General features: G+C 42.6%; 4 protein-coding genes across 4 annotated transcripts in view; 2 read left to right on the top strand and 2 right to left on the bottom strand.

Annotated features, from left to right (window-relative positions):
- The window catches only part of vps33a (VPS33A core subunit of CORVET and HOPS complexes), a 28,835-nt gene extending 1,923 nt beyond the window's left edge, over positions 1-26,912 (top strand). The window contains exons 3-13 of the mRNA XM_084320714.1: positions 5,345-5,472; positions 5,598-5,784; positions 6,375-6,491; positions 6,695-6,869; positions 7,035-7,228; positions 14,571-14,697; positions 17,776-17,843; positions 19,126-19,263; positions 21,015-21,152; positions 24,898-25,066; positions 26,285-26,912. Of these exons, the coding sequence (XP_084176840.1) occupies positions 5,345-5,472; positions 5,598-5,784; positions 6,375-6,491; positions 6,695-6,869; positions 7,035-7,228; positions 14,571-14,697; positions 17,776-17,843; positions 19,126-19,263; positions 21,015-21,152; positions 24,898-25,066; positions 26,285-26,478 (1,635 nt within the window). The 3' untranslated portion in view covers positions 26,479-26,912. The remainder of the gene's footprint in view (positions 1-5,344; positions 5,473-5,597; positions 5,785-6,374; positions 6,492-6,694; positions 6,870-7,034; positions 7,229-14,570; positions 14,698-17,775; positions 17,844-19,125; positions 19,264-21,014; positions 21,153-24,897; positions 25,067-26,284) is intronic.
- Positions 26,913-39,978: 13,066 nt separating this feature from the next.
- gtf2h3 (general transcription factor IIH, polypeptide 3) lies at positions 39,979-57,214 on the top strand. Its single transcript, XM_084316404.1, has 13 exons — positions 39,979-40,215; positions 51,203-51,282; positions 51,725-51,831; positions 52,520-52,665; positions 52,764-52,826; positions 55,644-55,673; positions 55,781-55,809; positions 55,909-55,983; positions 56,079-56,132; positions 56,223-56,291; positions 56,639-56,774; positions 56,872-56,908; positions 57,076-57,214. Exons 1-13 carry the CDS (start codon positions 40,206-40,208, stop codon positions 57,143-57,145), a joined length of 906 nt encoding a protein of 301 aa, XP_084172530.1. The 5' UTR covers positions 39,979-40,205; the 3' UTR covers positions 57,146-57,214.
- Positions 57,215-57,323: 109 nt separating this feature from the next.
- On the bottom strand, positions 57,324-59,133 carry LOC311230205 (26S proteasome non-ATPase regulatory subunit 9-like). The gene is made up of 6 exons (XM_084316415.1): positions 58,987-59,133; positions 58,749-58,848; positions 58,310-58,500; positions 58,090-58,191; positions 57,912-58,000; positions 57,324-57,534 (listed from the first exon to the last, which is right to left on the bottom strand). The coding sequence occupies exons 1-6, from the start codon at positions 59,110-59,112 to the stop codon at positions 57,507-57,509; spliced, it is 636 nt and encodes a 211-aa protein (XP_084172541.1). The 5' UTR covers positions 59,113-59,133; the 3' UTR covers positions 57,324-57,506.
- Positions 59,134-65,288: 6,155 nt separating this feature from the next.
- Positions 65,289-71,690, bottom strand: LOC311227131 (rab5 GDP/GTP exchange factor-like). Its single transcript, XM_084312673.1, has 9 exons — positions 71,445-71,690; positions 69,948-70,130; positions 69,666-69,793; positions 68,675-68,826; positions 67,981-68,050; positions 67,535-67,670; positions 67,272-67,366; positions 66,896-67,152; positions 65,289-66,773 (listed from the first exon to the last, which is right to left on the bottom strand). Exons 2-9 carry the CDS (start codon positions 70,103-70,105, stop codon positions 66,345-66,347), a joined length of 1,425 nt encoding a protein of 474 aa, XP_084168799.1. The 5' UTR covers positions 70,106-70,130; positions 71,445-71,690; the 3' UTR covers positions 65,289-66,344.
- Between the last annotated feature and the right edge of the window lie 399 nt (positions 71,691-72,089).

Genomic DNA, 72,089 nt, shown 5'->3' with positions numbered 1-72,089 from the left:
ATAATTATCGAATTGTTATAAGTATAAATTTTTTTTTTTTTTTTTTTTTAACAACAGATGTATGTTTATTTTGCAGCAATTCTTTGTCATTGCCGCCATCTTTAGTGTTACATCCCCTCACACTCCAGTTCTCAGGCTGCAGCTGGTTTAAAAGCTAAAGTAAACCGGCTTCTCTGCTGGCTGTGGCTCCAGAGGAGTTGAACAGTTCTGGCTCTGCTAGTTTATTTTCGATCTTTTGGCGCTTTTTTGGTGGACAAACCACCGCACATGTGCACTGTGACTCGTGACTGGAGTCTAGTTCTGCTAGCACACATAGCCTACTGTGTACAGACGGTTTCAAACTGTATTTTAAATTAGAAAGCAAACAAAATAAATGGACAAGAGAAAAAGAAATCTGAATTTGGTCAGTATTGTCATTTGGACAAGCAAAGCCATTACTTTAAGTTGCAGGCAAGAAAGACAAGTCTGTCCACTGTCTCTGGTTTTAAAACTGCCCTGTTGCAGTTGTATCGATTTTTCGATATTCGATATCGATTATTAAAATATATCGCGATATTTATCGTTATCGTTATATCGCCCAGCCCTAACACAACGCATTGTAACGTTAACGCAGCTGTCAACTGTACTTTACTATGGAATACATCATGTATATTATCGCGATGCGTCGTCACAGACTAAACAGTGTTCTGGATTTTCCTACAATGGATTATTGATTGTAAATTGAACCCTTGCACTCAAGCCCTGCATTGCTTTAGAGAGAGCGGAGAATTTCGACTCGTAATGGATATGAAAATGGTTCAAATTCATTGAATTCAGCTCAATAAATGAATGTTCCATGTTCTGTCATCTAATAATATATTCCATTACCTTTCCTATCTGTATCAAAGTCAAAATGTTGATATTGTGACAACACTACAACATACAAAAGCAGCTTGACAACCGATATCCTTTGCGTCTAGTAGGCATGGGCCAATGTGTGATTTTGGTGGTATGTGCTATTTGCACAGATGTTTGGCCCCATGCACACAGTCACACACACAGTATAATATGCATGTAATAAATAGTTTGTTAATAAACTCTGTTACTTGAACAATTTTCACTGTGCTCCTACATTTATTTGTGTGCTCCTACAATTTTATTTTATTTATTAAAATTTTATTTATGAGCACATGTGCTCCTTGGGAAAAAGGTTAGCGTAGAGCTCTATATTATGGAGAGACATTAACATTACGTTATCAAACATAGGGATGAAGACTGTAAAAAAAAATACAGCGCTTTGCGACACCAAGACAGCCACAAAATGGCATGTGGTAAATGTTTTATAATTTTAATGTTAATTTTCATCATAAAAATTCAGTGCCCCCGAAATACAAAAAAAGCCCCCGAAAATACATTAAGGGGGGCAAAAATAGCAAAAAAATAAATAGATAAAAATTAATTTCTAACCCTGGGCTGCGCAGTCCCTCACCAATTGTCTCTATATCCCGGTCAATGCCCGGCCACCACACCAGATCCCTGCAGCGCTGCTTCACCTTCATGATGCCCAGGTGGCCCTTGTGCACCATGGTCAGTATGCGCCCCCGGGCCACACAGACACTGCTCCAGCAGGACAGCTCATCCTTGACCCGGTGAAAAGGTGCCAGCACTTCCGGGACCTTCGCGGGCCACCCCCACCTGATGTAGGTGCGGAGCTGGGCGAGCGTGGAGTCCTCCTCCGATGCGAGCTGGAGGTCCTCCAGGGAGACTGTGGCCTGGAGCGGGCTGTGAAGCATAAGGACGAGCTCCATCGGATCCGGGCATGTGTTTGGTGCAGGGGTGGCACGGGAGAGCAGGCCAGCCACCACATTCTCCCTGCCGGGAGTAAACACTGTGGTGAAGTTATATGGCTGGAGCCTCTCTGACCAGCGGTGAATCCTGAGCGGCTTGTGTCCCGACCCCGATGTAGCCAGCAGGGCGGTGAGAGCCTGGTGGTCCGTCCGCAGCGTAAAATGTCGTCCATACACTTACATGTGCCACCACTCACATGCCCAGACGCAGGCCAGAGCCTCCCGCTCCCCCACCGAGTACTTCTGTTCAGCTGGGGAGAGAGACCGGGAGGCAAACGCCACTGGACGCTCCGTGCCCCGCTGGACCTGAGACAGCGCAGCCCCGATCGCCGTATTGGACGCATCACAGGTGACAAACGTCAGGCTCGCCAGGTCGAAGAACGTGAGCACCGGTGGTGAGGTGAGCTGCGTTTTAAGTCGGCGAACGGCGGTGGAGCACTCCCAGACCGCATCCTGTTTCAGGAGCCCACGAAGTGGGCTGGTGGTCGCGGAGCATTGGGGAAGGAAGCGCAGGTAGTAGGCTGTCATCCCCAGAAACGACGAGAGCTGCGCTGGGCAGGATGAGTGTATATTTTCCCTAACAGACTTTCACTTCCCCGTTTGGGTTCCGCGATCGGATTGGCCACTGACGTTTCTCTCAAAGCCAATCGCGTTATGCCTAGATCTCACTGGTTAAGCTTGGCGACTCTTTCGAAGTTGGTTAGTTGGTTAGGGTTAGTTGGTTAAGGTTAGGGTTAAGCCGTTAGGGTTAGGGTAACAGCCTGCTGGCGCGATTGTTAGGAGTAACGCGATTGGCTTTGAGAGAAACGTCAGTGGCCAATCAGATCGCGGAACCCGCACGCGGAAGTGAAAATCTGTTAGGGAAAATATACACGCGGGCAGGACGGCTCAGGCAGGCGCCTCGATGACTGGGACAGCGAAGGTGCACTTGTCCCCATTCAGCGTGAGGTTGTGACTGGCGAGGACGTCCAGCACCCTCGCCAGGCGCTTGTCGTGGATGGCTGATGTTGCACCATGGACCATTATGTCATCCAAAAAAACGACCACGCCCGGGATGCCGGCGAAGATGGTGGCCATTGTTTTTTTTTTTAAACAGCTGGGGGCTGAGCTGAGGCCAAAAGGCATGCGGGTATACCGAAAAACTCCGGCATGCGTCACGAAAGCCGCAAATGGCAAAGCGTTGACATGCTCTGATGCCCGCATCCAAAAGCTTCTGCAGCTCGGCGAGGGGCAGGCGGCGCGGCGGCGCAGCGGCTGGATCACCGAACGCACCTCCGGGGTGAGGAGAGGCTGGTGGTGAAAAGCAGTGAGGCAGCCCAACCCACTAAACAGAGCAGGCCAGCGCTGGTGCCAAGGTGAACCAACAGACAGAATGTCAGCCCCTGTATTGTCCACGAGGGAGAACCCCAGCCCACAAAACAAATCGTAGCCCATGAGGTTGGCTCCCTGACGAGACACTTGGAAAGTGAATGAGGGGAGGGCCTTGGTCCCGTAGCACACAGTGAAGGTGATTGTGCCTGCCATTCCTATCTTAGAGTGTCCATACCCATATAGGTCCTCTGCGTTGGCGGTGAGCGTCCGGAGCGGGAAGAGTCATCGAACCGTGGAAATGTTCAAAAGCAACTTGGAGGCCCCCGTATCCAGCAGGAGTGGGAGAACCACCCCGTCCAGTTCCACCATGCACCATTTAAATGCTCGAGAGGTGGCGTCCACTGAATGGATGTTTTTTATTTTATTTTATTTTATTTATTTATTTTTAATCTTTCTTCCCCTCCTTTTTCCCGATTTCTCTCCCATCCCACCCTTCCTGGTTGTTGCGTACTTTCCCCTACTGTTGGTCCGGGAGACCGGAGACTGTCACATGCTTTCCTCCGACGCATGTGCAGCCTGGGGCAGGCCAACCTGGCCGCGCAGGCTCTCACCGGGGAGAGTGTAGCGTGTGGGAGGCCACACTATCTCTCCTCAGTTCCAGCCCTCACTGAGCAGGCGCCCCGACCGAACTGTAGGGGTCGCTGTCCACAACGCCCAGGACCCACCCTTCAGCTTTCCCACCCCCTGATACAGCCAATTGTATCAGTGTGAGGGGCCAGCCAAGCTGATAGCAACGCCGGGAGCTGGATTCAAACAGGCGAATCCTAGTGTCTCCCGGTGTTGGTGACGAACGTAATCTCCGTGCGCCACCTGCCCCCCCTGAATGGATGGTTGTCGGCGCAGGTGGACGTGGCGGCGTGCTATCAGCGCCGGGAGCAGAGCGGCAGACCCGGGCAAAATGGTTCTGCCTGCCACAGCGGTGACACCTCTGTCCCCTAGCAGGGCAAGCTGGAGCTCGGCTGGGGTGTGATGAGGAGCCACAATTTCCACACACGGCCCGGCGTGCTGTCGTAGTCGTACCCCGGCGTGCAGCGAAATTTACCTCCAGGCTGTCCTCTGGGAAAACGGGGTCGGGGAACTCCCCGGACGGTGCCACCGTTTGAGTCAATAGCAGAGGTTTGGGGGAAAAAATTCCCGGAGGGTGCTAGCTATGATGCCAAGCCCGCTGCTGACTCGAGATGGAAAGCAATATTAACAGCCTTTGCCAATGTCAACTCATCTGGCATCATTAATAGCTTATCTCTGAGCTTCAGGTTATTAGTGTGGTCAGCTAGCTGATCCCGTATCAGTTCATCTTCCAGCACTCCAAACTTACAGAGGCTAGCCAGCCCCCGTAGGTCAGCTACGTAGTGGTGGACCGACTCACCCGCCTGCTGACGTCGCTGACGGAAAACGATTCGCCGAAGCATAACGTTTTGTGGAGCAAAGAAATGTCCAGACAGCAGCGTGACACAGTCCCCATAACTCGTTGCGGCTCTGAGAGTCCTAAAGATCCGTTGTCCCTCGGTTCCCAGGTTGTGTATGAGCAGGGCTCTCTTCCTAGCGGCATTAGCGTCTGCGAGCCCGACGGCTATTATGAACGTATTTAGCGCTTCCAGCCAGTGAATCCACGGAATCGGTGGCTCGCCAGGCAGGGTGAGAAACGGAGAGAGAGGTGAAAGTAGGGAATCCATGATCCCATCCTCGTCGCCAATATTATGTTTCCAAAAACGCACCGGACTACGACGTACCGTTAGACGTTTTTATTGCATGCTCAACCACACACCCAACTGACGTTACCACAACACTTGACGGTATTTCACAGCCCTGTCGTAAGACCACCGTGCCATCTTAAAGGCACAGTGAACACCGTTGTGATGCCTACCCAGATGCATACACAACATGGCTATTCTTTTCATCAGGGTTGTGGGGTGTCCCAGATGTGTCGCTGTTCTTTGATTACGTCACACTACACACGCCTGTTCGTCGTTCCGATCACAATCATAATCGGAGCACAATGTTGGAAATGTGTCAGCCAATGACTAAATGAATTAAATGAAAATCTAGTTATTGTGGTCTGATCCCATCATTATGATGTCACCACAGGACCAAACATAGTGAATAGAAATAATACAATAAAAAAGAATAATAAAATAATAACCTTGCAGGAACATGAGGTGGAGAAGATGTTCACCCTCAAGGGGGGCCGTCTCCCAGCTGCTGATGTCAAAAACATCATCTTTTTCGTCCGTCCCAGGCTAGAGCTTATGGACATCATTGCTGAAAATGTCTTTAGGTGTGTTCATCCGTCTCATTTTCAAAGATATCCATTAAAAAATAAAGGCAAATTATATAAGTGTATTCTCTTTCCAAGTCACCTTCAGTATTAAACACTCTTGTTGAACTGTTGTGCTCCCTAAGCGAGGACAAGATGCATTCGGCACGTGACTTCCACATCCTGTTTGTTCCACGGCGGAGCATGCTGTGTGAACAGCGGCTGAAGGAGCTGGGCGTTCTGGCCTCCTTCACCAATATCGACGAGTACATCTTGGATCTGATCCCCTACGACGGTGACCTGCTCTCCATGGAATCTGAAGGCGCCTTCAGGGTATGTTCAGATCTACATTTAGATCTACCATGATACCATCGACATCCCACTAGGGGCTATTGGCGCTGATTACCTGATTCGATATAGATTGATGGTGCTGGTTTCAGGGGGTCAGCACCTGCCACTGTCAAAAGATGTAATTTGAGTCAACTGAGTTTCTGTAGCAGTTCAACAGAAACTCGGCACAAGGCAAACTAGAGACATGTGCAGAATGTGAGGCGGGATTTTAAGATTCAATTAGATTCAAGTGAAACAATTCAATATAAAAAAATTTATTTCTTCCCAGCCCTACATCTTATCATGGTTGGATGGGATAGATTATCTGATTTCCCAGATCTGTACAAGGAAATATTTAAAATTCCATTTTTGATGGCAGAGGAACAGTGAGCTAAATACTATGTAATTACAACGTTGTGGATTTAATTTAGCTTTGTTGCATTCCATCCCTACTCTCTCTCCATGTTTCCTGTCATTCACCATCTCCATGCTGTCTAATAAGCCAGAAATGCCTTATTGAAATAATATTGATATTTAATAAAGGATCTTGTGTGTACAGATGATATACTTCATCCTCCTATGTCCTCCTATAGGAATGCTATCTAGAAAATGACCAGACAAGCCTTTACCACACCGCCAAAGGCCTCATGACTTTGCAGGCACTATATGGGACCATACCACAGATCTATGGGAAAGGAGACTGTGCACGGGTGAGTGTGGTGTAACGGGAATGATTTTGGTTTGAAAATGTCAACCGTTTTACTGCTTTCTACACTGTAGTACATCCTAGTGCACAAGAGCAAATTCTAATTACGTAGAATATTCATTGACATCAACTAATTATCTCCGAACAGGTGGCTAGCAGCAGTGCTTTACTTGCTTTGTGCTGACGATGAGTCTTTATGGTTTGCAGCATGTGGCTAATATGATGCTGAGAATGAAGAGGGAGTTTGCTGGCAGTCAGACACAGATCCTGCCTGTGTTTGATACACTGCTGCTCCTGGACCGTAACATCGACCTGCTCACACCACTGGCCACACAGCTCACCTACGAGGGACTCATTGATGAGATCTATGGAATCACCAACGGTCAGGATGAACCTTTTAATTTCATTTGATTGCATTTCAAGTGTTATGCATTCATATTTGTTAGCTTTAAAAAAGAAAATCATCTTATTGTCTGTCCTATTTTGTTCTTTGTTCTCTGGCCTCTTTTTTTGTTTGTGTTTCTGTACTTTCTTTTATCAAATGTAGGTTATGTTAAGTTGCCTCCGGAGAAGTTTGCTCAGAAGAAGCAAGGTGAAGGGGGTAAAGACCTGCCCACAGAGCCCAAGAAGCTGCAGCTCAACTCGGCAGAGGAATTGTATGCCGAGATCCGGGACAAGAATTTCAATGCTGTTGGGGCAGCACTTAGCAAGAAGGCTAAAATAATCTCTGCTGCCTTTGAGGTTGGTCTTCTTCTTCCCGCTGTATATTGTGTGAAAACATTTACCATGTACCGCCTTTCACAGCACAAGTGTTAAAACTCTGGCTGCTATTCCCAGCCAGACGAGCTGGACCACTTCACTCCGCTATCGATACAACCAAGCTAATCTAATCTGATCCTTGTGGCAATTTGTCACAAAGGTCTGGCCAGAAAACCAATAGATGTTGGCAGGTGATGACAAGCACCTAAAGATAGAAGTCTTAATGTTTCAGAGCGCGGCCAGACCACAATTTTACAATCCTTGTTGCTTTGTTTGGTCTACTTGTTTTGTGTATCTTTTACAGGCACACAATCATATCTCAAATGTGTTGATGTAATAAAACCCAAACATAAACACATACACAAACCCCAAAGGCATTAATAAATCTGTTGCTAAATCTCAGTTAGGGATATTTAAGTCTTTCACTGTGGATGTGACGAGAGAATCCAATTAATTAAATGTATTTTATAAAGCCCTTTTAACGATGCGGATTGATCAGTGTTTTATAGAGAAAAGGTTAACAAAATGTAAGTCATATATTCAGTTCAAATACAAGTTGGTCGATCAACTCACGTCATGAGCAAGCAAAGCAGTTCATAACCATCACCCTCCTCCCACCATGCTTAATGTTATTAATGCGTAATTCATCAGTTCTAATATGTAGGGCTGCGTATTGACACTGCTTGCGATATAGACGAGGTCCTGATTCAATTTGATTTTCATTCAATGTCGATTAAGTCAGACTTGATGGCGCTGGTTTCAAGGGCGCAGCACCTGCTATTGTCAAAATATGTAATTTGGTCAACTGAGTTTCCAGAAGCCCCTTTTAAACCGAGATCCTTTTTTACAGAGATGCGTTAAAAGAAATTAAATATATATTTTAGGGCATTTCTGCTTTTTATTGGGTATAGGACAGTCGGAGAGGAAATTGGGTGAAGAGATGGGGGAGGACATGCAACACATGTCCTGGGCCGGATTTGAACCCAGGACGTTGCGATCCCGCAGTATGCATCTTAACGCGATGCGCCACCGGGATGCTCCAGAGATGCTTTTTTTTTTACACTGAACCAAACAAAGCTGGCAAAATGCCGCCCCCCATGTGTGATTTTAGTTAGCGCTCCAGAATTTGAAGCGTGACGTGTAACGGCACCATCATCTTCAGGAAATGCTCACGTGAAAATCGCATTAGATGTTGATAAATCGAGTGATCTATGCACAAACACACATTTCCTTTCAGCAAATCTCTGTTAGCACAACATTGTGTAAGCAAGGTTGTACTTATAGGTGAAGTATTTCCAATGTTTGCTATTTGGTGAAACAAGACTGCTCTGGCCACTATTCTACATGATGGTGGCCTAGTGGGCAATAACGAACATTAAATACTTAACCTGCAAACATAAGACTGTTCTGACAGCACAGTGATGATGTAACTAAGAGCTTTATTGGGGGGAAATGTTTTAACAACAATATGAGGTTCACTATGGCATTAAACGGGTGCCAAAGACCAGAAGAAGCAGTTGGGGTGACCAATGAAATTAGTTCAGGGTGTGTTCAAGGCAAAACATTCCGGCATACATAGACATCAATTTGGCAATGTGACTACCTCCGCTGTCTTCTCAGCTTGCAAAGTACCAGTGTTCTGCGAAGTAAAATCTGGTCTACATATGATCGCTTATTTTATCTGCAGGGACATTTCATTTTTAATGATGGATTTGTTCATTTGGTTGCGACATTCAGGTGTATCCTTTCTCATCTGCTATATCATATCAACGTTTATCTAAATTCCAGATTTAAGTGATGACTTTTTATTATCTAAAATATATTTAGATTGAATGAGATTTCAAATGCTAGAACTAGACTCATGCTGTTGGTTGCTGACATGGGGTATATCCCCGAAGTGCCCCATTTCAAATGATTGGTTGAGGAGTAGTACCATTTTTAGTTTTGTGAGAATGGGGTCACTGTGAGACTCAAAACTTCACAGGCCTCCTTGTTATTGTAGGACAGAAATATTTCACATGTTTGGTGCAAATCGGACAAAGAGTTCACAAGTACTCACTTCCTGTTTACCATATGTTTTTTATAAAATGTTACTGGGTCTGGCGGTCAAATTTCTTTTAGAAGGAAAAAAGAAAAAACTCAGAATGCTGGAAACATCTCTGGGTATCCATATTTGTGACTGTATGACTAACAGTTTTGGATATACGCCAGGGCTGTACGTTAACTTTTTTTGCACATAGCACTGGTGCTACAGAGGTTGATAGTTTTGTAGCACAGGCCAAAATCTTGTAGCACGAGTATAAAACGTCTCTAAAATCTCTAAAAACAACCACAAGTAGTGCAGTTCATTACTTAAATAGGTATGTGACTGGCAAGGGACATGAATCTTGCATACAGGGCACACAAAATCCAAGAAATGCTTTCAGACAAATTCTTTCTTTATTTGCCCATAATGTAAAACAAAAAAAACAAGGACATAACCATATAACCGATATGAAGCAGTCCGAGACCAGGCAAACCAACCTAGAAACACCTAGAAACCAACATAACAAATAGATATAATGCATACAAACACCTGTACATATTTGTGGAACCAAATAAATTAATTTATTATTATTATTATTATTATTATAATTATTCATGTGTGTGTGTGTGTGTGTGTGTGTGTGTGTGTGTGTGTGCACTGCACACGTGTCACAGTTCCAGCATCATGTCTGCTGGCCACTTTTTCAGATCCACACACACACACACTATTGCATTAATCAGAAGTACAAGGAACTCTGCATGAATAAAGTGCTTTATAAATAAAATGAATTATTATTATTATTACCTTATTTGCATATTGTCTCGTTATTAGATAGATTGATTGATTGATTGATAGATAGATAATTAATACTTTATTGATCCCGGATGGGAATTTAAGTAGCCATACGATGGAGTTCTTTTTACAGAGTAAAATTAGCGGCTTAAATTTAGTGAACAGCATTTCTTCCTTGGCGATGCAATATGCCACATTCATCTTAAGCTTTACCTCACAGAGATCAGCATCATCCGCTCTGGTCGCCTGTTTACTCAGCGAGTGCAAGAGGGTGCCGGCCCGCTCAGGGGTTTGTTTAGCGTTGAAGGCATCCCGGGCAAGAATGTGTCGATGGGACGTATTGTGTTTATTAATGTTATCCCTTTTTAGGATATTGTTACCCGCGACATAGGGATTCTCTGATCGGATCTTTTCCGGAGTCTCCCGGCACCAGTGACCGAAGAATAATAGCTGCGCTTCCTCATTAAAAAATATCCACGGAAAATCATTTTTCCACTCTGCGTTATATCTGTACATCTTGTTAATCTTCTCCTTTTGTCTCGTTTCTATTAACGGTGGTCCCTCTCGGGCTTGTTTGGGGTTTTGATCTTGTACTTCTTTTGTTGGATTTAATACCTTAAAAAAGCGCTTCATCTTGTCGAAGTCACCCAGTCACTGTACATTGAGCTCGCAACTCGCGGGATATTGTTCGCTAGGGATTATGGGATTTGGTGTTTGATTATGGACTCTACGCGAGACGGGACATTGTTTTTAATCGCACCAGACTACAAGTACCAAGTGGATAGCGTGGCGCCGTGGTCCATTCAATTTACCGTCACACTTTTTTTTTTTTTTTTGCTTGCGCCACGGGCCATCGCACCAGTGCTACTGAAGTCAATTCATTCATCGCACAGACTGACGTCAGTGTCGCACGTGCGACATATATGTCGCACTGTACAGCCCTGATATACGCTCATTTGAATATTGAATGTTTTGCCTGATGGAGGTGCTAGAGGAAAGGTCATGGGGTCACCAAAATCAATAGGGTTCTCTAGGGTTATGAATGTGCACAGTAAATTTGAAAGATTAGGATAAAACTATTTGAGTTATTGCATTCACACCCAGGATAAAACTCTTAGTTTTATTGCATTCACACCCAGGATAAAACTCTTAGTTATCGCATTCACATCCAGGATAAAACTCGTAGTTATCGCATTCACACCCAGGATAAAACTCGTAGTTATCGCATTCACACCCAGGATAAAACTAGTTATCGCATTTGCACCCAGGATAAAACTCTTTGTTATCGCATTCACACCCAGGATAAAACTATTTTAGTTATCGCATTCACACCCAGGATAAAACTATTTTAGTTATCGCATTCACACCCAGGATAAAACTCTTAGTTATCGCATTCACACCCAGGATCTGTGGTGGTCGGGGTGAATGCATAGCAGGGGCGTTTTTAGTAATTAGAGATGAATACTGAATAACTAGAATCATTCGAGGTTCTCAAAGTGAGGTCCAGGTCCATGAGGGGGATCTGGGCAGTCCCCATAGAAAATTCAAAGTTAACAGGACCAAATCATCAGTTTCTTATTTATTTATTTAACCTTTATTTAGCCAGATAAAACATTGGTCTGGTCCAAGAAGCCCCAACAGGAGTACAAATATACATATATACACATATATATACATATATATATAATATATATACTGTACATACATACACACATATACACCAATAACAAAATAAAAACACAGTTAAGAATCATACACATAAGCAAATAAACAAACAAACAAACATATGCACAGCCTATGTACAAAAGAAATAAACAGTTCATCTCTAGTCTTTACAGTTTTCTTCAATTGCATAAACACTCAAATCAAAAGTATTACACAATTATCAAAACCTTACACTCAAGGAGCAAAATATAGGCCCAGATTTTCACCCCTACAATGTCAGCCTCACACTTTTTGCAAAACAATACACACAGTGATTTGCAAAACACTAAACACACTTGCATTACATTAGACACAGAATGTCAAATTACCACACATATGAGCCAATTGGTTAAACGCAGCCATCAGATGCACAAACACACCATTGCTTAATTGTAGATACACCAATCAGGTTTAAGCACTATAAAAATGCAGCAGGTGAGTTCACCTGTCTTCAACCAAAATGGAAGGAGAGTGAAGTACTGTACACAGAGAACGTGAAAATATACAATACATTCACCAAACACTACACAAGACAACCAATGATGCAGACTGAGGAAAATATAAATGTTCTCCCATTTTCCCAAATCAGTCAAAATGGAGAATCACAACAAAAAATTATCTTGCCAGATCCAGCTAGGCAAAGAGATAATGTCTAGTATTTTCTGTTTAAGTTTTTTCAAAAAAAAAAAATAGTTTTACTGTAATTTTAACCTGTACTGGATACAGTATTTTATGTTTGTCTGATATTTGTTGAGCTTACAGTGTTATGCACATAGTAGCATGAAAACTGGGACATGTATTGTTGTGATTCTCCATGTTGAAATGTTGACTGATTTGGTTATATGGAGAGAACATTTATATTTTCATCAGTCTGCATCATTGATTTGGGTATATGGAGAGAAAATGTTATTTTTTTCATCGGTCTGCATCATTGATTTGGGTATATGTAGATAAATAAATTATATTTTCATCAGTCTACAGCATTGGTCTTGTGTAGTGTTTGGTGAATTTATTGTATATTTGCACATTCTCTGCGTACTTCACTTACAGTACTCTAATCACTGAGAAGTAGAATTGCTAAATGTGTTTTAGGTTAAGCACAGCAGTGTGTGTAACTGGTTCAAACAGAATTAAGTCATATGAAACGTGTGTTTCATATGGTAACAAAATGTAGTTTTTATAAATTAGTGTATGGTTTTGACAAGTGTTTAATTTAGCAAAGGATCTGAGGTGATAATTGTGTGTGTGGTTGTGCTAATTGTGTGTTTTGAAACACCGGGCCCCGTTTTCAAAATCATGCTTAGGCAATCGAAAAAAAACTGTATTGTGTGTTTCATTATATACATATGTTTCAGTCTTCTCATAAAAAAAAAATTAGATTTTTGGGTCTTTTCCTGCCTTTGGTCCGCTTTGCATTCACATCTCAAATGAACCGCAGCAGGGTTCACTTGCAAGAGTGAATGAGCTTTCACACCACCCCAAACCAACCGGACTATCCGAGGAAATGAACCAGGGTTCGATTAAAGCTTATTATAGGACACTGGACATGGGTATGGATGGCTCCAGGTGCTGCTGCATTAAAGTGCACATCTTCAATATCTGTACTATTTAAAAGCACAGTGCCTCAGAGATGGCAGTGGACATGTATGACAGGACAAAGGCCATATGTAATGGCCTTTGGATTGAGGAACATACTACCAGCCAAAGGAGGAAGCAGAAAAGGATGGACGAGTATGTAGTTGAGTCATCTTGTGGCACAAGCTCAGACCTCAGCTCAGGAGATCAGCTGAGACAGAGACTGTTCTATCCAGTCGTTGACAGAATGCTGCAAGAGCTTGAGAGCAGGTTCTCATGAGTTGGATAACAACTTATGAGAGGCATACAGGCATGTTATCCAGCCTAAGACCAGTTTCTCTCAGTGGAATTGCTGCAACCCCTCGCCACACATTACAATATCCAACTATTGCCAGAGGAGATCACAGTTGCAAAGTGTTTCCTGGTCAGGACAGGCAGAGATGCAGTCCCTACTATCCAAAGTGTCTTTTCCCTCCTGGATGATGATAATAATAATAATAATAATAATAATAATAATAATAATAATAATAATAATAATAATAATAATAATAATAATAATAATAATAATAATAATAATAATAATAATAATAATAATAATAATAATAATAATTATTATTATTATTATTATTATTATTAATAATAATAATAATGCATTTGATTTACAAGGCGCCTTTCAGGACACTAAAAAAAAGTCCACAAATCGGTGAATGAAAAAATTATAGGATCAAATGAAAACTACTTACTAAAAATTGATGTTTAAAAGTACTAAAAACCAACAAAAAATACCAAACACTAACAAACATTCAGCACAGACAATGGGGATGCTGACTTTTTTTTTTTCTTTTTTTAGATCCGGGGCTAGGAGAAAAACATCCGGGGCTAAAGCCCCGGAAGCCCAGGGCTAACGACGCCACTGATGCATAGTATCCCTGACACTGTCTTTTCAGGGATATAATTATAAAATTATGCTGTGCCCTGGGTGTTATAAATGTATGTGTTTTTACATGTCTGAATTGCCCAGACATGTTCCATATCAAATTTGATTTCCTGCTGTCTGATGGATATTTCTTTTTGGGGGGGGGGGGGGGGGGCTCATTACAGCAAAGCGGCAATAATTCTCTAAAATAACCAAATGGCCATGGTCAAATATCTAATTTAACAAATAGTCGGAATAAACTTTTACTAACGGCTTGATAATTGATTAGACTTTTCTCCCCTGTCTTACAGGAGCGCCACAACGCTAAAACAGTGGGAGAAATCAAACAGTTTGTGTCGCAGCTGCCCCACATGCAGGCAGCACGGAGCTCGCTGGCTAACCACACCTCTATAGCTGAGCTGATCAAGGACATCACCAGTATGGACAGAACCTTCTCCTCTATCCCTGACTTCTCCTCTATCCCTGAAGAAATAACTATTATCCAACACATACAAAGACACATCTTTGGTGTCAGAAAAATTGGTCTAGCAAAGCATGTAGGCAATTGAAGGAAATGGATATCCACACACTGGATTACAGCTCCAACACAAATGAATACAAAAGCAACGTTTCAACCCAACAGGGTCTTCCTGACCTGACTACATGACACGTAGAAGGGTATATATAGTGCTAAGCCAATAATGTCTCAATCACATCACTGTCAAGTCAATAGGCTATATCACATAGGCCAATCAATTATAGTAAAGATTTTATAAATGCATACAAACATTCAATAACCCATAATGGAATGTATAATGAAGATGCATGATATAAATAATATAGCTAAAAGGCATAACAAGTGACGAGAAAGATTTGTATATATTATTATATTATATAAGAGTTAAAAACCTCATAATATAAAAAGAAAAAAACAATTACAATATATTTCTTAACACTGAGCACCAGCCGTGTTTTCCTTTTTACCCCCTTGAATGCCACCATCCACGGCCAATGTTAACATTAATATCGCCTAATCTATGTTTTAAATTATGGCTATGTGTCTAATCTGCCCGTCGCTTATCAAAGAATCATTTTCCAGTCAACATTGTCAAGGCAGATTGTATTTTTATCGCTTCATTTCCGTTTGATAGCATTTTGAAAATCACCCGTTTTTGGGGAAAAAACAACCCATGCCTATGATAATCGCCTTTTACTGGAATATTCCAGAACGTTGTCATTTGTCGGCCTATTTATGAATCGTTTTCAAATAAACGCTAGATGATCGATAAGATGTGTGCGCTGATAATCGCTGCTCTTATTTCCTCATGGCTTTTACAGTCAAAACAGCCATATCACATATCACATAAACGCTTATATATCCATGAAAACGGGTCTGATTATCCTAACACTGATAACATAGATTCCTTACCTGAGGTCAGATGGTATCCAAATGGTTTATTCCAATTTCCGATCGCCATTCGAAAAAATCGATAATTGTATTGATCCATCGTGTGTACAGTATAACCCATATTCGCCGTGGCTCAGAGGCTCCAGAATGAACTCTGGTAGACCCTGGCTGCATCAGTGAGAAGTAAAATGTGGAGTCAGAAATCCGTTCTCCCATTCACTTTCATTGAGTCCATTCCAAAAGGGTGATTTACCATCTGGGAGACGATAGGGGGCGCTTTTTTCACATCTGAGCACCGGCGGTCCCTGGATCTCCAACGGTAGGCTTGCGTGATGCAATATGATTTCAGATCGCTAATAAAAATTTAAAAAATGAGAATACTCGTGACATGGCATTCAACGGTCGGGGCGTAAACCAGAGAAAAGCCGTGAGTGGCATACACAGTGTTAAACCACTAGCATACTAGGGTACTGAAAGAGAGAAAATCATAAGAAAGGGGTTTTATATCAAATTCTTCATTTATTTTAGACCTTTATGGACATGGTATTGAGGAAATATATCCATTAGTCTTTTTTTTTTTTTTTTTTTTTTTTTTCCCCAAGATCACCTCCCCTATGAGGCTTCTCCACTTTTCCCACACCAACATATCTCGGTGCGCTGACGTATTGACTGGCTTGTTTAAAATGAACAGCCACAGAGTTGTGATGTTAACTTCGCTAATCCTGGTGTGTAACGCTATATACAGTTTTACCCACATAAGCCAGGCCACAAGGACAATGAAGTGGATATACAACATGCATGGGGCTACATGTAATGGCACCACATATGGATTATGTACCGACCCTCGGAATGATGATTTTGATATAAAACCCTTTTTGTGACTTTCTCTTTGGTTCTGCCTTCCAGTACCCTAATATGCTAGTGGTTTAAAAAAACATATATATATATATATATATATATATATATATATATACATATATATATATATATATATATATATATATATTCATGATATATACAAATCTTTCTTGTCAATTGTTGGTATGCCTTTTTGCTATATTTCTTCTATCATGTATCTTAATTATATATTCTATGGGTTATTGAATGTTTATATGTATTTGTACTATTTTTACTATAATTGACTGGCCTATGTGCTACATTACATTTACATTTAGTCATTTAGCTGACGCTTTTATCCAAAGCGACTTACAAGTTCTGTACGACAAGCCATCAGGAAGGGCACAACTCTATCAGCTGAGCAACAATGTTCATCAAAGTGTTGAGTGCTACAGTGTAGGTTAGTTTATTAGGACAAGTGCATGACAGTACGGTTAGTTAGCTATAGCCTACTTAAGTCACTGGCAGTGATTCAGTCATTGGCTTAGTGCCTATATATACCCTTCTACGTGTCATTTGCCTGATGAAGACCCTGTTGGGTTTAAACATTGCTTTAGTATTCATTAAAGTGTTGGGAGCTGTGCTCCAGTGTGCAGATATGCCTTTCCTTACTTCTATCCTGTACCTGTTTTAAAGCAGGTTGGATGTGCACACAGCTACTAGAAAGCATGTAGTTAACCCATCTAGGTTTTTAATCTTTTGTGTCTCAGTGTCTGTTGGATAATGGTCCATTTTATTTTGTTACTTTCACTGGTTTAAATGGTAAATGGCCTGCATTTATATAGTGCTTTTATCCATAGCACTTTACAACTTGTGCCTCACATTCACCCATTCATTCACACACTGACGGTGGAGGCAACCATGCAAGGAACCTGCTCATCGGGAGCAGTTAGGGGTTAAGTGTCTTGCTCAAGGACACTTTGACATGCTGCTGGGAGGAGCCGGAATCGAACCGGGAACTTTCTGATTACCAGACGACCGCTCTACCTCCTGAGCCACTGTCTCACTGGTTTAGTAATTCGTTACAACCATGACAACATTTTCTTCTTGACCGATCTGTTTCCCAAAGAGTATATTTTTATACTGCAGACCATTCTGTTTTAAGCACTGCAACACTCCTTTGTTCATGTAATAGTATTGTTTTTTTTAACATGGTATCTAGCTATGATGCACTGTGATGAATATAAATGATTGGTCCCGTTTTGTTTCAGCCTCTGAGGCCTTCTTTGATAACCTGACAGTGGAGCAGGAGTTTATGACTGGAGTCGACACAGACAAGGTACCCTGGATTGTGTTGTATTTTATTATTATTATTTAGCTGTAACCCAAGTGGAGCAGTATAATGCAGCAGGGACAAAACAATTATCCTTAGGTTTTTTCTTTATTGTTGTTGTTATATTGGTCCATTTTCAATAATATATATTAGTGCTGTCAGGCGATTAAAAAAATTAATTTAATTAATTACAGGATTTGTAATTAATTTTAATCGCATAACCATTTTATGCCTGATATTCTATATTCTATAATCATATTTCAAATTGCATGTGTCCGGATGGCAGCATTCAGTACTGTATCTACAAAACCTTCTGTTTAATCATCTTCCATCCATTAATTTGCTTAGATTTTTCAGGTCTGGTCAATTTGAGCATAGTGTTATTCACAGTCAAAGATAAAAAAAAATATTTATTGATATTCTCATTTGGTTCATTACAATTTACTCAAGCCTAGTAACAGACACAGTATTTCTGACACTGGGAATACATTCCCTGAGATCCATAGATGTCCCTAGAATCAGATACCAAGAACATGCAAATGGACCATATTAAAAAAATCTGTAAATGTGTATTCTACGGTCTTATGGAATGAATGAGATTAAAAAAAAGTTATTAAAAAAAAAGTTTAATTAATTGAGTTAATTTTCATAACGCGATAATTTGCTGTGTAATTAATTAATGCGATAAATTGACAGCCCTAATATATATATATCGTATAGTAAGTCTTAAATTAGATCAAGTGGACAGAGGAGACATGTGGTTGTCGACACCCTCCCTAGAGTGACAGAGGAGACATAGAATAGCACTATTGGCATAATGGGGAGAAAAAAAGTCCAATTTAGACCATATTTTACTTCCCAGTACATTAATCAATGATTATATGCAGGGCCACGTTTTGACCTCAATCAAAAGATTTGCCTGTAGCAATGATGGACAGTGAGTCGACGGTGGAGTCAGCCGTTGCCAATTTCATTATAAAGTATCCTGTATTTTGTTCTGACAAAACAAACTTGAACTTGTACTCCATACTGTATTAGAGTTTTTACTTATTGATTTACTTATTTTAATGCCAGTGGCTGGCCAACAATCGCTTTGCATCCGTTTTCTTTTTTCATTGCCTCAGCAGAAACTGAACTGAACTCATTCCTGACTTCTGCAAAGTGAAATAAACTGAATTAAATAAAACTAGGAACAAAGCAACAACAACAATAACGACAACAGAGGGGCATTCATAGGTCTTCTTTCCACTGTACTAACGGTCCTAAATAAACATGGCTCTGTCTCCAGGTGAACACGTACATAGAGGACTGCATCGCCCAGAAAGATCCTCTGATAAAGATTCTGCGTCTGGTCTGTATGCAGTCTGTCTGCAACAATGGCCTGAAGCAGAAGGTGTTGGATTACTACAAGAGGGAGATCTTACAGGTACAATTCAAGTGATTTCCCTACATTGATCTTTAATCGATCTTCTATTTTCAAATCGATCTATATCTGCATGTATAAGAAGCACACAATTGGCAAAAACTAGATCTCACACAACTCTGAGGAGAAATGTTTAACTTTTTAATGACCAAGCATTTATGGAAGATATTACAAATAAGAACATCCATTGTACGTCAAATATCCCTGATGTTTTCATGTGGCTCTGGAGTCATTTAATTGATTCATTGATAAACAACATGCACCCTTCAAGAGACTTGGATCAAAATGAGATCAGCCTTGCATTCCACAAAAATAATTCTGTTGCTGGCCATCTGTTTGAAAAAGATAACCCAGGGTCCCCTGTAAATGATCATGAAGAATGTGTGTATACTACTTTATAGAAACAAAGCCAGTTTCCCCTTTGATCTGTAGAAAAAGGATTGTTGAATCAACTTTCCTGGCAATTTGGACTATGGGGATGTAATACAGACACCTGCTGCCTCCACACTCGGGCCCTAGACTCTGTTTGCCACTCAGCCATGAGGTTTATTAACGGTGATAGCTACAGCACTCACCACTGTGTTCTTTATGATGAGGTCGGTTGGTCTTCTCTGTCTGACAGGCGCAGTTATCATTGGTATCTGTATATTTATAAAGCCCTAGTAAATTACCACCTTATATCATCAATGCTGCTCTGGAACACCGGTACAACGCGCTCCAGTGATTGTCTAATTCTTCAGGAACACTGGTCCATACTTAACGCACTCCAGTGATTGTCTTGTTCTGCAGGAACACTGGTCCACACTTATAGTATATATAAATAAATAAACACTGATTACAGTTAGTGCTTTAGAATGTGTCTTTGTTTAGGATCTCTTTTATAAAGGTACATTCCTAATGGGTACGTACTGTAAGTCCTGATCCTGATATTGAAAAGCCTTGACATTCTCCTGGATTTGAACCATTCCGAGTAGCTACAGTATGTCAAAATAACTGCAGAATGATTAACTAGAACCATGGTCCTGAACTGGTGCGTCATGATGGAGCCATTTTGAGTGGGTCACAGGTGTGTGTCTGTCTGTCTGTTTGTTGGGTGGGGGTTGAGGGAAAATGTCTACAGATTTTCTGATGCTGCGCTTTTATTCGGAAGGATATACATTTCCCATGATGCACCGCGTGTGCAGTAAAGTTTGCTGCAAACATTGTCATGACAATAGCTACCACGAATAGTATTCAATTTGCGCATCATAATGGTTCTTCAAATCCAGCAGAATGTTGATTAATGTTAATAATTGACTCCCCTTTTAACTGTTATGCTATTGTCTGCTATAATAGAATACCCGCCATCAAGCGTTCACCTAATTCTCACAACTTGCTGAGTGGCATCTAGGGACTAGCATCTTTTAAGGCATTACTCATTAAGTCAAACCATATGACCATTAAAAGGAAGTGTTACTCATGAATGATTTCCCAATTTAGACAGGAAGGAGGCTGATAAAGTTGAGTAAATTGGCCTCAAGGTGGTGCTATTCTTAAAAACTTCTCCAAATATACCCCTCCCCTTATCTTCTTCTTTTTGTCTAAATCTTTTCTCTGCCTATTTTATCATGTGTGGTCAACCATCAAATTAGCATATTGTGCTTGGCCCTTTAATTGCTTATATTTTATTCTATTATAATTTTTTTTTTTTTTATGAATAAAGGAAACTCATGGCTTTAATGGCTACTTAATACTGCCATTTCTGTTTTGTTAAGACTTACGGTTATGAGCACATGCTGACCCTGAACAACCTAGAGAAGACGGGGCTTCTGAAGCCCCAGGCCAGCTCCAGGAACAACTACCCCACTATTAGGAAGACCCTCAAGCTCTGGATGGAGGATGCTAATGAACAGGTGTGTCCCATTTAGGAGATTATTCAGTTGCTGTAGAGGGGAGCAGAGGTTTGAATCTGTTTTGTTTATTTTTTTTTTATCTAAATATGAATTTGAATTTTCTAAATACAGTGAATGTACAAGAAGTTGTCTTGGTGATGTGGTGCAGAGACATATCAACTACGTACAGTCAGTTACTGTAGTTGGTTTCACATGATGACAGATACACATGGCACAGTGACACAGTATGACAGATACACATGGCACAGTGACACAGTATGACAGATACACATGGCACAGTGACACAGTATGACATAACAACAACAACAACAACGACCACCACCAGCAGACTAAACATATCACCGAAGAGGTTAACACTTTGAGTGCCACGCGTATTGCTTATCCTTACCCCTAGAATGCCAGCCTTATAGTCGTTTCCGCGGTCGTTTCAAGTCAAGTCAATTCAAGTAATTTATTTATATAGCACGTTTAAAAGCACAAGAGCCAACCAAAGTGCTGTACAATCGAAGCTTAAAATCAATGTCCTAATATAAAATACACAAATACAAAAAGGCACAGCAGGACAAGACAGTACATTCAGAGAATAGGACAGTAGGACAACACACGGATAGGGGAACACAAAGTACAGTAGCACACAGAGGACAGAGGAGCATAAGAGATACAAGAGGGAGGGGGCAGGATAAAATTGCATGGGAGTGTGTGAGTTAGGGTGTGGGAGAATCAGGGTTTATTGAAGGCCAGGGAATAGAAGTGGGTTTTTAGAACCCTCTAAAAATTAAATGTCTCCAGCGAGGGGGCAGATCGGATCTCCAGGGGAAGCTGGTTCCATAGCTTGGGGGCCACGGCCTTGAAGGAGCGATCGCCTCTCTTTTTGAGTCTGGTGCGGGGGGGGACCAGCCGAGCCTGGTTGGAGGATCTTAGTGACCTGGGTGCTGCGTAGGGGGTGATGAGCTCGGTGATGTATAGGGGTGCTGCACCCGATAGTGCCTTAAAGGTGAGGAGGAGGATTTTGAAGTCTATTCTACTGTAAGTGGGACTGGGAGCCAGTGTAGGGAGGGGGGGGGGGGGGCGTTTTACCTCAAAACTCTGATCGTGTTTGCAGACCATGTTTTTTCATCCGGTGAAACACAGAACTGTGATCGTTAGAAAAACACGTTTCAGATTCGGTAAAATAGACATAGAATGTACCTTACCTTAGCCAGAAGGTATTCCAAGAAAAATAATTCCAAGTGATCACATTGCCATCGCGATTACCAGTGTATATGTCTATATACGTTTCGATGGTCAAATACGCTTATGCAGCGGAATTCCGAGGCGAGCAATGTGAATTTCTGTTCCAGCAGGAGGAGGGGCCACTAACCAAGGAGAAATGAAAGTGAGACTGACTATCAACCCCAAGCCATTGCAGTTCAGACACGGACGATACTGCCACCTGGTGATAGTCGATCAGCATTGCCGTTCTAATGTGTGGGGACGTGCCAAAATGATGCAGATCGCTCCCGGCAAGTCTGTAGAGCGGGGATCAAAGTAAAAAGATCAAACGATCCAAAAACGTAATATGTCGTTTTTGGCACTGAATGTGTTAAAAAGCAGGGGTGTCAAACTCATTTTTACAGAGGGCCACATCAGCATTATGGTTGCCCTCAAAGGGCCAAAGACCGTATAAATGTTAATGTAATGTAAAATAAATGTAGCTACTCATTTACATATTGTTAAACATGTTGTTTCTGTATTTATTACTTATTCAAGTTATACATATTGCATATGCATTTGCATAGATGTAAAAATATATGTTGGCTTATGTTATTTTAACAAATAATTTTAGTTTATCAGAACCCCATATTACTCCATCAATCAATGATCAAACCATTCAAGTAAATAACAAAGAAGAATATCATCAAATACAAGCTATGACATTAAGTCTGTTCAAAACCTTTTTGTCACAGTCAAGAGGGGCAGAACTAACAACTGTGAGCTGCAGAGAACACGTGGGACAGATGTAGCAGATGTTACAAAAACAAATGGCTGCACACAACCTTGCAGAGGCCATACATCCAACTAATGGAAGATATTTTAATTAACTTTAATTAACAGATTGCAGAATGGGTACAGTACAGTACAGCTCAATACACACAATTGTTAAGGGGATGCAGACCAGAGAAAGACTTTCGACTTGTTTACATCAGGGTCCCCCATTTTCAATTCGTAATGAAATTGCTATTATGTGTCTGCATGAACACACAACTGTAACTGTACTCAAAAATAACAAAAAGGGTTGTCTCAGTTCACAACTATATTGGTCAAGTTTTGGGTGGGACTTGTTTGCGTCCCTACAGCTTCTTATTCAATTGAGCGAGATGCTCGGTTATGTCACAGCCAGTTTGCATCTGACAGTTCAGACAATATTTCTTCAACCCTTTGTTACCTATTCTGCCTGGATCTTTTTTGTATTTTGGGCTGTAAAATTGTCAAAGAATGTCTGAGGAGTAAGTGCTTTTGGCTTTTTTCCTTTGTTACTTCATCAATACCTCAGATGTTCAACATACATGTATGTGTAAGAATGTGTAATAACTAAGGCTGTCAAAGTTAAAGCTTTATTAACGCATTACCCCACAATTATTTTAACACTGCTATTTTTTAACCCAATATTAATGTTAAAAAAAATAAAAATTCCTGAGCTCTTGGGGGGCCACATCAAATGACGTGGCGGGCCACATTTGGCACGCGGGCCGTGAGTTTGACACCTATGAACACCCCAACATTATGGGAAGCTTGCCGTCTTCTCCAGAGTCAGACGAGAAGATGGATACCAATTTCAACTCTGTGTTCAGTAGAAAGCTATCTGGCTGCAAGCTAGCCTAGCTTTGCACAAATTAATGGAAGCGAATATGGACCACTAGCCTAGCTTAAAACGTGTGTTTTTGGCCAACAGTTAGGCTAGCTGCCTGGTCCATATCCGCTTCCATTCATTTGTGCTAAGTTAGGCTACCTTGCAGCTGGATAGCTTTCTACTGAACACACAGAGGGAATTGGTATCTTGTCTGACTCTGGAGAAAGACAGTAAGTGCATTTCCCATAATGTTTGCGTGTTTCTTTTTAATATATAGGAAGAGGGATATCAGCCGCGAAAATGAATAGGAGGCGATGTCTTCACTGAAAACTCAACACACAACATCATGAGCGAAACTGACATGCGCAATAGCAATCAACTGCTTAAATATCAGGACTGTCAATTTCAATATTGTAAACAAAATATTTTCTCAATCTGATGTGAAAACTAGCTAAATTGTTAGCCTAGCATGGTGTAAAACATGAAATGCATCATCATCATGCACCCAAAACATAACATTAAAAATCCCTTAAAAAATAAATAAAAGATCTGCTGATTGACATTCTAAGTTTAAAATGTAAAATTATGTTTCCAAGACCCTAAACATTACAAATCTGTTGCTCCATCAAATAAGCCTCAACTACCCTAACAGGTAGAAGCAGTTTTAGGTCTCATTACATTAATTTTGTAGAGGCCCAGGTCTGCTTAATTTCCCCAGAGCCAGCGAAGGAAGTGGCTCGAGAGTTCCACGTCTCGGCTCCTCCTCGTCTCATGTCACTGCGTACATGGGTTTGCATCACAGTAGGCTGTGGCTGTGAAGGACTGTCCAGTAGGCCTGAGTACCAGAAGGTGGTTATTCTGAATGAAAGAACGTTGAGGATGTATTGACTGAAGTGGTTTCATTCTGTCCCACAGAACCCCAATGACATCTCCTATGTGTACAGTGGCTATGCTCCCCTGAGCATCCGACTGACCCAGGTCCTGGCCAGGCCCGGCTGGCGGAGCATCGAAGAGGTTCTGAAGATGCTCCCGGGTCCACATTTTGAGGAAAGACAACAGCTGCCTGCTGGACTTCATAAGAAACGTAAATGTCAAAATAAATAAAAAATTACACATAGCTTAATAAAATAAACCATATTGATTGTTTAACTGCAATACTCAATATGGCCCAAGCACCAACTGTTGGACATTTGGAGATCATTGTTGTTAGGTATACAAACATTTGTACACAGTATTATTTGTGTTGTATTGAATTACCCTTTTCCTCCTATGTGTAGCTCTGATAGCTTGTGACCCATTGAACTTGATAGCATAGCAGTCCTATGCAGCTTAGTATCTTGTCTATTGCCCCCATGTTTTGTTTGGTCTCATTGTTATGTCTTGTATATTTTGTGTTGTCTTTTTGAGTTTAATGGTAATAATATAAAAAGAAAGGGAAACATTAGAACCAGTGGAAAGTGAGGCTGCAGCCAGTGTGCCCTGCTGCCAAACGGGGGGGGGGGGGGGGGGTTGGTGGTTGGCAGTGCAGCGCAGCGCAGCACCTGTGTGCTGCTGATAGATAAGACATGGCTTTGTTTCCGATATGTCAAAGGCCCAAAAGAAGTGAGTGATTTAGAACACAAAGTTGACAATAGGACATGTTAATGTCATTGTGTCCGTGTGTGATGTCATTGTATGTGTGCTTGTGTTAAAGAGAAGAATGGATGAAGCCACTGTGAGCTGTTCATTTGTCAGTGACCACCACTCACTGTTCGATTTCCCTCTGTCCTTTCCATACGGGCTATTGCGGCTGTAGGTGTTGAACTGATGTGAATAATGCATTTTGAATTAGTCACACTCTTCATGCGCATGGTGGAAATGTGATAATTAGAACTGTGAGTATTAGACGGCTGACTTGTTGGTGCGTGTCTTTGGTACATTGACTTTAAGAAGTGATAATAAGGCCCCTAGCTGGGGGAGGCGGAGGAATGGATAAGATGCTTTAACAGATGGGACTTTACTTCTCTATCTTAGGTTCAGTCAGGTTTCACTGAATGATGGTACACATTTGAGAGAGCTACAAAACAACAACTAAATGACTGAGGTATAGCCCTGATTTTGAATGAAACGTTATCAGTTACTTATGCATACATATGCTTGTCCATTTATTTGTTCACTTGGGGAGAGTGAATGAGGAAAAAAGCTTCTTTTGGTGTGCGTTTATGAATTCCCTTTCAACCTGACCTACCAGTGTGTTCAACCTGACCTACCAGTGTGTTCAGAAGACTTGTCCACCTGTTCTCGTCTCATCCGTCCCCAACAGGTCAACAGGGGGAGAACCGGACCACACTGGTGTTCTTCCTCGGGGGAGTGACGTACGCAGAAATAGCCGCCCTGCGCTTCCTCTCTCAGATGGAGGACAGCGGGATGGAATACATCATCGCCACCACCAAACTCATCAACGGCACCAGCTGGATCAAGTCCCTCATGGACCGCCCTGAATCCCAGGCCCTCTGAACCGCCTCCCGTTAGGAGACGCAAGCACACCTGGCCACATCAAACACACTGACTTTAATGTCCATATCAGTGTTCCGCAGGTGTCTGATTGATGTCTGTGGTGGCGAAACAGGAGCATGTTCTTCAGTCTAGTTGCACAATATATTGTACCGTTGTCCCAACTTAACAAATGTCCTGGATAACTATTGTATATAGCGGCGTATTCCATCGGCGTCGGATCATATATGGTCATCTGCTATATATGATCAATGCTCCATTATGAACTACATGCAGGACGTAAAATTATTGTGAAAATGTAATTTATTGGAAAGGGGAGAAAGTATGTTAGTTACTGTTTATTTGCATTTTGGTTCATATATTTTTTATGTCTGGTCTTTTTTCTTTTTTTCAATTTGCTGTAAAAAAAGGTTGTAAATAAAATTGTCTCAACTAAACAAAAAAAAATAAGAGTTAAGATATCTGTTTGCACATGACCTACATTATAAATTGTTGTATAATAATTGTGTTGTGGTGTTGGGTGGGTAGATGAGATGAGGGAGAGAAGAAAGGAGAGTTATGGAGTGTATCCATCAGCGGTGGTCCAGCTCTCTGAAGGAGCAATTAGCCCAGTAACAGGCCTCCCGATCAGCCAATAATGGCCCTCTCTGCTGTCTGGAGATCTTGCCTCATCACAGCCCATGATTTGACAGCGCAGGACGCTGATTGAATTAGGAAGCTATTTGCTCCCATGTTCCGGTAGAGGATAAGTGTGTTGGGAGAGGGAGTTTGATCTCTGTTCCAATCAATAGCTTGTCCGTGCCTTACACTATGAACAGAGGGCCCCTGTGCCAGCTGGAGATAGTCATCGGATATTTTAGTTAACGGGCACAAACAACTATTGCCCCCCTTATTGTACTTATTCCAGAGGATAGCCTCTACTCAGGATAGTGAGGTTAAATATAATTTAAATACACTTTTTTTTTTTTTTTTACAAAGGCTTTATAGCTTATTGTAGGATGTCTTTGTCTGGGTAGCAGGTGCACTTGTACGGCTTAACTTTCTATTAGGAAAAACCCAAGGGTCTCAGAGACCCTTGTAATCAGTTGAATTGCTTGTGGCTCCTCCTCTTCCATAAGGACTGGAACAAGTATTTCTGGGCTGGCAGAAGAGGACCATTTACTGATCCCCTCCTGGCCTGCACCAACAATCGAAAGGTAAGACTATTTCGAAGAGTGGGTTACTATTCAAATTAAAGCAGAGCTTTATTTATTATACATATATTCTACACTTTTCTGAAAGGGTTAACCCACAGATCTGTTCAGGTTATGATTGTGAAATATGCTAAACAAATTGATAACATTTTGAAAGATATTTTTATAAAGGATAATTCAATCGTTTTGAATAGCCAACAATCATTTATTTTGTTATGATCAGCAAGGTTTTTCCAAAATATTTGTTGGAATGTGTCTTGCTCACAAATCAAAAGGATTACTTCTGGAGTATGTGGGCTTTTTATGTGTTTCTTCATTTACTAAAGCAGGAGTCATTGGTTGTAGCACAAGCCAGTGCTCCTGGGCTTATTTTAGTTATTCAATTCAATTCAATGTTCTAACTGGCCAATTTAAGTTATAGCCTACAATGTGTCAATATGCCGTAAATTATTATTTACGTATTACTTCAAGTCTTCCGCCTTTCAAACAAAGGTGATGGCTGCAGATGTTTTCCCTTTGCATGTGAAAACAAAGAACAATAATAAGGTTTTAATTTGATAATGGACATCATTTCTCGGTGTAAGCTCACATTAAACTTAAAGAGTGCAGATCAATACCAACCCCACTTTGTGCAATTTGTGCAACAAATTAATTATTAATAGTATTCCTCTCATCGGCAGCCTTGGTTCAAGTCTATAAACCTGGCCCATATTATGGGAGCCTATAGACATGATATTTTAACCTTTACAAAAAAGTTCTAATTTAAATTAACTAAAAGAACATAGGGTTTTCACTAACCTAGTACTTGAAAATGTAGGTTATTTATAAAAAAAAACATTAAATAAAAACTGCATTTAAGCCTTTTCGGTTTATCTAGAATGTGAGAGGGGAAATTACTTAATAAAGAAATGTATATTTCATTGCAGAACTATGGGACGAGGAGAAAATGTGGGACAACTGACTGAACACAACGGTCGCAGGCAGAAGATACAGGTGCCTTTGGACATGGATCCCTTGTCAATACGCTTCCTTCGGACATTGAAAGAGGTCCTGAAGTTTGTTCTCTTTAGCTACACAGTATTGTTTGGCGCTTTGCTCTTAGCTCGATGGACGACATATTTCATCGTTGCAAAATGAAGAAATTAAGAAGAAAAAAGACAACATTGCAGACTGTCAATAAATAAGCCTGCATTGCAGCACTTACAGAACGGGCAATTGTGAAGTGATTAACCAAGACTTTGGGGTCTTTTGCATTGTTTAGTATATATATGAATCTTCGCAGAATTCGAGAATAGTTGATAATAGTATCTGATAAATTATACACTGCATCATCTGGTAGAGAAGAAAACTAGGCCTATGATCACTTGTTTTTGTGGCTGTTGTGACTGAGATGGCTTTGGATGTGCTGTTTTACAGGGTCAGTGGACACTAAGACACACTGTACATATGATTATGGTGTAAAATAAATAAATAATAAAAGTTAACTTTATTTTATGCCAAACATTCTAATAAAAGAAAAGGAACTAAATGGCTTTGGGTTTTGTGAAAAGCTGGTCAGTGGGCAGAGAGCAGAAAGTGATGAGTCAACCAAAATACAATAGACATCTTTAAGGATCATGCTATAATTCTTTTGACATTTGGGTCCACATCCACCTTTTCACTGGTGAAAGAATCACATATAGTCAAAAAGATTCCACACACACAGCATATAGGGGTGTGCAGCATAGCAAACATTTGTGTCAGATTTCATATTTAGGTTGTAGAGTTATGGGGTTTGAACAATATTTGAATTTTTTACCCCAAAATGTTGATCAGTTCCCTTCAATACATTTCAACAGGATTTGAGCATGTACTGTAGAATGGAATCATTTGAAAAAACATGAGTGCAATGTGTGGTCAACGAATGGCATTTTAGTCCAGTTAGTGTTACCAAGATAGATACATTTTTATTAAATTTTTTATAAATTGGCACCCCACAACCAGCACATATAATGTATGGTGTTTATCCTCTCTAATCTCCCCATTGAAAAGAAAAAGAAAGAAACTCCTCTGAACTACTCCAATACTGAGCACATAAACTTTGCCAAGAATTTAAGAAAAGTTGTGTTAACTGAACCAAAGCCATTAGCAGTTGAATGTTTGGGCTATGAGCCATCTTGACAATAGATTGTTTACCATACAAGTCTATTGGAAACTGCTTTTTCAAATAATGCAGATGAAGGTCATAGTTTAGTGGGCTGTATGTGTAAATTGAATACATGCATGCTTATACTCTTTATACCAAAGAGTTATATAAACTGCTTGCAGAACGAGAGGAAAAAACAGTTTCTTAACGGAACACACCAACTTTATGGGAAATGCACTTACCCACCTCTCCAGAGACACAAGAAGATTATACCAATTTCCTCTCTGTGTGCTCAGTAGAAAACTATCTGACTGCAAGCTAGCCTAGCTTAGCACAAATGAATGAAGCAGATATGGGTCAGCTAGCTATAGCATATAGCTTACAACTCCGGGAGAGGTGTTTTTGCAGCTTACTACTGAACGCACAGAGAGGAAATTAGTATCTATCTTCTTGTCTGACTCTGGAGAGGATGGTGCATTTTCCATAATGTTGGGAAATGTTGCTGTATTCCTTTAAATATCAGACTGCAAGAGGAAAACATTAATTATAATATTAATTCATACAAGAAAAAGATTGTGTATTTTTTTGTATTCGGTATTCTATTCTGTCAATCTTGTAAGGAGTTTCTTGGTGTAGGGGAGCCGCAGTGTTTCCTATTTATTATGATTTCATGTCATTGCTGGGGTCAACATCATGGAGTGAGAAAAAAAGATACAAGTTTTTTTCACGGATCTAGCCTCTTTTCCTCTTAAAGTGCACCAGATTGATGCATTTAAATGTTAAATGCATGCCCACCTTAAAGGGTTTGGAATCCCCCCACCATAGTTTAACAAAAGAGGGGCCCCCAAACAACATTTTGCATAGGGCCCCCAAAAAGCTAGAAACGGCCCTGGATGATGATCCCCTTAGACTGAATCCACTCACGTAAAGAGTGGGCCATTTTACAATTGAAAAACAAATTATCTGTTCTTTCTTTAATTCTTGCAATTATTCAAGTCTAAATAAAATTTTAATCTTTCAAAATCGTTTGAGGGATAAATATTAAGAATTCTAAAGTATTCCCTGCTTTTACAAAAAATGGAACGGTATGGAATAAGAGGTGTCACTCATCATTGGTTAAGAAGTTATTTAAATAATAGGTTTCAATATTTAAACATTAATAATACAGAATCACATCTTAGAAGAGTAACTTGTGAGGGCGGCTACGTGGTGCAGTGGGCAAGGCGCTCACCACGAATGCTGGAGACGCTGGGTTCGCCTGTTCGAGCCCAGCGCTCCACATTGCTTTCAGTTTAGCTGGTCGTCCGTACTAATACACATTGGCAGTATTAGGGGGTGGGAAACTGATGGGTGGGGATTGGGCGTTGTGGACAGCGACTCCTACAGGTCGGTTGGTGCGCCTGCGCAGTAGAATCAGGAAGCGATGGGGGCGGCGCCCCTCCAAAGCGCAGACCCCTGACGCTGAAAGATCGCGCCGCGCAGGTGAAAAGATGTGACTGCTGTTACCTCGAGTATCGGAGGGGACTCGTGCTATGTATGACTTAGTCCACATTGCATCCGGCTTGTGGGAGGCAAGAAACAGCGTTCGAGACAGGGGAGGGTTGAATTGGACGATACGAAATTGGGATGGGAGAAAAATAGAAAATGGGAGAAAAAGTGGATAAAAAAAAAAGAAGAGTAACTTGTGGTGTTCCACAGGGTTCCGTATTGGGACCCACCCAAGTTATTTATAATTTATTTAAATTACATTTTTACAGTATTGAATATTTTGAAAATTGTTACATTTGCTGATGATACTAATTTACTTTGTTCAGGGGAGGACATAAAATAATTATTGAAAATAGTAGAAAGGGAATTGATAAAGTTAAAGAAATGGTTTGATAGGAATAAGTTGTCTCTTAATGAAAACAAAACTACGTTTTTGGTATTTGGTGGTGTTCCTATACCGACTGTGAAATTAAACTGGATTTAAATGGAACTGAAATTGAAAGAGTATATGAAACAAAATTCTTATGTGTGATTATAGATCACAAACTCTGTTGGAAGCCACATATACAATATATCAAAGTTAAATTAGCCAAATCTGTTCTGTACAAAATAAGGGAGCTGTTGAATCAGAAATGTTTGCATATATTGTATTTTTCACTTGTTGTGCCATATTGTGTTGAGGTCTGGGGGAATGTTTATAAACCAAATATAGATCATATTATTAAACTACAGAAAAGAGCTATTAGAATAATAAACCTTGAATCGACAAATCCATTATTCATAAAGTCCTGCATTAAAATGTGTAGATATGGTGTAAAAACCTTGGAAATAATTTTTCGTGCTAAGATTAAAAGCCTACCAGTTTGTATTCAATGTCTCTTTCAAGAAGGAAAGTATAATTGTATAATTTAAGAGGGTTGTGTATTCTTAAAACATGTAAAAAGGTAAGAACTAATGTAAAAGCTAGATGTTTCAATTTTGGGAGTTAAATTATGGAATACTGGAAGATGGAAACCTTTTGCCAAGTAATCTTCTAAAAAGATAGATTTACTTCTAAATAAGATACATCTGTTATGATTATGTCCGAGAGCCCTATACGTTATTGTTCTTCTTCTAATATATTTCCGGCAGACTAGACGCATCGTGGCGCATTGCTGCCTCCCACAGTTTGTTTGGAAATTACTAAATTCTGAGAATACAAAAATAAAATGAAAAAATAAACAACTAAAGCTAAATCTAATCCCTTACATATATAATCAATTTACCTATCAAACCCCCATCCAATTAACTATCCTTAATTGCCCTTTGATCCAGCATTCACACCCATGGTCTGGACACCTTCTCTCAATGTAAGATTTACCCCTGGCACATCAATACCTAAAGATCTTTGCACTACTTCAATCACCATTTTTATTCTCTCTGATTTGTTATCAATCCCCATAGCACAGTTGACAACCATTGCTATAAAAGCAAGGAATTAATCTCTTACCAAGTAACAAAGGCAGTCTCATCGATCCCTGACAGTGTGTTTGGTTCTTTGACTGGTGTCACATCAGATTCTCCTTCAACCTTTTTTACTGCTTCTACATGGGGCACTTTCCTTTATATATATGTAACGGATGGTACCGCGAAGCGCAGTCACGAAGGACTTCAGATGTTGTGAAGTGACTGGGGTGAGTAGCGGTGCTGTGGGTTAAACTCACTCTCATCCTCAAAAGACACATAGACATGTTACAAAGCAGTGAATTCACCTCTTGGTATAGCGGTCTGTGCTATTTCGAACCTGTGGGAGACCACAGGTTCGAAACTCCCTCAGGGCATCGAAGTTTAAGGTAACAATGTCACTCACAACCATTACATATATGACAATTTCCTTTCTGCATAGGACACTTTCCTTTCTGCATAGGACACTTTCCTTTCTGCATAGGACACTTTCCTTTCTGCATAGGACACTTTCCTTTCTATATAGGACACTTTCCTTTCTGCACAGGACACTTTCATTTCTACATAGGACACTTTCCTTTCTATATAGGACACTTTCCTTTCTGCACAGGACACTTTCATTTCTACATAGGACACTTTCATTTCTGCATAGGACACTTTCATTTCTGCATAGGACACTTTCCTTTCTATATAGGACACTTTCCTTTCTGCACAGGACACTTTCATTTCTGCATAGGACACTTTCCTTTCTATATAGGACACTTTCCTTTCTGCACAGGACACTTTCATTTCTACATAGGACACTTTCCTTTCTGTATAGGACACTTTCATTTCTGTATAGGACACTTTCATTTCTGCATAGGACACTTTCATTTCTACATAGGACACTTTCCTTTCTGTATAGGACACTTTCATTTCTGCATAGGACACTTTCTTCTATATAGGACACTTTTCTTTCTACAGTACATAGGACACTTTCCTTTCTACATAGGACACTTTCTTCTATATAGGACACTTTTCTTTCTACAGTACATAGGACACTTTCCTTTCTACATAGGACACTTTCTTCTATATGGGACACTTTTCTTTCTACAGTACATAGGACACTTTCTTTTCTACATAGGACACTTTCCTTTCTACATAGGACACTTTCTTCTATATGGGACACTTTTCTTTCTACAGTACATAGGACACTTTCCTTTCTACATAGGACACTTTTCTTTCTGCATTGGACACTTTCTTTTCTACATAGGACACTTTCTTTTCTACATAGGACACTTTTCTTTCTGCATGGGACCCTTTCATTTCTGCATAGGACACTTTCCTTTCTGCATAGGACACTTTACATCAGGGTCCCCCATTTTCAATTCATAATGAATTGTAAGTAAGGGTGCAATTAGCACCGTGCAATCCATTCTTTGTGGATCCCGCCCTCAGAGTATCCCCTGTTTCATGATTGCCTTCACGATGCAGACACTTTGCCTCCTCTATCTCAAGATTGCTCTGACTAACAGTCAGAGCACCCTTCCTGTCCACACCTGCTGCACCTACTTGAAGTCCTTCGTATACAATAGCCGCATGTCCATATTCCTGACATAGGAAGCATCAGAGGAGAGCGTACACAAACTCTCTGGTAACTGCCCATCAAAACACAACAACTTGAACACAGCCCTAGATGATGTTAGTGGGGGACCCTGATGTAAACAAGATGAAAGTCTTTCTCTGGTCTGCATCCCCTTAACAATTGTGTGTATTGAGCTGTACTGTATTGTACCCATTCTGCAATCTGTTAATAAAATGTTCAATCAATCAATCAAGGTACGATGAATTGAAAATGGGGGACCCTGATGTAAACAAGACGAAAGTCTTTCTCTGTTCTGCATCCCCTTAACAATTGTGTGTATTGAGCTGTACTGTATTGTACCCATTCTGCAATCTGTTAATACAATTTTCAATCAATCAATCAATCAATCAATCAAAACCTCTCTATGTATCCCAGATGTCGCCGCTTGTGTATAGTTCTGATAATTTAACGCAAGAAGAACGGGAAGGGAGAGAGTTAACAGTGGATAGGTTTGGAAGAAATGTAGAATTTGGTGAAGATGGAGAGGATAGGGTATTAAATACAGCATTTACAGTGCATGAAATGAATAGAGCTCTAAGGAAAGTAGGGAAAACAACGCCAGGTAGAGACAGTATTTGTTACTCTATGTTGGAGAAATTGAGTGATATATCCAAAGAAGTGGTACTGAGGTTGTTTAATAAAGTATGGTCTGAAGGGGAGATTCCAGAAGTGTGGAAACAGTCAGTCATCATTCCAATTAGAAAGCCTGGTAAGGACGCAAAATACCCTAGTAATTATAGGCCCATAGCATTAACATCTCCCATGGACCCAGCTGTTGCTCTTGAAGACGCTATTAGGAAAGCACAGGTAAATAAGGAGTCAGTTATTGCTGTGTTTTTTTTTATATTGAAAAGGCCTATGATATGGTTTGGAGACAGGGCCTTATTATTAAGCTTCATCAAATGGGAATCAAAGGTAGAACAAAGAGAAGGCGCAGCTAGAAAGTTTTGGGTGGATTATAAAATCAAAAGCTAGAGAGATGGGCATTCTGGAAATGAGTGTGTGTCCAACAGTCTGTTTCCCAGCAGTTCCTCTGTGGTTGATGGGTACCCCTGTTGTTGATATAGACCTATTGGAGTTAAAGGAGAGAGAGGAAATGAGCAGTCATATGGTGGAGAGTCATATCAGGATAAAACATGGAGAAAGACTGGTGGCTTATACAGATGCGTCTAAGATGGAGTCAAGCAGAGTGGGTGCGGCATTTACGATCCCAAGTCTTAGAATTTCAAAAAAATAGAGATTGAGTGACAGTATAGCAGTATATACGGCAGAACTAGTAGCTATAATGATAGCGTTATCATGGATAGAGGAGAATAGGCCTAAGAGTGAGGTTTTAATTGCGTCAGACTCAATGTCTTCATTGATAAGTATTCAAGATGTTGTGTCCCAGTCAAGGCTGGACATTGTACTGGAAATAGTGCAGATGGTAGACAGACTTCGGCGCTCAGGTATCATGGTTGCCTTTTTGTGGGTTCAAGTTTCTTTAATAGTTGTCATACAGAAGTACAGAATACTTTCATACAAAATGCTTCTTACTGTTACGCTCCAGAGACTGTGCTAGACAAGATAGTATCAAATAACATAGTATAGCATGTAATTTAGAAGAAGAAAATGAGGTCACAGTGTTCGGTATAGACATATGTACAATGTTCTGAGTTACCATATAATATACAATACTATGCAGTGTACTAATGTACAGTACTATATAGTGCAAAGCAGAAATGGGATGAGGTACAATTTAGGTACAATTTACAGTAAGGTGTACGAGTTGTAGTGCAATCCTTCATCAATAAATATAAAGTGTGGGGAGTGGGTGCTACAGTGTGTTTGTTTAAAGTGGGTGTGTGCTATAAAGTGTGTGGAGTGGGTGCTACAGTGTGTTTGTTTAAAGTGAGTGTGTGCGTGTGGATGTGTGTGCTATGTGCGTTTGGTGGTTGTTGTTGTGTAGTGTTCATTGTTCGTTTAGCAGCCTGATGGCCTGGGGATAGAAGCTTCTTCTGAGTCTTTCTGTGCTCGCCTTGAGACTCCGGTATCGCTTGCCTGACCGCAGCAGTTCAAAGAGGCAGTTGTTCGGGTGACTGGAGTCTTTAATGATTCTCTTAGCCTTGCCCTTGCAACGCTTGTTGTAAATGTTCTGGAGGGTGGGGAGCCCCCCTCCAATTGTGCGTTCGGCTGAACGTGTCACTCTTTGTAGTCTGCTTCGGTCTTGTGCAGTGCTATTCCCAAACCAGGAGGTGATGTTGCCGGTCAAGATGCTCTCTATTGTACATGAGTAGAAGTTCTTAAGGATCTTCTGACTGACTTGGAACTTCCTTAGGCGCCTGAGGAAGTAGAGGCGTTGTCGTGCCTTCTTCACAACACTGTCAATGTGTGTGGTCCAGGTCAAGTCCTCGGATATGTAGGCTCCGAGGTACTTAAAGCTGTTGACTCTCTCAACCGGTGCCCCGTCGATGCTGAGGGGGCTGTAGTCCTTGACCCCCGACCTCCTGAAGTCCACAATCATCTCCTTTGTTTTGCTGACGTTCAGGGAGAGGCTGTTTTCCTGGCACCATCCCGCCAGGACCTTGACCTCTTCCAGGTAGGCCCTCTCGTCGTTGGCAGAGATCAGGCCCACCACCACTGTGTCGTCAGCAAATTTGATGATTGTATTGCTACTCCGCTGAGCCACACAGTCGTGTGTGTACAGGGAGTAGAGGAGGGGACTCAGAACACAGCCCTGGGGGGCCCCTATGTTGAGGGTGATGGATGAGGAGGTGCAGTTGCCTGCTCTCACCACCTGGGGTCTGCCAGTCAGGAAGTCCAAGACCCACTGGCAGAGGTCATAGTTCAAGCCCAGGTCCCTGAGCTTGGCTATGAGTATGGAGGGGACTATGGTATTGAATGCCGAGCTGTAGTCGATGAATAGCATTCTCACATAGTTCCCCTGCCTCTTGTCCAGGTGTGATGCTGCTGTGTGCAGCACATGGGCTATGGCGTCCTCCGTGGACCTGTTGGGGCGGTATGCAAATTGCAGGGGGTCCATGTTGATGGGGAGGGAGGAGCAGATGTAGCCCTTTACTAGCTTCTCAAAGCACTTCATGGCTATGGAGGTGAGAGCTACAGGGCGGTAGTCGTTGAGGCAAGCAGGCTTGGATTTTTTGGGTACAGGGATAATAGTGGACTTCTTCAGGCAGGTGGGGTGGCAGCCTGTTCTAAGGACAGGTTAAATATGTCAGTGAATACTGGGGCCAGTTGGTCGGCACAGACTTTTAGGACGCGGCCGGGGATGCCGTCCGGACCTGCTGCCTTCCTGATATTCACTTTTTTAAAGGTCCGCCTCACCTCATGCTCTGTTACCCTGAACACTGCGCCTCCATCAGCAGCCGACCCCCCCCCCCCCCCCCATTGCCATGGCTTGTGAGCTGGTGTTGTTATTACCAGCATCAAACCTCGCATAGAAGGTATTGAGGTCATTTGCTAAGGAGATGTCACTGTTCAGTTTGAGGGAGGCGCCTTTGTAGTCTGTCATCGTTTTGAGCCCCTGCCACATAGCTCTAGAGTCAGCTTGTTCAAACTGGAGTTCAATTTTATCCCTGTAGCGCCGTTTGGCCTCTGACACTGTCCTCCTTACGTTGTATCGCGCCACCTTGTGGTCATTCATGTTGCCTGCCACTAGGCCGTCGTTGTATGCTTTGGTGCGCTCTCTCAGAGCTTCACGGACGGATTTGTCTACCCAGGGTTTTTGATTTGGGTAAACTCTCATTTTGGTAGTGGGGATTGTTTCTTCCACCATAGTACAAACATAGTCCAGCACTGTCTCCGTGTAGACATTAATGTTATCTGTGTCGCGGAACACATTCCAGTCTGTGCAGTCAAACGCAGACTGGAGCGTCTCCTCTGACGTCAAATCCCATTTCTGCACCTCTCGCGAGACTACAGGAGTACTTTTGATTCTCTGTTTGTACATTGGTGAAAGAAAGATGGACGCGTGATCTGATTTACCAAAGCCACTATCAGAATGAGCCTTGTAGCCACCTTTAAATTGCGTGTAACAGTGATCTAGGATGTTACCGCCTCTGGTGTTGCAAGTCACATGCTGATAGAAGTCCGGTAATACCTTTCTCAGATTGGCGCTATTGAAATCACCCAGCACTAAAATGGCGGCGTTAACGTTCGCCGCTTGTATTCTATTTACCTCGTCGTGGAGTCTGGAGAGCGCGACGTTGTTACTGGCTTGCGGTGGAATATACACTCCTACAAGGATGATCGCCGTTAACTCCCTCTGGAGGAAGAAAGGACGACACTTGATGGTTATATATTCCAGGTCTGGGCAGCAGTGGTTGGATAATTCCTTCACGTTAGTTGGATCGCTCCAATTGTTGTTAAACATGAAGGCAATACCTCCTCCACGTTGTTTACCGGACTCTGCTGTACGATCCTTGCGGTGGATAAAGAAGTGTTCGGCTGGTTGGATAGCGTGGTCTGGAACGTCCGGCGTGAGCCACGTTTCGGTGAAGCAGAGAACGTTGCAGTCTCTGACGTCTCTTTGGTATTGAATCCTTGCTCGGATGTCATCCAGTTTATTGTCAATTGATTGTACATTGGCTAGCAATATACTGGGCAATGGCGTTCGGTGGCGTCTGGATCTCAGCCTGTTACGGATCCCAGCTCTCTTCCCACGCCGTCTGGTTCCTTTGTTCCTGGGATCAAGGAACAAAGGGTCTGGTCCCATTCTCCGGAGAATCTCCTCAGGCCATTGTTGCGGTTCGGAAAGCTGGTCCAGTGAGTAATCCAATCGGTAAGTTTCCCGTAATCCGATGTCTATAAGTGACTGACGGTCATACACATTAAATGCACCTACTGTTGGTACAGACAAAACTCTTAAAACTATAAATATTAACAAAAGTAAGCACAGTCTCGACGGAGCAAACAGAAAGGCAGCCGTTCGTTGCAGCGTCATTCTCATTCCGGCCCATATAGGAGTTCGAGGGAATGAGTTGGCGGACAAGTTGGCCAAAAAAGCTTGTGAACTTCCTAGAGTTACAATGAATATACAGAGTAAGTAGTAAGGCTGAAATCCAAAGTATAGTCAAACTAAAGGTTAAGGAAAAATGGAAAGTCATGTGGGATAATGAGAGGTTAGGGAGATGGTTTTATGGGGTGCAAAAAAGGGTGGGTTGGAGTAGGGCTACTAGTAGAAACAAGCAAGAAGAGGACGTGTTTACAAGATTGAGGTTGGGACATACAGGGTTGAACAGTACGTTAGTAAAGTTAAAAAAGCATATTAATGGACAATGTGAGTGCAGTGTTAGACAAGAAACGGTAGACCATGTTGTAGAACAGTGTACATTATATCAAAGGCAAAGAACAGTTCTTATTAGGAATTTGCAGAGGGAAAAGATATCACTTAAAATAGTTGACATATTGCAAAGAAATTCTGGAGAAGTTTGTATGGAGAGTTTATTTTATTTTTTGAGAACAACAGGTTTATTTTATAGGATTTAGAACATCCAGATCCACACTCCTTATCAGTAGATGGCGGTAATGCGGAAAGTGATTGCCAACCGCCAACAAAATAGAAGCAGAAGAAGAAGAAGATGTCGCCGCTTGATGACGTATGCTTGCTTGTGGTTGTTCTTTTGTCACGCTAAGTTTTGCCAGGCAGAAAGAGCAACGTGTATATGGTTTTGCTATTATATTCTTGTTTTTATATACATTACAGATAACAAGTTAGCCCGTTCCAAGTATCCAGATCCAAGCGTGCATGTGCGCTTGAACGCGTATCTGTGTGTAGTTTTATCCTAGCCAGTAACGTTAGATGGAATTTCAACATCCTTTTATCACTGAATCCCATAACGTTACTTGAGATCCTGTCATCATGGCATCAGGTATGCAATACTAGTGAGCGACTTCGTCTGGCTTTTAGTTTAGTCCTTATTCACACATTTAGATGCACCTCCAATACTAGCCCCTTTCGTGACTTTCGGTTTGCAAGCCTCCGGTCACAAAAGCCCCAGGCTTGCAAACCGAAAGTCACGAAAGGGGCTACTCCAATACATGGTTAGCTGGTCACTCTGGTACTTAGTTAGCGGGTGTGAATGAATGAATGAAAACTTTATTTAACAGATTGCAGAATGGGTACAATACAGTACGGCTCAATACATACAATTGTTAAGGGGATGCAGACCTGAGAAAGACGTTTGTCTTGTTTCCATCAGGGTCCCCCATTTTCAATTCATATAGACATATATGACATACATGACATACAGATAGTCAGTACTGCTACATCTATACATTTATGACATACCAGATTTGCAAATACAGTACTTTTTGTGATACAGAAGGAGTCAAGAAAAGGGAGTATATACATTTGACGTAGAAACTGTACATTGGAGGAGGTTGGGTGGGGGGGGGTTGGGTACATTGGGATATTGACAACCATACTGGGTAATTTACATTGGAGGTGGTTGGGGGGGGGGGGGGGCACACTGTATAAACAAGTAACACTGTACATTGAGGGGGGGGGGGGGAGGAGACACTGTACAAACAAACACAATTGTACATTGAACTATTGACAACCATACTAGGTAAATGACTGTACATTGGAGGGGGTTGGGTTAGGATATTTACAGGGGCCAGTGTTGAATTGCAGTCTCCCGTAGGTGTCCCTTGAGAGAGGTTTTGAAAGTGGGTAGTGATCCACATTCCTTTACAGCTTTGGGTAGGGCGTTCCACATTGATGTGGCATAATTGCGAAACGTGTTTAGTCCCTTATTTGAGCCGAATCTGGGTTTAACATGATTTGTGGAGCTCCCTCTGGTGTTGTGATCGTGGTATTCACTGACCTTTGGGAAGTATTTTGACATGTACATGGGTACCTTGGTCGTGTAGTGTATCTTGTAGACCAGGCCCATTGCAAGTTGTTGTACTCTGTCGTCTACTCTAAGCCATCCTAGTACTGTCTATCTGTATGTATATGTCCTGATGAATTGAAAATGGGGGACCCTGATGTAAACAATGAATGAATGAATGAAAACTTTATTTAACAGATTGCAGAATGGGTACAATACAGTACGGCTCAATACATACAATTGTTAAGGGGATGCAGACCTGAGAAAGACGTTTGTCTTGTTTCCATCAGGGTCCCCCATTTTCAATTCATATAGACATTTATGACATACACAACATACATGACATTTATGGCATATGGACATATAGGTATTTAGTACTGATACATTTGTGACATAAACGGTATTCCAATATACAGTACTGTTACCCCTAGATCCTGACAGAGTATATACATATGATGGGGAGGGGACTGTACATTAGGGGGGGGTGGGTGGGTGGGAGAGAAATATACATACGGCGGGGAGGAGACTGTCTGTTAGGAGGTGGTGGGGGTTTTGGGCATTTACGGTGGCCAGTTTCGAATTGCAGCCTCCCGTAGGTGCTCTTTAAGAGCGGTTTTGAATGTGGGCAGGGATTCACATTCCTTTACAGCTTTGGGTAGGGCGTTCCACATTGTTGTGGCATAATTGCGAAACGTGTTTAGTCCCTTGTTTGAGCCGAATCTGGGTTTAACATGATTTGTTGAGCTTCCTCTGGTGTAGTGGTTGTGGTATTCACTGACCTTTGGGAAGTATTTTGACATGTACATGGGCACCCCGGTCATATAGTGTATCTTGTAGACCAGGCCCATTGCAAGTTGCTGTACTCTGTCGTCTACTCTAAGCCATCCTAGGTTGTCAAAGTGGGCAGGGGTGAGGTGGGTTCTGGGGTTCAGGTCAAGTAGTAGTCTGACCAGTTTGTTTTGTGATGTTTGTAATTTTGTTTTAAGCGCCTTTGAGGTGCTTTGGTACCATGAGGTGCACGCATAGTCATAGTACCCTTGAATGAGTGCTCCTGCCAGAGTCTTCAGGGTATTCTTGTTTACCAGAGAGGAGATCCGGTACAGGAATCTAGTTCGTTGGTTGACTTTTTTTATTACATTGGATGCCATTTTGTCACAGGAAAGATTTGCCTCTAGGATGGAACCCAGGTAGGTAATTTCGTCTTTCCTTGTGACAATATTGTCACCCACTGTAACAAGACGAAAGTATTTCTCTGGTCTGCATCCCCTTAACAATTGTGTGTATTGAGCTGTACTGTATTGTACCCATTCTGCAATCTGTTAATAAAGTTTTCAATCAATCACTCATTAACGTAAATAACTACGGCGACTCCTTTAGTCTGTCGCTCTCTCACACACGTGATGTTTTTATTTTTTAAATGTGTGAACTCTTCAGATTATGCAAAACATTGTTATGCATAATAATCATCTGTTCTGTGCGCAACCGAGGGAACATGTATGCACCGCGCGCGTGGCGTTTGGCCTTGGCCCATATTACGACTGCACCACTGATTATGCTATAAACGTCTTAATTACTCTAAAGGGGCCGACTCAGTTTGCTACATTTCCATGTATTTATATACAGTGTATGAATCATGTATATCAGGCTATATATATATACACTGCTCTGAATTAAATATTCCAGTTGAAAATCTTTATTCATTAGTGGAATGCGTTGAGAACTAGGGCTGCAACTAATGACTAATTTGGTAGTCGACTAATCTGCCGATTATTTTTTCGCTTAGTCGACTAATCGAAAACCAATGTAAACAACAACAACAACAACAACAACAAAAAAATGATTTTTTTTTAATTACCTATCTTTGTGAAAGTGGCTTCTCAGCTCTGGTCCAGCTGAAGACAGAGCAGAGGAACAGATTGGACATTGAGCATGACCTCAGAGTTGCTTGTCTACCATCACCCCAGACTTTGAGACTCTTGTCAGGACCAAACAACAACATCATAACATGATGATCCCATAGCAAATTAAAATAATGACTCATGAAACATTTGAATTTGGATCTTTAAGCCACTTTAAATGAAAATGTATTTGAAGAACAATACAGCAATCACTCATAACAAGATAAATAAATTAAATAATACAAATTAAAGTGGAAGTGTACTTTAAATAACTTTTGTTTGCTGTGTGTGAGAGGAGTCCGTGTGTGTGTGTATGTGTGTGTGTCTTACTCTGATCGCTGTGTGAGTGAGAGGAGTGTGTGTACTGTGTAATTTGTGTGTGTGTCTTACTCTGATCGCTGTGTGAGTGAGAGGTGTGTACTGTGTAATTTGTGTATGTGTGTGTGTCTTACTCTGATCGCTGTGTGTGAGTGAGAGGAGTGTGAATGTGTGTGTGTCTTACTCTGATCGCTGTGTGTGAGAGAGAGGAGTGTGAATGTGTGTGTGTCTTACTCTGATCGCTGTGTGTGAGTGAGAGGAGTGTGTATGTGTGTGTCTTACTCTGATCGCTGTGTGTGAGTGAGAGAGGAGTGCGTGTGTAATGTATTGTGTGTCTAGTCTGATCATCATCTCCTGCAGGGGAACAATGTTTTCAATGTCCAAAATTTGCTATGGGATCAGCATGTTATGATGTTGTCTGGAACCCTGAGAAGCCACTCTCACAAAGATAGGTAGTGTACAAAAAAAAAATAAAAAATTAAATAATTTTTTTTTTTTTTAATGACTAATCGACGCAACAATTTCTCGTCAACGATTTTTTATAATCGACGTCGTCGATTATGTCGACTAATCGTTGCAGCCCTATTGAGAACAAAATAAAGCATTAATTCCATGGAGGTCTGGATTCAGAATCATACTCAAAATAAAAGTGGCAAAATCAGATCACAGGCTGATCCAACTTCTCTGGAAATTCTCCTGAGGGATCTCCTGAGGGATCTCCTCCCAGACCTGGATCAGGGCATCAGTCAACTCCTGGACAGTCTGTGGTGCGACGTGGCGTCAGTGGATGGAATGAGACATGATGTCCCAGAGGTGCTCGATTGGATTCAGGTCTGGGGAACGGGCAGGCCAGTCCATAGCATCAATGCCTTCGTCATGCAGGAACTGCTGATGCACTCCAGCCACATGAGGCCGAGCATCGTCATGCATGAGAAGGAATCCAGGGCCCACTGCACCAGCATAATGGTCTGAGGATCTCATCCCTGTACCTAATGGCAGTCATGGTACCTCTGGCTAGCACATGGAGGTCTGTGCGGCCCTCCAAGGATATGCCCCCCAGACCATCACTTACCCACCGCCAAACCGGTCATGCTGGAGGATGTTGCAGGCAGCAGAACGTTCTCCACGGTGTCTCCAGACTCTGTCACGTCTGTCACATGTGCTCAGTGTAAACCTGCTCTCATCCGCGAAGAGCACAGGGAGCCAATGGCAAATCTGCCAATCCTGGTGTTCTCTGGCAAATGCCAATTGGGCTGCACGGTGTTGGGCTGTGAGCACAGGCCCCACTTGTGGACATTGGGCCTTCATGGAGTCTGTTTCAGCAGAAACATGCACATTAGTGGCCTGCTGTTTTGTAGGGCTCTGGTGGTGCTCCTCCTGTTCCTCCTGGCACAAAGGACAAGATAGCGGTCCTGCTGCTGGGTTGTTGTCCTCCTACAGCCCCCTCCACATCTCCTAGTGTACTGGCCTGTCTCCTGGTATCTCCTCTATGCTCTTGACACTGTGCTGGGAGACACAGCAAACCTTCTTGCCACAGCGTGCAATGATGTACCATGCCATCCTGGATGAGCTGCACTACCTGAGCAACTTCTGTGGGTTGCAGACACCGCCTCATGCTACCTCTAGTGGTGAGGGGCGGGCACTGGCAAAATGCAAAAGTAACCAAAATCAGCCAGAAAGTACGAGGACAGGGAAACGGTCTGTGGCCACCAGCCCACCACCTGCAGAACCGGTGGTTATCTGATAACCCTAGTTATATGATATTGGCGTAGCTTTCTGCTTTCGCCTATGGGAAGTCCTCTGCGCCTATTGTGCGTCAACTGAAACTTCTCACATGCACCTTTCATCTGCCCGACCACGCCCACCTCTGGCCAGTACTTAGCCCAGGTCTGGTGATCAACTCCCCCTTCCGAGTCGGAATTTCAACGAAACACAGCCAAGGGTCTTAGGGTTTATCTTTTGCTTGTAAAAGCAGAAAGCTACGCCAATATCATATAACTAGGGTTATCGGATAACCACCATTATATTTCTATTGGCTATCGCTTTCTGCTTTCGCCTATGGGACAACGGCGAAGCAGGACACGTAGCCCTGACAGATGCACCCCCTGAGGTCCCCTTCCCGACCTATCAGAAAAACATTGGGTGGGGTCTCGGCCCCCTCGCCCCTCCTAACGAGGTGCGGGGGGTAGGACTCCGACCAATGCGCAGTGGGGCGCAGTTACCCCAAAAACGCACAAGGCGAGTAGATCATGCGGAAAACCGCTGTCTACCTCACCATGCACCCCGCCAGTTGCCCGGCAGAAGGGGTTCCAGCTCCGAGGGCCGCACCTCTTCTGCCCGAAGCAGCTCCGCCGTGGCCCACCTGCTGGGTGAGCCCCCCCTGTGACGGTAGGTCGGCCCCACCCATTCTTATACCGGAAGCTCCGGGCCAGGCCTGCCGAGGCAGCCGCCAGCGAGCTTCCCAGGAATGCCAGGGCCTTCACGCGACCAGTAAAGCAGAGCATGACTGACACCTGGTGGACACTAGGTTAAGACTGACCCCGCCCGGCGCGGCCAGGATGAGTCCTGCGTCCCCTAACGTAGCTGCCCCTCTGTAAAACCAGACAGGGGGTGTACGTTTGGCCATAAGTCACAGAGGCGCTAGAGGGACTGACTCTGGCTGCGTCTAACCAGACGAGCCCTCTCACCGAGCCCCCCAGGGGTTACAGGGACCTACAGGCTGACCAATACCTTAGTAAGAGCAGAGCTCGAGCCTGGATTGGATGAGGGAAACCTATGTAAAAAAAAAAAAAAAAACTCCTTCCCATCTGTACCCATCTGTTCCGACAGATCCGGGGGTGTGCTCGGTTCCTAACGGCAGTGTTGCAAAACACCCGGAACCCGGAAGCACTGACCTCTAACTACCAATACGTTAGGCCGTAGGGAGGCAGAATAGGCCCACTACCTCCCCACCGTATTGGCCCGGCACCCCACGTTAGGGGGAGTCGGCGAAGTCCGCCACGTGAGATGTGACATAACCCAGTGGCCGAGGTCCCACATCAATGATTGATTAACTAATTGAAAATTACTATATATTTTCCTTTTTTAATTCAACACTTTGGAGAACGGGTACCACACCGTACGCTCAATACACGCAATCGCTAAGGGGGGTGCAGACCAGAGAAAGACTTTTCGTCCTGTTCACCTCCGTGCCCCCCCTTTCCAACTCTTAACACTTTCAGTGCCAATGACGGGAAATCTCGTTAGTTCATGCCAACCGCTGAGTGCCAACGACGAGATATCTCGTCGTTTAATCGTTATTTTTTTTTATTATCGATTTCCATTCATTTTTCATCAATATAGCCTCACGTTACCAGTGGGGATCTGTCTGAGCTCGAACAGGGAAAATACCGCCCCCTATCATCTCTCCGGATGGTACTGCACCCCATTGGATTGGATTGAATGAAACGCATGGGGAAAAAATAGTCCGGATTCCACATTTTACTTGTCAGGCAAGTAACCGGAGACGATCCCAGTCATTGCCCACCATCAGAACAGCGTGGAATATGTGTTACCACTTACCAGTACCCGACAATGTTGACCGCAAACAAGTCATTGATAAGCGACGTTCGTATTTGACACATCCTTATCCACATCTTATTTTTTCCATCCTTTCCTTGTACAGTGTCCTTGAGTCTGAGAAAGGCGCTTCTCTCTTAAAATCCAATCTATTATTATTATTATTATTATTATTAAAATGTCACCACCTACTGTCACAGCAGGAATGGCGATGCAGCGTACATGCTTGGCTCATCACATCAGGCGTACTCCCGAAGGAGACGGCCGCCCGTCATATTACAACATATGAGTAGATTCTCAGGGATCCCCTAGGTGTAAAGCTGGGTCCAAGTTTTATTAAAACATGGAACCAAGCCCTGCTCGCAGGCCTCTCTGGGCTAAACATCACAAGAAACAGCGGTTCCAAATTTCATTATAATAATAATGAGGGCGGGGTCACTGAATGAATCCAACACATCAGTTATTTTTGAAAAAAGACATACAAATGTCTACCATCTACATCTACCTCCCCAAACCAGGAGAGGTAGCATGGTGTACCCGTTGTCAGACATCATATCAGGCACATTCATGGGGGAGATGACTAAACATCATATCCCAACATATATATGAGTAGATTCAAGGACCCCCCCCCCAGGTGTAACGCTATTCCAAGTTTTCAATTTGAAAACATGGGACCAAGCACCGTCCGCAGGTCTCTGGGCTAAACGGCACACAAGAAACAGTGGCTCCAAATCGTATTATACAATAATAAAGATGATGGGGGTCCTGGACAAATCTACTCCCCACTACCGACAGTCGCACCTAACAAACAGGTACATAATCACCTGGGGCGAACGGGGGGAACACTCGACGCTCCTGCCTGGTCCCCCTACCCTTCACCACCCTCTTTGCGCTGCGCCTCGCCCTCGAGTCCCTCGAGGGGGGGCGAGCCTATAATCTCGAGTCGGGAGGTGTCCCGATGACGCTGCCGGGTGCGCTGGCGGCGCAGAGTAGTCCCAGGCGGCGTCCGAAGGATAGGGCGCGTAGCGTGGGTGGGGTCCAGCCTTGTATGCGGCCCCACTCTGGGCTGCGCCGCGACCGCTCCGTAACAGGGCCCTCCGGCGCTTGCCGTTGGGGCATGTCTCCTTCAGCGCGTCACCAGCTGCTTTCCCCGCAGAAAAGTGGCGCCCCAAGAACAGTCGCTGTTCTTCCATCTCCCGGCAAGCCACTGCTACCTCCTCGATTGACGAGCCAAAGAGCCCGGCATCAGAGAGGGGGGCGAGGAGAAGCGGTAGTTTCCTGCGGTCCTGCAGGGATGACTGCTCCAGCCACAGGGTCCTCTGGGTCAGCGTTGCCAGCGCTGCCAGTTTGCCGGCGGCTACACTCTGCAGCTGTGTCAGATGCAGAATGGCCCCCATGGACTGAGCCAGGACGTCATTGTCATCCAGGCTCAGCAAATCACCCCTCGCCACCAGCTTGGACTTGAATGCCGCAATCTGGGCAATGTTGTTCGTGGCGGCCAGGCTCTGCATGGAAGCCATGTAGACCTTGTTTGCCCACTCCGCCAGCTGTTGAGCCATCTTGCCTTTCGGCATGGGCTTGAGGCTGGGGTGCCATATCATCTCGGGGCATATGACGGATGCCAGCCGAGGCATACCTGTCGTCATCCCCTGTACCAACCCTTCTACCTGGGTAAAATGGAGGTAGGCCTTAGTCAGACCCTTGATATGTGGTAATTCCCGGCCCGTGGCAACATATGAAAGAACTGAGGGGAGGGCCGGGCATAGCATGGGGCAGGGCTGTACGTTAACTTTTTTTGCACATAGCACTGGTGCTACAGAGGTTGATAGTTTTGTAGCACAGGCCAAAATCTTGTAGCACAAGTATAAAACGTGTTATATTTGTAACAGTCACAAATGTGCCTATTGTATTTGTGTTATTTAGTTGCAGTGCCATGTTTGGCTGTCATTTAGTATATCGCCATGTGTTATTATTACTATGATACTCTCATATGCTATTTTCAATTAATATCATAAACAACATAAGGAATATTAGCATAATTTTGAGTGGACTGAAGGAATGAGTCAGCGTTAATAGTTTTAAATGCAAATAATTTATTGAAACATAGAAGTGGGGTCGGTTGGGACACACACACACACAATGGGGGACCCTGATGTAAACAAGACAAACGTCTTTCTCTGGTCTGCATCCCCTTAACAATTGTGTGTATTGAGCCGTACTGTACTGTACCCATTCTGCAATCTGTTAAATAAAGTTTTCATTCATTCATTCACACACACTGTTTCAACTCACCACCCCCGCATCATATTGTAGTCTAGTCTGTCTTCAAACTTCCACTCCTCTCGAAACTTGTTTATATTTGAATATCAACATTATCTGTCCATCCTCAGTTTACTATAATATACTCCTGTCCTGAGTCCTGACTAGTGACTTCATCGTCTTTCCAAACGCACGCACGCACACACACAGGGAAGGGGAGAGAGTGCCCCCCCATTTCCCTTTCCCCAGTCCACACTGTCTGCTGGCTCTGCACCTCTGATCAGGATTAGCTTGTTAGCTTGCTAACGTTGTAGTGATTGTAATGGTACATAAACGTTAATTTCGGGCGATGTGCGCATAAAGGAATGGCGACGGTGCAAAGCATGTAGATGCATTTGACCCGTTGCGAGAAAAAAAAAACACCACAGACTTATTTCGGGACGTGTAGGCGCACTGCTGTGTTAACGCAGCAGTGCGCACCAACCGACCAACGCGCTGCTCCTTGCAGAAGCACGGATAGGGCGGATATGACTCGTTGAGTTGTCACAAGAGTTTTTTCAAAATAAGAGTATCATATGCACCTGAACGTTGCTAGCTTTCGGAGCCTAGCTGGAGCTGCACGTGGGCAGAAATGAGACCCGCTACAGGATTTTCTAAATAAGAGTATCTATATGAACCGAATCCCTATCGCACCAGTGCTATTGAAGTAAATCCATCCATCGCACAGACCGCTGTTGCTGTAGCATGTGCGATATATATGTTGCACTGTACTGCCCTGGCATGGGGGGCTCGCCACGTGAGCCTCCCCTAAAATAGTGGCCTACCAGGTCGTCCTCGGGGGGTCCCGGTGGTGGCACTGGAAGCGGGGTGCCGTTTGCAGCCGCCGCCGCTGCCATCACCCTCAGGAAGATGACAGCCATGTCCCGACGCAGTCTGTCCTCCTCCTGGGCGACGTCCTGTGGGGTCGGGTGCGGCATCAGCCCCGACATCTCCATTGACGACACCGACAGGGGGGCGTCCACATCGTAGGCGAGTCCGTCGAAGGCCCCTCGAGGTTCAGCCCCCAGGGCCTCTAGGCGAAGGTCCACGCGGGGTTCGAAGGCCTCCGGCCCCGCATAGTCGAGCTCCGTAGACGGGCCACTCTGGAGGCTCTCCTCCTGGAAATGTCGGTTCCTGGACGAGAGCCCTCGTCGCAGGTCCCCCTCGGTGAACGCCGTTGCGTCCATGCTGGCCTGCGGCCTGGTCGAACCCACCGAGCTGGAAGGGGCAGCGCCCCCATCGCCATGTGTGGCTCGCCGCCATTGCCCCTGCTCTCCTCGACGTCGGGGCACCGGCTAAAGTCGATGGGCTGTCGGGGCTCCCAAGCGAGAGCCCAGGGCGCGATGTGGCGACCTGCCGGACGAAACGGCCCGGGAGACCCGAGCCCCTTGACAAATCCATATATATATATATATATATATATATTTTTTTTTTCTTTCTTTTTTTTTTTTTTTTAACTCTCCTAACTAGCTAAACTACTGTCCCAAAACTGCAGAAGGCCTGTGAGCTCTACGTTTCATTGAAACAATGAGGAAGGGGGAGTTGATCACCACACCTGGGCTAAGTACTGGCCAGAGGTGGGTGTGGTCGGGCAGATGAAAGGTGCATGTGAGAAGTTTCAGTTGACGCGCAATAGGCGCAGAGGACGTCCCATAGGCGAAAGCAGAAATCGATAGCCAATAGAAATATAACATTCCTTTATAGGGGTTGTCTTGCTAATTGCCTCTCATTTCCACCTGTTGTCTGTTCCAGTTGCACAACAGCAGGTGAAATTGATTCACAATCAGTGTTGCTTCCTAACTGGACAGGTTGATATCTCAGTCAGAAGTGTGATTGACTTGAGTTACATTGTAATGATTTTGTGTTCCCTTTATTTTTCTAGCAGTGTATATATATATATATATATAAGCTTAGCAGGCTGCTGATGTCATCCACTTTGCTTTGTTGTTCAGAGGATGAACTCAACCTCCTGGTCATTGTTGTGGATGTAAATCCCATATGGTGGGGCCAGCAAGCACAGAGGGACCCAGAGGTAAGCGTTTCTGTTGCTATAAATCATACATTTTCTGGAGATTTGTATATTTCTTATAGCGGTCGAGTTAGGGTTGGGCATGTATTCAATATGATCGTAATTGTATCATAATGGGATTGTAGGGTGATTATTCAATTATGATATTGTGACATAATTGCACACTTATGTAATCTAAATGAATGATGACAACATATTGACTCAAACTTCTCTCAATTTAATTTTAGTTACAAGTTTTGTTTTGACACGCATTCAATTATGTAGTTCAATGTGATGAACAGCAATTGGATAATTTAACCATCGGATTTTGCTATATATGAACAGATATAGTTAACGGGACGTAGATTATATGGAAAAATAATTCCAGATTTTGATATGAATTTCTTTCATATTGCCCTGCCGTTGGTTGAGTCTAAAAGGCTTTATTCCCCTCCTCTCCATCTAGTTCACCCTTTCCAAGTGTATGGATGCTGTTATGGTCATGGGCAACTCACACATGGTCATGACCAGAACCAACAAACTGGCCATTATAGCCAGCCACTGTCAAGACAGGTAACCCATCATCAGCCCCTTTCTCATTAGAATGCAGAATGTAGGTTCATATTAGTGTGACAAGGTTGAAACCTTGCGATGGTGTAAACTCACTCCTAAGTTAAATACCCTCCACTTCACACCCCGATTTGGATCCTTTTCAGGTGGCGGAATGGATAAGACTGTTATATTTTAACATACGTGGTCACATGGTGCTGGTGAGCAGAGGTTTTGCCGTTCGAGGACAGGTGCCAAGTGCCTGCTAGTACCTAGTGACCGCCATTATAAGAGCATGTGTACCACAATGGGTCTCCTTAAAGACTTGGTATCTCATGCATAAACCCCACCCCTACCGTAATCTCATTGGAGCCCACCTCCACCTTAACCACCCATTGGGCGTGTTGCATAACGCACTGCATTAGATGTAACAGTGCCCAAAGCCTAGTAAACCTAGGTCAGGGGAGGTTCATTCCACTTTGACTGATCGGTAGATGTTTGGTTTCTCAATGCGGAGGACCCAGGTGGGTTACAGTGGTGCTGTGTTCCAGATAGGTTTATGTGTGGGGGGGGGGGGGGTATAGCAGAGTAGCCATGCCTAAAGGAGCCTCATATCTCCCTTGGTCAGTGGTCATTCCCCTGCAGATCTTTGATTTTACAATCTGGGGGAATGTGTTTGAATGATGCATCTCCTCCACTTATCTCTCTGCAGTCACTTTCTGTATCCCAACAAGAACTGGAAAGCAGGGAATGGTGCTGGGGATGATGGTTTATCCTCTGGCGGTGACGGGAAGTATGAACTTCTGTCAGTTGCCAATAACCTTGTTGCGGAAGAGATCAGGAATGTCATGTCAAAAAGTGAGTATAAAGTTGTTATCTAGTCTAATGATTGCTATGAGTGCTTGTTGTCAAACTTTCTGTTTCCTTGACCATCCATCTCACCTTTGTCTTTACAGCTGAAGTGAGGGCACATTCCACTGATACTTTGTTGGCTGGATCTCTTGCCAAAGCTCTCTGCTGTATCCTTCTCAAATGTCTGAAGATAATAGATTTTACATTTCTAACATGGTATCCATTTAACTGAAGTTATCTAGCTCTAGAGCACCTTCAAGTGCAGTCAAGTGCTTTCATCCACAATGTCCTTGGAGTCACTCCCCAAAGGATGCGAGTAGGGCTGGGTATCAAAATGCAATACTTTTATGGTATTGAATGATCGAATTGCTTCAATACTATTGAGTATTGAAAAATGCTTGTTCGATACTAGTGATGCACGATATATCGGCCGCCGATATAATATCGGCCGATATGGCCGTTTTTTTACACATCGGTATCGGTTTTCTTTTTACATGTTTTGGCCTTAAATAGTTTCAAAATATCAGTCATTTCTGAAAATAAGTTACAAAAGTAAAAAAAATTATGCATTTTGGAAAATAGCTCTTTATTTGATTATCATAAAGTGTTTTCTATACAGAGATATCGACATCGGTAAATATCGGTATCGGCCAGAACAGCAATATTAATATCGGTTATCGGTATCGGCCACAATTTTCTTTTTTTAAAACTTTTTTTTTTTTTTTTTTAGCGTTTATCGCTTTCCTGGTCAAGCATGACCGACAGTTGCAGGGTGAAACGGGAGAGAGAGCAGGGGGAGACATTCGGCAAATGACGGCGAGTCCGTGAATCGAACTCGGAGTCAACCAGATCCGTGACGCAGCACGGAGTCCCGCGCGAGCGCGGTAACATGGTGTGCTACTGGAGCACCCTGGCCACAATTTTCACATCGGTGCATCACTAGATACCCAAGTAGTTAATCTCATCACTGTCAGTGAGCCAATGAGCATGATTGTTACAAGATATAACATTTCCTCTGTTCAACCACAATCCAAAATGTAACAAAGCCTCCGATTGGCTCATACACTACACACAACGCACATAACTCTGCAAAGTAAGGTATCGGGAAAAAAAACGTTTTAGTATCTGTATTGAATCCCAGGTATCATATTGACACCAGTATCGAAAATTTGCAAATGATACCCAGCCCTAGATGTGTGGACAGTTTGGAAGCAGAGATGTTGACAAAAAAAGGGTAAATTGGGATTGTTTTATTTAGGCCTGGTGTCAGATATTTCATGTGTAGTCTTTAGTGCAATATTATTTTTAAATGGGCATTTGTTGATTTTGAGGAAGATCGTATTGACCACAATTTGAAGCACAAGGGCATGTTTACATTACTCCAGTGCACTCTGTTTGTGTTCTATGTCACCCCTGTGCTCCTGTGTAGAAAAATATGAGTTTTCAGGGACCCCTTTTCTCCTACTGTTCACTATAGCACCAATTTAACCAACTGCTGATCAAAAACTCCATTGAATACATAATGTAATGGCTTAACATGTGACATATTAAGAGATTGTTGAGTAGTGATGTAAATGGTCATATCAAAGGTCATATTGACAGGATTTACTGTATATATAATTTTAACTGGTTGCATTTTTTTTATCTACTTTTTCTTCCCATTTTCTATTTGTCTCCCATCCCAATTTCGTATTATCCAATTCTACCCTCCCCTGTCTCGAACGTTGTTAGACCATGCCTCCCACTGGTCGGCTGCAATGTGGACGAAGCCTTGCATCACGTGTCCCCTCCGGTACACGAGGAGGCAGCCGTCGCATCTTTTCACCTGTACAGCGCGATCTCTCAGCGGCGAGGAGTAACGCGTGGGAGGCTCACGCTGCCCCCGTTGCTTCCTGATTCTGCTGTACAGGCGCACCAACCGACCTGTAGGGGCTTTCCCACCCCCTAAGGGCCTGTGTCGACCGGGGACGTTTTATGAGTTGTCAGCTCCTTTCTGTCATTCATTTCTATACTACAGACGCGACAGGCGCGCTCCTTTTCCCAGCGCCGCACCTCGCGTTTTAGCGCTCTCGGAGGCTGGCGTTTTTGGGCGGAGCGCTCCCAGTGCCTAAAGTTGAAACTAGTTCAACTTTTGGAGAGGAGCGCGCTCATCAAGGTAACTTTTTTCGACCGACCAATCAACATTGAGCAAGTGGGGGAGCCGCGTCAGTTGCGAGACTCAGGAAAACGCTCGGAGCTTTTTTTTTTTGCTTTTCAAAGCGGTCCGTCTTGAAAAAAACGTCCCCGGTGGACACAAAGCCTAATACTGCCAATTGTATTAGTATGAACGACCAGCCAAGCTGGAAGCAACGCCAAGAGCTGGGCTCGAACCCAGCATCTCCTGCGTTAGTGGCGAGCGCCTTGCCCACTGCACCACTTAGCCGCCCAACTGGTTGCATTTCTTTTTATCTACTTTTTCTCCCATTTTCTATTTTTCTCCCATCCCAATTTTTTCGTATTGTCCAATTCTACCCTCCCCTGTCTCGAACGCTGTTAGGCTGCAATGTGGACGAAGCCTTGCATGACGTGTCCCCTCCGGTACACGAGGAGGCAGCCGTCGCATCTTTTCACCTGCACAGTGCGATCTCTCAGTGGCGAGGAGTAGCACGTGGGAGGCTCACGCTGCCCCCGTCACTTCCTGATTCTGCTGCGCAGGCGCACCAACCGACCTGAGTCGCTGTCCACAACGTCCGATCCCCACCCACCAGCTTCCCACCCCTAACACTGCCAATTGTGTTAGTCTGAACGACCAACCAAGCTGGTAGCAGTGCCGAGAGCTGGGCTCGAACCCAGCATCTCCTGCATTAGTGGAGAGCGCCTTGCCCACTGTGCCACTTAGCCGCCCCTGGTTGCATTTCTTGACTAGATTTTCCCTTGCAGTTAACACCACATTTGTAGTTGATTTGTATCAGATTGTAACTATTCCTTTAACTTTCAGTATTCAGATATCCACAGAGTCATGAAGGAGATGGACGGTAAAGAATACATTTCAGTTAACTTACTATGCTTGAGTAATTACGCCAATCCTCTATAATAGATTACAATTTTTTCAAATACATATATATCCCGTTTATTTTTTCAGCTGGACAAGAGATGAAATCAAGAATATTGGTAAGCCTTGCTCGCCTGATTTCATGAGTGTTTCACATTTCATAATATATACTGTATATATTTTTTTTAATGCAACCTTGACTTGTTTGTACTGGATAGGTGGTAAAAGCGGCAGAAGACTGTGCCCTCCAGTACATGAACTTCATGAATGTCATCTTTGCTGCCCAAAAGCAGGTAAAACACTTGACTGTACTTTGATTATACCGTCACTGACATACCGGTACATTTATTCATTTAAAAAAATATATATGTTGTGTGTTTTGTTCTAGAATATTGCGATAGATGCTTGTGTGTTGGATGCAGACTCTGGGCTTCTTCAGCAGGTACCAGTGACATTCTTGTTTTAAAGTTTAACATAAAATTATCCAATGAAGAGAGTCTTAACTTTCAACTAATGTTATTCGTTTTTTTAGGCTTGCGACATAACGGGAGGATTGTACCTAAAGATACCACAGAAGATTGCCCTGGCACAATACCTTTTGGTGAGGACCCAACTTGATCTTACTGTATTATGAATAGAGTATGTAGGGCTGGAAGGTATGAACCATGCAAAGGTATGCATTTTACCATACCATCACAATTTATACATTTTGTAAAAGACTATATACACATACTGTATATGTTTTAAGTTAATCAAAAGGATTCCTTGCAGCAGTATTAAAAAGTAAAAGGAAAGTTTTGAATTAAATATGACTGACAATTGTATTACAAGATAAATGTAACAGTCATTTGCACTGGAAAACATTGTGATTATATTTTGGGCATATTGTCTAGCCCTACAAGAGAGGATTGATCAGCAATGATGATTGTCAATCTGTGTTCTGAACAGTGGGTATTCCTGCCCGACTCGGACCAACGCTCACATCTGGTGCTGCCACCGCCTGTACACGTAGACTACAGAGCTGCATGCTTTTGCCATCGAAACCTCATCGAAATTGGTTACGTCTGCTCAGTGTGTTTGTCAAGTAAGTGTGTTGCCCAGTAACATATTACAAGCAAATTGCCCAGTAACACAACTTGAAAATTCAGTGATTTAATCAATACCCATCTTTTCTTTCCAAGTATTCTGCAACTTCAGTCCCATCTGCACAACTTGCGAGTGAGTAGTTAAGGTTTACATCATAACTTAAAACATGGACCCATAGGAAAAAACAGTAATGAGTTTCTTTATTTGTATAAATAGTTTCAGCTCTGGATAGCTCCAGTAGTAACTGGGGGCTTGCTAGTGGTTTCATTTGACAAAATTGACGTAATTATTATTTTTAGGACTGCCTTCAAGATCCATTTGCCTCAGATGGTGAAGTCAAAGAAGAAGAAACTGAAGCCATCCACGTGACTGGGAATTGCTTTGTTTCAGGAGAATCACACGGATAGTGTGGACACTATTTTGTATTTTCATATTATTAAAGGTCTATTCTTGTCTGGTAAACTAAATTCAGTGATATCTTAAATATGCCGTTGGGGCAGACTCTGGTCGGTGCCAGACGGTGACTGAATTCAACAGGACATTTGACATAAGTAATTTCATACTTTATTATTTTTTCACACATTCAGTGAATGAGACATGAAAATAAAATATTCACTCAAATCTCCCTGTGTTTTTATAATAGAAAAAAATAATCGAATCATTAGGTAGTTATTATTAGCTTATGAGATTAGAGCAAGCGGCAAAATGTTCGGCAGTTGTTTCTTTCTGATCATCTGTGGATAGGAACAATGTTGCATCTGAGGAAGAGAATATGGAAAGGAGAATTGTTAGTGTACTTGATTTGTTATACCAGAGGATTACAACAAACGGCAACATAATTAATTAGGTCATATTGAGACCATCTACAACACTCACCCCAGTAGCCCTCTCCCTGACCATCTACAACACTCACCCCAGTAGCCCTCTCCCTGACCATCTACAACACTCACCCCAGTAGCCCTCTCCCTGACCATCTACAACACTCACCCCAGTAGCCCTCTCCCTGACCATCTACAACACTCACCCCAGTAGCCCTCTCCCTGACCATCTACAACACTCACCCCAGTAGCCCTCTCCCTGACCATCTACAACACTCACCCCAGTAGCCCTCTCCCTGACCATCTACAACACTCACCCCAGTAGCCCTCTCCCTGACCATCGCTGTGGAGTCAGGCTCATGTGACTTTTGTGGCCGCTTCGAATCACTCCGACACGCAATGGTTTCTATGGGATATAAAATGTATCATGAAGCCGTTTTAACCGCTAAGATATTGTAAAAATATATATACATTTATACGTGTAAAATAAGATACCCCTTCACTATGTTGGACCACAGAAGCAATATTCTGGAGGTTCTGGAAGTTCCCTGTGTTCACAGAACCAAAGTCTATGATTTCGTCACCCACTCGAAGACCCTGTGGAAAGAAATAATCAAAAAAATGCAGCCACTTTTATAATGTAAGATGCTAACCTTTCATATTGCAAGTAAATATTTAGAACCATTGCTCATGCTGCATCATAAATATCACTCACAGCTTGACAGGCGGGGGAGCCTTGTGTTACAGCTTCCACTCGTGCGAAGGGTGAGGGCAGAGTAACTTCATGTTCCATAGACTCGGACTCAGCTTCTGCCTCATTCTCACGCTTGGCTTTCTCTCGAGCGTGCAGCTCGTGCAGGGCTTCTTCTATCTCCACCATGACGGCCTTGTGGTCGTTCTGCAGGCCTAATAAATTCAAATGATACCAGAAAAAGGCCATGCCATTACAAGATTACATATTACTATGGGGGTTTTGTGTTTAAATAAATGTCAGGATATGAGATCTCAAGTGCAAAAACAAACAGTGGTAAACTGTAGGTGCAATTGGTTTGAAAACGAAAGTTATGGTTTTGAAGGTATGAAGCAATTTAGAATTGACATGGTAGACGTAAGAGGTTAACCAGCTTTATAAAACGTTATTTAATATTGGTTACATGAAATGTTGTGCCTTGCCGATCTGATCTGGTACAGGTTAACATCTGCGCGTGGAAACCCTTCTGCGTCAACCAGGGCACTTTGAAGCCCAACACCTTGCTGGAAATAAAGAGAAGACCAGTGCACATTCGCTTAAACACACCCCTCAATGGCTAGCACATGCTAACATTAGTTTGCTAACGTTACCTAGCGGTTACGTTGCGCCTGTAATATAACCGGGTAGAACAAACTACCTACATCTTCCAAGACGTCGTAATAAGCTTTGATCTGCTCTTCAAATTCGTCTTTCTTTTTGACGAGATTCTTAACATCATCCATTGTTATTTCCGACTTTCCAACATTGTTTTCCTCGGTCATCTTCATGGTTGCTCAGTTGTTGTCAAATCTAATGGAACTACAATTACGGATATTGAAAAGGTTCAAATAGCTTTTTCTTCCGTTTACGGATCGCAAACTATTTTAAGGTTTATACCGCCTCCTACCGTACAAGAGTTCGTATCGCACAATGCGGTAGCTTAGATGAAAGTGATGGCGTAATGCCGCCCTCCACAGGTTAAAACTATTATATTTTACCTCTGATTGATTGATTGAAAACTTTATTAAAGAGAAGCAAGTACTGTATACCTGGATCACTCGCAATGCTCGCATCAGCTGTATTATTGAGCTGTACTGTATTGTACACATTCTGCAATCTGTTAAGACAACTGTCTAAGTGTTACAAAAAAAATAGTATATATCCTCCTGAGACCCAGCAATTAACTTTGTACACTGTAGTGCCCATTCGCTTTTGCTTAATTCCTCTATTGAGTCCTGGCATTTTGTGTCAATGAGTTGAATTATTTGATCTATAGGCTAATGTGTTCTGGCCTTTCTCTGTTGTGGGCAGTTTGCTTCTTAGATGGTAAATAAACTACCCTCCCACTCAGGGCATTTTGGGGTAGAACACATCATAGCCTACTGAATTACCTAGGGGTCCGCAAAGACGATTTCAAACTAGAAATGGTAACAACAGCTGAGGTACTCAAAAAACTGAGCGCCCTCCAACCTAACAAGGCCATGGCCATGGCAATATCTCCTCCAAATTCCTCAGAGACTCAGCAGCCGCCATCACCCCAGTCATCACACACATAATAAACCTCTCCATAAAACAGGGACATGTACCCAAAGACTTCAACATTGCGAGAGTAACCCCCCTGCACAAAAAGGGCATCAAATTAGACCCAGGCAACTACCGCCCTGTTTCTATTCTTACCTCCATCTCGAAAGTCATGGAAAAAATTGTATACGAACAGGTCAAAAAGTACCTTGCGGAAAAAAATCGAATCTTCTAATTCCAATCTGGCTTCAGAACATCCCACTCCACTGACACATGCCTTCTCTATTTGAACAACCACATCAAACAAGAGGTGGATGCGGGCAAATACTGTGGCATGGTCATGCTGGACCTACAAAAGGCCTGTCAATCACTCAATTTTTTTTCTTCATATTTAAAGTTTTTATTTTTCACAAGCAAGACAAATCATACATGACAAGACAAACTAAGACAAAAATAATAATAATTGTAACTGAGGGGTTACAAAACCCTGACTGTATTAAAGATTGTGATAGATTAAACCACTACTACATATTATTATTATTACTTGCCAGACAGTACAGTTATTATGGCAGACACTCAATAGACGGCACGGTGACAAAGAGATATCGTTTACAGTATTTTATTATTAGCAGCAGATATACAACTGAGAATTACTGGGTCGCTCTTTTATGGCGAATGATATTAGAATGTCAGAGTATCAAAGTCAGTGGGAATGAATAATTCCTAGGCTAAGGATACTAGACCGGGACGCTGCATGGCGTGAGATGGCGATATAGGGGGGCAAACGAGGGTATAGCTGGAGACTGGTGATTTCCTCCCACAGAGTAGTAAGCTCCAGAGGAATGAAGAATAGACGGATACTCCGGCTGGTCACTTGAAGAAAGGGGGTCTCATACGGATCCGGTCCTTGTAATCCAAGTGCTCGGTAGCAGGGTAATAGCTGTAATCCAATGCCCGATAGCAATGATGATAGCCAGCCAGCTTCGTCCTCGAAGCTAGCCCGATGCAGATCTTCAGGGTAGTTAAATCCAAACGACAATGGTATTAACAATGCTCTTCTCCACGGTACTACGTTTCCACAAGTCACTATAATCCACCAAACAATGGTTCTACAATATCAAAGTAGTATCTAAGGAGCTACTAGTTATCCGTAATGATACGCCGCGGTAGGTTCCAATGCTCACATGTCCAATAGTTCTGCTGCTAGATTCACCTCGTGTTCTGATACTAATTACGTTAAGTCCACACACACTTGCTAAGGTTCACACTAGTTACTAAACGAACGAACTGCTTGTTAATGCTGCACACCGAACGAACTACTGTAATGACAAACTCTTTACTTCACGTTAGGTTAGGTCGAACTGCGTTAACGTGAGATTCACACTAAAAGACGAACTGCTGCTGTTTGCGCCTTCCACAATATATACTTAGAGTGCTTTCTAGGGCGCAACCGAATCTCTTGTCCGGAATCAATGCGCTGGCCAAGGGCATGTCTCAACTTGTCCAGACTCGTCTTTGAACTTGTCTGAGGGGCGCGATTCTTGGCGCCGCCAGTGTCAAGGGCGTTATCCAATGAGGAAAGCGAATAATGCTATGATTCAAACGGAGGCTTAAAGGGATATAGCTTATATATATAAATAATATAAGTTATATAAAATAATAAAACGTAGATTCTCAGTGTTAATCTGGCCCTTCACAACAATAATAATAATAACAACAAGGGGGTGAGGGGGGGTTGCAGAGTGTTACAAAGGTTCAGTACACAAACATATTCCAGATAGTGATCTAATAAAGTTCCAGGGACCTTGAAGGCCATCGGGCTTATCACTCTCTTGAAGAGATAGAGCAGCCTGTTCCATTGATATCAAGTCCATGAAGTCCTTGTGCCAGTTCTCCAAACTGAAGCAGTTCGGTTTGCGTTCTTTCCAGTTCATTAAAATAATCCGTTTGCATGCTAGAAAAGCCAGTGCTACAATATTATTTACAATCTTTGCTTGAGCAGTGTCCATTTTTACACCCAATATACCAGTTATAGGGCAAGGATTAATGTCAATTTGGAGAGTAACTGACAGGTCCTCAGCAATGTCCAACCAAAATGTCCTAACAAGCGGGCAGTGCCACAGCAAGTGCATGAGCGTACCCTCTACTCCACACCCATGTTAGCACAATTTGGGTAGGGTGTGATTCATTTTATTCAGTGTACAGGGTGTTATATAGGCCCTGTGTAGTATCTGTAATTGTATAATTTTATATCTAACACATTTTGATATTTTAGTACTATTCCTAAGTGCTGCTTCCCATTGTGTTTCAGATATGGGTATACCCATGTCTCGCTCCCATTGGACTTTAGTTTGGGTATTGGTATCAGTGGTGGTTGAACATGATAGTTTATACATTGCAGAGACAATCACTCCATTCTGATTGACAAGCTAAAAGCAATTGGTTTTGATAGTCTATCAGTGAGTGAGCTGGATGCAATCCTACCTGGAGGGGAGAGAACAGATGGTGGAGGTAAACGGTACCCTAACCCCCCCCCCCCTCCCAGTGAGCTGTGGTGTTCTACAAGGAAGCATACTAGGACTGCTACTGTTCCTAATTTATGCAAATGACATGTCGTCAGCTTGTGACTGCAACTTGTTCCTGTTCGTGGACGACTCAGCCCTGCGGGTCTCTGACAAGAACAAGTTACAGGTTGAAAAAACCCTCAGCTCGGAACTAGGCAAAATCTGCACCTGGCTCGCTGACAACAAACTATCATTACACCTGGGTAAAACAGAGTCCATTCTCTTCGGTTCAAATAACAAACTCAACAAGGCCGACGGCTTCTCAGTTACAGTGGGTGACAATATTGTCACAAGGAAAGATGAAATTACATACCTAGGTTCCATCCTAGAGGCAAATCTTTCCTGTGACAAAATGGCATCCAATGTAATAAAAAAAAAGTCAACCAACAAACTAGATTCTTGTACCGGATCTCCTCTCTGGTAAACAAGAATACCCTGAAGACTCTGGCAGGAACACTCATTCAAGAGTACTACGACTATGCTTGCACCTCATGGTACCAAAGCACCTCAAAGGCGCTAAAATTACAAACACCACAAAACAAACTGGTCAGACTACTGCTTGACCTTACTCCTAGAACCCACCTGACACCTGCCCACTTTGACAACCTAGGATGGCTTAGAGTAGAAATCATGTTAAACCCAGATTTGGCTCAAACAAGGGACTAAACACATTTCACAATTATGCCACATCAATGTGGAACACCCTACCCACAGCTGTAAAGGAATGTGAATCACTGCCCACTTTTAAAACCACTCAAGGAGCACCTACAGGAGACTGCAATGCGAAACTGGCCCCTGTAAATGTCCTAACCCAACCCCCTCCAATGTACAGTAAATGTCCTAACCCAGTAATACACGAGACCCTCTTCTAGGGACCAAGTAAGGTTTCGTCGATAATCCAATGCACAGTTACCCCCCCCCCCCCACCCAACCACATCCAATGTACAGTCCCCCCCCACCTCCTCCGATGTCCAGTTTCTTCATCAAATGTATATATATATATATTATTTTAACTCTTTGTATCACAAACAGTACTGTATTTGTAAATCTGGTATGTCATAAATGTATAGATGTAGCAGTACTGTCTATCTGTATGTCATGTTTTTTTTTTATCCACTTTTTCTCCTGTTTTTCTGTGGTTTTTTTCCATCCCAATTTAGTCATGCCAATTCCCCCCTCCACTTCCTGGTCGTTGCTCGCATGTGCCCCCCCACTGGTCGGTCTAGGGAGGGTTGATAGATACTATCACATGTACCCTCCGATACATGTGGAGTCAGCCAGCCACTTCTTTTCACCTGCCAGCGTGGACTCCCATTGGCGAGGTGTAACGTGTGGGAGGCTCACACTACCCTCACCATCTCCCTTCCTCGCTGTGCAGGCGCCCTGACCGACCTGTAGGAGTCGCTGTTTACAACGACCAGATTACCTCCCTCCCGCTGACTCTGCCTATTGAGCCAGTATAACGGCCGGCCAAGCCGGAGGCAACGCTGACAGCCGGATTCGATACCAGTGTCTCTCGCGTTGGTGACGAGCGCTTAGTCCGCTGCGCCACCCAGCCGCCCTGTATGTACTTCCTTACATTTCTTACTGTGTGGAAGTATGGGGGTCGACATTTAAAAATACAGTAAATCCAATAGTCGTACTGCAAAAGCGGGCCATTCGGAACCTTTTCAAGGCTGGTTACTATGAACACACAAATCCATTGTTTATAAAGTCTCATATTGAAATGTAATGATTTGGTTTACTATAAAACTATGCAAATAATGTACAGAGCTAAAGCAAAGTTACTCCCAGGTGGGGTGCAAAGGTTTTTTTCAACACATGAAAGAAAATATGATTTGAGAGATATTTGTAAATTTACTGTTCAAAAAGCTAAGAAAGATATTAAAAGGAGGTGTATTTCTATTATTGGGGTTAACTTGTGGAACAATGCGGATATACAGTTAAGAATGAGTAATTCGATTTGTTTTTAAGAAAAAGGTTTGTAAAGCTATTTTTGAAAACTACAAGGGTGAATAACAGTTTTGTTTTTTTTCCTTTTAGAATACTGTTTGAATCTACATTTTAGTATTTTTTTTGTAAAGCTAAATTTTGAAAAACTACAAGGGTGAATAATACCGTTTTGCTTGCTTTTTTTCTTTTCTTTAGAATACTGTTTTGAGTCTAAATGTTTGTATTTTTTGGTAAGAATATAGGACAGGCACATATAAGCACTATGCTTCAGTCTGTACCTTTTCAGTCACTGTAAATAATCAAATATTGATAAATGATGATGTATATTGTACTGTGTGTGATGACTGAAAAAATAAACTACTACTACTACTATGTCATGTTATGATGAATTGAAAATGGGGGACCCTGATGTAAACAAGACGAAAGTCTCTCTGGTTTGCATCCCCTTAATAATTGTGTGTATTAAGCTGTACTGTATTGTACCCATTCTGCAATCTGTTAGAATCAATTCAATCAATCAGATAAGACTGTGTTCCGGAATGTGTAATGGGGAGGGGCTATGTGTCTTGGGGGCAAACGAGGATATCAGAGCCTGTGGGCTAGATCCACAAAGAATGACACGGTGCTAATTGCACCCTTACCTACAATTCATTATTAATTGAAAATGGGGGACCCTGATGTAAACAAGACAAAAGTCTTTCTCTGGTCTGCATCCCCTTAACAATTGTGTGTATTGAGCCGTACTGTACCCATTCTGCAATCTGTTAATAAAATGTTCATTCAATCAATCACCGCGCAAGACTTGAGGTTTGTGACTTAGCAAACTGGCAAAACCATTAAATGTACCACATGGTACCTGCTAGACATTTATGACAATGACTAAATGCATACATTCACAATATAAAATGTAGTTCCACACATACATATACAAGTCAACAAGTTTAATATATATTAGGTACAATCATAAATATAACTTCAAAACCTTCATGATCTTTGGAAACTATTCAAATGGTATAAACAATGCCTTTACAAAACATTATCTTCAAAGTATTGTTTTTCTTACATATCCTTCTTTTAAGTTCACATAGCTAGTAAAACACATCACAAATGCCTTTGCTCCAATTATTTCACCTTTGCACACACTGTAATATGCCAAATGTTGTAGGCTGAAAAAACATGGTTTTGCACTGCTTTGACTGATCTGACTTGCAGTGGTCCAGGCTGATTAACTGACACTGCTCACAATTTTTCTAACAGTATAAAAAATTCACACCAGTCTATGTATAGGCATATTTGTGTCTACTGTATTATTATAAAAATATATATCAATTCAACGCATTAAACATCTTGCATGGTGTCCCCATTAAGTGACGTTTAATTTGGAATGCTTGGGAAAGCACACTGAGCATCTTTAAACAAACTTGTGTGCAACAAATAGCCTCTCACTAGAAGTGGAATGTACAGCATAGAAGTACTTTTTATTATTATTATTATTATAATCATAGCTTTGAAATATGTACACAAAACCTGGGCACATTAAGTACTTAGAATATGAGTTCAGGGCCCATAGACATCAAGAGTCCTGATTTAACATCAGTGGTCAGGCCACATACTCATAAACTACATGTTTAGTTATTGTGAAAATCTATGGTCATATGACCCGATAATGATCCTTGGCCTTCCTTTAAGACATTTTATAAATATAGGCTCTATAACATGGCCACTCAACAAATGGAGGCTATTCATCAAACGTCCTTAGTATTTAGCCCTAGCTTATGAATGAAAAGCTTACAGTTGTGCTTTAAGTTGTGCAAACTTTGCATTGGAATAAAGGTCTGTGTGTTTGCTTGGGCATTTCCTGTAACTTCTCTACAAAACGGATGTAAACATTTTAAAGTCTACTTTGCCATTCACTTATCTTAACCCAGAGAACACACACAACAGTCAAGTACCAGATCAATGGAGTAAGCCATTCTGATGTCTTAACAATCTGAGTCTAGTGGACTGACATCCTGATCTCTGAGCACCAGTACAGACTGGTCTTTGGTGTCATCCTTAAGCAGCGCTGCATCTTGAGCTGAGGATGAACACATCTGTGACAGTTCAGACTGAGCCGCAATCTCCTTTTGCACCAGAGCAGACTGGGCAGTTGACTCATCTACTTGTGCCTGAACTGTCTGCACCCACTGTTGTAACATGTCCTTGAGAGTTTTCACTCCTTGGTCCACTTTTTCCTGTCTACCTTTCAGCTCCTCCAGCTGGTGTTGTGTTGCACTGGCAAGCCGCTGCCGCTCAAGTCTTCCTTTGGGCACAGAGGGGGGACGGCGATGCAGCATATACCCCTCAAACTCTTCTGGGCTGAGGTTGAGTGAAGGTCCATGCAGCTTCTCAATGAAGGCCACAGCACAGGACTAAAATACACAAGGACAGAAGAATGAGCAACATTCAGAACATCCCTTAACCAGGAATCTATATGAGTGAAAGTGGTTGGGAAGTGTCATCTAATGATTCATTATAGTTCCAATTAACTTACCAAATTGGTGAAGTAGTAACCACTCTCTCCTGCCATCAGGCTGTGAGGTAGACCGAAACGAATGATGTACTGTATGTTTGAGTGGAGTCGAGGTGGGTTGGCTTTGAGTACCACATAAATCAACCCGGACAGGAAGTCGTCAGCGTTAGCTGGCTCACTGTTTGAGGTGGAAAGTGCTTCAAAGACATGCTGGCTGCATTTGGACACGCATACAAGCTTGTCCTGAGGTGCCCGTTTGGCGTCCATCTCTATTATGGCTGTCAAAACGAAGAGTGAAAGGCTAGTTAGTAAGACCACGGTGAAGATGTTAATTTCATTATTTTGTTGAGACATGCATCTTCCTTGTTTCAGTTAAAGGTTTGATTTAACAAGTCACCTGTAATAGCAGGCAGAAAGGGGTCACCAGTAATCACAGTGTTTTTATCAGGGAACGGTACACTCAGCATCTGGGGAGTGACCCAGTTGAAGGATCTGGCAATGGTAAATAAGGCAAACAAAGAAAGCTAACAACAACAGTTACCCAAAACTATAAAGTTACCATGAATAAATGTTTCAGAACGGGGACTTGGACGAGATAAAAAAAATGGCACAGATTAGTTTTCAGAGGAGATGGCATAGATGGCATAGATCAACACTTACCGTATCCTCCTCTGGAGAGCCAGGTCTTTCTGTTCATCATCACAGCTGTCATGGCAGAAAACCCATTTGTGCAGGCGGGTCATAATTAACTTCTCCACATGCTCCATCGTTTGAGAGACCTGGTCCTCAGAAAAACCTGAAAATTAAAAACACAAGAGCGTATTTGCTATGTATTTTTCATGTTCCACAGCATGAAGTCTCTGGATGAAACCATGCAATGTCCAACTGACCATATTCACACGGCGGCCAAGGTGACACCAGGGTGGAAAGGAACCCAACCTTGAGCATGACATAAGAGCAAAATGGCTGCCATGTGAATATGGTCAATGATCTGTCCATGCAGGTGCTTTCATACAGAATGTCCCTGATGCTCCCCAAAAGTTGTGCGCAATTTAAGTTTAGACACAGAATTTTGCCTACAAGATGACAAAAAAGGGTATACTCACTGTTAAAATACTCAGCAATATTCTGGTAGAAATCCTGCACAAGGTCAAACTGCTTCTGCACTGGTAAGTCCTGTAAAATAAATAAAATACTCTACAATAGAAACAACTCTAAAATATTCAAGAACAATTTTGAGAACTTTTTTTTGTATCCACTTTTTCTCCCATTTTCTATATTTTCTCCCATCCCAATTTCGTATCATCCAATTCAACCCTCCCCTGTCACGAACGCCGTTTCTTGCCTCCCACAAGCCGGCTGCAATGTGGACTAAGTCATACATAGCACAAGTCCCCTCCGGTACTTGAGGTAACAGCAGTCGCATCTTTTCACCTGCGCAGCTCGATCTCTCAGTGGCGAGGAGTAACGCGTGGGAGGCTCACGCTGCCCCCGACACTTCCTGATTCTACTGCGCAGGCGCACCAACCGACCTGTAGGAGTCGCTGTCCACAACGCCCGATCCCCACCCATCAGTTTCCCACCCCCTAATACGGCCAATGTGTATTAGTATGAACGACCAGCTAAACTGAAAGCAATGTGGAGCGCTGGGCTCGAACAGGCGAGCCCAGCGTCTCCGCATTCGTGGCGAGCGCCTTGCCCACTACGCCATGTAGCCGCCCCCAATTTTGAGAACTCTTAAAGAGGCAGAATCACCACCGTGATGATGGTGAGAGAGTAAAAACCAAAATGGACAGTTACATGGTACGCCTCCATGGTACTGAGGAAGGCTGTGCAGCGGGCCTGCAAGCGCTGTGAGGAAGGGGCCCGAAGCAGCTTCAGGAAACCGGTGAAGTCCCCAGGCTCGAGGCTTTGGTAGGCCTTTAGGGAATTGATATGGCTCTCAGAAGACTCTAAAAAATTATAAGAAGAAGCCATTACTCCAAAGATTTTGTACAGATTGTTAAAACTTGTGTAACAAACCATATATAACTCAACACTTGTGATGTCATCATAATCAGGCCACTAAAGTTGGGCTTAAAAAGATTTTGGGCACCGGTAAGGCAAGTTTATTTACACAACACATTTCATATAGAGGGTACAATTCCAAAAACTGCAACATTGTATAATTCACTTCACTCGCACTCTCACAATTCAAGCACAAAATACTGAGTTTATTTTAATCCAACATTGAAAACATTGCACCAAGCATGATTAATTTACAATCTCATTTCCCCTTCTGCCTTCTATAAAGCGATAAAGCTATAAGCGGTTTCAAATTAGTCAATCAATAAGGACAAATCAGGGATATTTTCGGGGACAGGATATGGTCGAGGACAGATGACTTAATTCAGGGACCGTCCCCGAAAATCAGGGACATCTCGTCACCGGCCTATATTCTTAATATCACACTCATGTTGGAGCATACATGCATTATAATGATTTGAGGCCTTGTTTCCAGGGTTTTTTAAGTATCTAAGTTTGAATCTCATCCAAATATTATCTTATCATTATCCTAGTGATTATTATGCGGATAAAAATATTATGATTTAAGACTGATAAACCAAGTAACCTTGCCACCTAAAAAAAATAATGATGAGCCATTCATTTGAACGGCTCTTGGAAAGGAACAAAGCCAAAAGATCTGGCTCCCTTCAAAGAGCTGTAAGTCCTATCACTAATTAAAAAGTTGATTTGTGTTCAACTTGATGCAACAGAGTTATAGACACATCGCTTGAGCCGAGAGAACCACCTGGATGTTTTGGAGGCGATGGGCCACGCCAGAAGAGTCTCCTCATCGTGTTAACCCGACGCCCCTTCTCCATATTCTTCTTCTCCTCAAATTTTGAGAAGGTAGGAGGAGTTCCATCATTGCTTGCACTACAGGGAGTGATAAGAACAAGTGGAATTAAAAGTAAGACTGAATGAATGAAAACTTTATTTAACAGAGAATGGGTACAATACAGTACGGCTTGCAATTTTAAAACATAGCAAAAATCTAAATGTAGTTCTTTTTTCATCTTTGGCCTTTTACCTAGTGTCTTGTCTCTGGGCTTCATTTTTGCGCCTGTTCTCCATCCAGCACTTGGAGCAGAAGCCTTGCCAAACAGGGTTAGCATAATACCCACATGTGTTCTTGCAGAGTAGCTCCGCCTGAGAAACTCGAATTCCTCTCTGCTGATCCGTCCACATTGTGGAGCTCTTCTACTACCACCACCTGTTGGACATAAATTATGATTGGAAATAATGAAATATGTATCACCGAGGAACTCTGGATATTGATTGATTGATTGATTGAAAACTTTATTAACAGATTGCAGAATGGGTACAATACAGTACAGCTCAATACACACAATTGTTAAGGGGATGCAGACCAGAGAAAGACTTTCGTCTTGTTTACATCAGGGTCCCCCATTTTCAATTCATCAGGACATATATGACATACAGATAGTCAGTACTGCTACATCTATACATTTATGACATACCAGATTTGCAAATACAGTACCGTTTGTGATACAGAAGGAGTCAAGAAAAGGGAGTATATACATTTGACGTAGAAACTGTACATTGGAGGAGGTTGGGTGGGGGGGGTTGGGTACATTGGGATATTGACAACCATACTGGGTAATTTACATTGGAGGTGGTTGGGGGGGGGGGGCACACTGTATAAACAAGCAAAACTGTACATTGAGGGGGGGGGGGGGAGGAGACACTGTACAAACAAACAAAATTGTACATTGGACTATTGACAAAACCATACTAGGTAAATGACTGTACATTGGAGGGGGTTGGGTTAGGATATTTACAGGGGCCAGTGTTGAATTGCAGTCTCCCGTAGGTATCCCTTGAGAGAGGTTTTGAAAGTGGGTAGTGATCCACATTCCTTTACAGCTTTGGGTAGGGCGTTCCACATTGATGTGGCATAATTGCGAAACGTGTTTAGTCCCTTATTTGAGCCGAATCTGGGTTTAACATGATTTGTGGAGCTCCCTCTGGTTGCTTGTTATGTCAACCAATGGCGCAATGCACACAACTCATTGGTCACGGTTGTCATTTCATTTGATGACAATCACCTATTATTTGATTACAATCAGTAATTTGCCTACCAAGATGCCTGCGATTGAATACTATGCATTTCTAAACGTTTCCCTTACTAGTCCTAAATAATGCTGGCCATGTGAACAAGGCTACTTGACAGTCTCTCCCATCAGGCTGATATCCTATTACAAAGCATAGCACGTGGCAAGGTATTGCTAATAGATTTCCAAATCAATAACATTACTTTAAAGCAAAATGGTAAATTGTCGTGCACTGTAGCTTGAGCGTTTGCTCGGGTGAGGTTCTGGCGTTGGGAGGTTAGCTAATAATAGCTAAGCTAACGTTAGTAGTTAGCCTAACTAACGTTACTTTGCTAGCTAACGTTACTTAGATTACTTGCATTTTACTTTTGTTTAATGTTAAAACTGCCATACGTATGCTACGTGTACGCAGCTTTTTATGAAGTTATTTAATACACTACAAAACAAGTTACCTAGTCAACAGCTGTCAGCGACCGCGACGCGTATGGTTTGGTGCGTCTGGTACCCTGCCGTGAAAGTTGCTCCCTTCTCCAACTTGGAGTCCAAGCCCTTCAATTATCCGTGCGAGTTACAAGCTGTATTCCGTTTCACGGAAATAGTGGCGAATGTGGAACTAGTAGCTAGAGAGTACTGTAAAAGTAGTAGACTAGTGGATTCGAGACTGACGACGAAGGACTCAACTTTATGACGAAATGAAACTCAGCCACCCAGCCACGATCAGCTGCTTTTTTTTACCCAGTCGGCGACACCGGAAAAGTTCACTCCCCCTTGAAATACTTTTGTATTGTTATTGTATTATTATTATTCCCCAAGAAACGGTGTATTGCCCTTAGGTTTTGGTTTTACCCAACTTTTTATACAAAAAGGTATACCTTAGTCTCATACTTTGTATCTTTGACTTTAGCTTGACAGTTTGACTTGCAATTCATTAGTTAAATAGCCAGCTAGCGTTACATATTTGAGCTATTCTGAATGTTGATATAATAGCTGAATAATAATCAATTCAATAATAAGTAGTAATTTCCCTGTTTTACCAGTTGAAAATGTTTTGCCTGCTATGACTCCTCCCCTCTTCCCAGCAAGGGTAACTAGGCAAC

This window comes from Notolepis coatsorum (genome assembly GCF_963971535.1).
Source record: "Notolepis coatsorum genome assembly, chromosome: 1".
Lineage (NCBI taxonomy): Eukaryota > Metazoa > Chordata > Actinopteri > Aulopiformes > Paralepididae > Notolepis > Notolepis coatsorum.
Note: the sequence above shows the minus strand (reverse complement) of the source record. Positions and strands in the feature narration are given on the sequence as shown.

Excerpts from the sequence above, each read along its gene's own strand:
- gtf2h3 (XM_084316404.1), top strand. Across the intron at positions 56,133-56,222 it reads ACTCTGGGCTTCTTCAGCAG|GCTTGCGACATAACGGGAGG; the intron begins GTACCAGTGACA and ends TCGTTTTTTTAG. Across the intron at positions 56,909-57,075 it reads CCCATCTGCACAACTTGCGA|GACTGCCTTCAAGATCCATT; the intron begins GTGAGTAGTTAA and ends TATTATTTTTAG.
- LOC311230205 (XM_084316415.1), bottom strand. The coding sequence starts at position 59,112 with ATGAAGATGACCGAGGAAAACAATGTTGGAAAGTCGGAAATAACAATG. Across the intron at positions 58,849-58,986 it reads ATTACGACGTCTTGGAAGAT|CAAGGTGTTGGGCTTCAAAG; the intron begins GTAGGTAGTTTG and ends CTTTATTTCCAG. Across the intron at positions 58,192-58,309 it reads GCTCCCCCGCCTGTCAAGCT|GGTCTTCGAGTGGGTGACGA; the intron begins GTGAGTGATATT and ends TTCTTTCCACAG.
- LOC311227131 (XM_084312673.1), bottom strand. The coding sequence starts at position 70,105 with ATGTGGACGGATCAGCAGAGAGGAATTCGAGTTTCTCAGGCGGAGCTA. Across the intron at positions 68,827-69,665 it reads ATCGCCTCCAAAACATCCAG|AGTCTTCTGAGAGCCATATC; the intron begins GTGGTTCTCTCG and ends ATAATTTTTTAG. Across the intron at positions 67,153-67,271 it reads CTTTCTGCCTGCTATTACAG|CCATAATAGAGATGGACGCC; the intron begins GTGACTTGTTAA and ends TCGTTTTGACAG.